A 57113-nucleotide genomic window follows, 5' to 3' on the forward strand; every position below is an offset into this window, starting at 1 on the left:
AGTGTTAATTGTGTATTTTACTGAGGGATCATATGGAGTGGTTGTCCTGTACCTTCGTCCTGTCTCTAGGTGGGGCCCTCCACAAAAACTTTGCTGAACTTTCATGTGCGCGCGCTCAGATGCGCGTGCATCACATTCACTTTCCGAGCTCGCGTCTCCTCGGAGCTAGGACAGCGGCCTCTTCGGGATCAGTAAGGTGTAGCGGAGCCGCGCGGCTCGTCTCTGCCGGACTCTGCTTTGTCTTCTCTTCTGGACCCGCATCTGGTCCGCAACTTCATGTCCGATTCCTCTGCGACCTAGAAATCGCGCACTCTCCGCCGGGGAAGAACGAGGAAAGATTTTCTGCTCCTGAAACTGGATGAAAGCACCATCAGTCTTATTTTTGTGATTTTCCTGCGCACCGAGCGAGTGAAGAGAGACGCAATGGGCGCATTCCTGTGGAGCTGGATCTGGATGCTTTTCTTGTCTCCAAACCTGAGATGTGACGGTAAGCTTCTCCTTTATACCGCAAACTTCCAGCAGACAGAAACTGGGATTTAAGCTGAGGAGCGACTGCTTAACATATACCCCACCAAAAGGTAGGACGTTTTCTTCGGCTCAAATGGGGGGAAAACTGTCTTTCGCACTCATCTGTGAAACTTGACAACTTGACAAAGAGCTTTGGCCATTCTTGAGATTTGTCTGTGCGTTAAGGTCATCTTCCACAATAAATAGAGCTTTTTTTTTTCCCCTAAAATAAAAAGTTGATGGGAGTCGGACCAGGTTCATTGTCCAGACTGGAGCTAGGTCCCATCCCCCTGTGCTCTTACTCTGACGTTACACCTCTCACATTTTACCTTGTCCATCTGAGTCACACACTTTAATGTGAATACCCTCAAGTGTCTCCTCTCAGGCTGTTGACATGTGTTCCCTGCAGCTCCCCGCTTCACAGAGGATCTTCTTGACAGAATCAAGCGACCATGCGTCGTTGTCATGTTAATAGAAAGCGCAGCTCGAGGTGATCTCCCTTCTTTGTCACTTATGTTAATTTATTTACCCCCCCCCCCCTCTCTCTCTCTCTCTCTCTGCGGGAGGGAGAGCTGTGCAGATTTCCTGTTTTCAGCTCGGCCTTTGAGGACTTAACCATTTGGTATGAAGTGAAAGGCGTATGGGGGTGGGGCGCATCGGGCTAAATGAACCCCCCCCCCCACACACACACACACACACACCACCACCCTCTAGTTTGTGCAACTTCTTTGTCTTTAGAGGAAAACTCACTGCATATTCCTGTTGCAAACAATCCTGCACGAAAGCCTACAGGTGTGGTTGAGACTGACATCACAAGATTAAGGGATTTACATCGACCAATTAATTAAATTAATTAACTTCACATGTAAATCCTGCTTTGGCATAGTGGATGCACAAAAACGGCATGAGATGTCCTCCAGATTTCTGCGAATTTACAAGGCGCGAACTACTGTTATTCCTGATTTTATTGGCGAAAATGTTATTTGAACTTATTCTACATAGGGAATTTAATTTAGTTTAACAAGTATGACCATGATTTTTTTTTTATCCAACACTCATAAGCATAGAGTTTTGTCACACTCTGTAAGTTCACATTTTGTGTGTGTGTGTGTGTGTCATATTTCTCTTCAAAGCCATGAACTATGCTCCAGCATCATCGTTTATTATTACTAAGAAAACCTCCTCATATGTGCAAAACAGATGTTTCCTTTTAAATTCTGACTTAGTTGTTGGTTTATAAACCAACATTTTGAATGATCATTTGTGATGAGTAGTTTGGTTTCTCTGATTTGAAGTTGCGTTTCTGTCAGCCCCCATTCATAAAATAGTTGAAGCCTTGTAGTGTAATGCAGTGTAATTAAGTTAGACTGTTGATCACAGCGGATATCTGGTCTGCTTCTTAGTTTGTTTTCAACGGCTGCCTGGGGGAAATCTACTCTAACACTACGCCTGGACTGGTTGTGTTTGACTGGAGTCAGTCTCCAGTATATTTACTTTGATACTTAGGTCATTGTCCTCCTGTGAGTCAACATTGTTATTATCCTAGAAAAATAACCATGGGAATTCATTTTCTGCGATTTCTTCTCAGTTCTAATACAGCTTAAGGTGGGAAGGCACATCCTCACTTGTCTCTGTCTCAGTATAACAAGGATGGGAATGATTTGCAGAATTTTAAAAACTGTCAGCAGAATGACTCTAGTCTGAGAAAATTCACCTTCTGGAGTCAAGGTCCAGTCTTGAACCCAACCAGATGTTGTGGACTGAGCCAACAAGGCACCAGACTTCCTGAAACTTGCCTGAGGAAGCTGAAGCGAAGGTCCAGACTTTGAGGTTATCTGAGTAAAAGGAGCTTTAACCAGTTAATAACTCTGATGTTTTGCTTACTTTGTCCACCAGCAGTGAATGTTTAATGGCTGTACTCCTTAAAAGCTGAAAAGATTATGATATTAGCTTGGAGGCACTCTGTGTCTACATTTGTGACCTGAAAGATCAAATCAATTTATGATCCACCAATGTAGAGCAAAGGTCACACCAAATCTTTTAGTTACCACTGTAGATACAGTTGTAGGTAAGGACATTGGCCATTTTTAAATGTAAAAAAATAAATGCTCCTGCTCTTGGAGGGGGTCAAACCTGACTTTGTCAGAGGTCTTCCGTTGAGCAGTCACTTCTTTAAAGTGGGCACACTGGAATGTGGCCTGTGGTTGTTCGAGACAACCTCTTAATGTGCTCTTAGTCATTGGACCTCAAAACATCCTCCATACATGTTGCTTTCATGTTGATGCTTTGACACCTGCACATAGAGCTGTCTTCTTGTGATTGGATCATATAAGACATGTAAGACACATGAGAAGGTCAGGATTGAACTGAGCTAAATGAAACATGTCTTTTCAGAGTGGTCCATTAAGACCCCAGAGAGCTGCTGACCCAAGACATCCCAACAACGTGTCTGAGCTGCAGCAGCTCTGTGGGAGGAGTAAATGCCAAGCAGGAGTTATCTTTAACCCCAATTCGTTTGAGCTTATTGCTGACAAAGACACAAAAAGGTGTAATCGTTTGTATATATTGGTACCTTTTCTTATTTCGACCAAGCTCAACAGATCAAGATGATGTTACCTTCAGGAACGACAGGTCATGCATAGCAGAACCACGATGATGGTCCACAATTATTTTTGAAATGATAAGTTTTCATTTCTGAAATGATATGGGAGCACTGCACACAGAAAGGACCAGAAATAGCATATTATATACATTCCACCTCCAGGGGCCCACTGGGGTCTGCTGGGTCTGAGTGACATGTTACCTGATAAATACTGAACAAGAACATGGTATGAACAGTCAGAATGTCACATTTGTGCTCCTAAAATAAGTTTGAAAGTGAATTCCGCCCGCATCATTGTTTTCATTGCAACACTTGAAAGCTTTTGTTACAGTGTATCTGATGCTACTAAACTACAGAGGCTGGTTTTTCACACCACCTTCAGGACAGCTTTAACACACTCATAAAAACTATTTTTTTTGTTTGTTTGTTTGTTTGTTTTTGTTTTTGTTTTTTCAAGCCTTAAATCTACTTTAGTAAAGAACTCCACCAGGACAGTTGGCTTGTTCATTGGTCTATGCAACTCATGGCAGAATGATGTCACATTGTGTTGCAGAAAGGTTGACCCTGACTCAACACAGTTTTGATTTGCTGGTGCCCCTGGGTATTGGCTTCCTGCTGTGCTGACTGACTGGCTCCTTTCAGATGAGTGAAGCAGACTGAGATGCTGCTGAGACCACAGCCTGGTCATTTTACTAAAAGTAGCAACACAATTTTAAAAAAATGGTTTAACAAAACACGCAAAACCACTGCCACATTTGAGTTTGACCTCCTAGATTTATTGTGTCTGTGGGCACAGTTTAAGGATTATTAGCAGGGATGGACTAGCTCTGAACGTTTACTTCAGTCCAGTATTCAAATACATTTTTCATATATCTTTACTTAGAGTATTACTCCATAAACGTCTGACTTTTACTCCCCGACACTGAAAGACAAATATATACAGTACAGGCCAAAAGTTTGGACACACCTTTTCATTCAAATGAATAGGAAAGTGTATCCAAACTTTTGGCTTGTACTGTACCTACATCACTATGTGTGGCATTCGCTCCATTGAGGCAGAGTTTGGAGTCAGACGAGCAAAATTTGCAGTTGACCCTTCGCTGTTCTGGAATAAGACATTTTGGAAATAAAGAAAGAATTCTACATTCATTCAGTGGGTTGTGTAAATGACTGTACAACAATACCTCAATGTATTTTAGTAATATTTGCTCACTAATTTTCACATTTTATCAAATAAAGAGCTAGAGGTCTATCTACTTGTTTACAACCTGGATGATGATGATGTGCATCTTTTCATCTGTTGGGCCTATTGATCTGACCACAGAAACAATTTGTGAAAAAAAATTTTTCTTTGATACAACTCTTCTCAGAAAACCCATTTAACTAGTTTATCCTTGTCTTTAATTAAAACAGATAAAATAGCAGACAAATTATTTTAGTTTGAGAAACACCTCCAGCGTGGAGCCTGTCTATGGTTACTAAAGGAGTTATTATTTAGCAACAGACCAGGCAATGATATAAATGACAAACTTAAGAAGAGATGTTTAACTATTGTGAAGTGCATCCAGCAGAAGCGTCTGTCAAAGCTGTATTGCCCCAGTTTACCTCCTGCCCATGTTTCCCTTTATCCAGCCAAACTGTGAAGTGCAGCAAGGCGTAGCAGCACTGGACAGAGCCAGAGGAGTTATCCAGGGGTCAGTCCATTAATCTGGGCTCGGTAGAGAAGTGGGTGTTGTGTTTGGGGCCATGGGTTTTCTTTCAAGGTTTAGAGTTAGGATCCTGTAATTCAATTATATATATATATATACTGGTAGACTGGTAATTTCAGTGGGAAAAAGGGTTTAAAAGTTAAAAGTATAACATTTGGAATAGAGTACCGTATTTTCCGCACTATAAGGCGCACCTAAGCGCCTTACATTTTTTTCAAAAGATGACCATGCGCCTTATAATCCGGTGCGCCTTATATATGGATCAATATTGATATTGAGTGTCAGTCTCAAATGTGGTCCGAGCTTTCAGGAAGGCAGGAATTGTCACTGAACTGCCAGACAACAACAGCGACACTGACTCGATTAATGACTTTGATGAGTCGGAGGCGTGTTGGATGCCGCATTCGCCCAGCTGTTCAATTCGGACACTGAAGAAGAAGAATTCGAGGGATTGGTAGATGAGGAATGAACTGATAAAGTGAGCTTTACGTGTTTCTTTTGTGTGTTTACAGTTGAACAAGGTTGGTCATATTGTGAATATGGACATTAACGCATAACGTAACGTAACGTAACGTAATCCCAGCCTCTACTGTAGCGCCTTATAATGCGGTGCGCCTTATATATGGAAAAAGATTTAAAATATGTCATTCATTGAAGGTGCGCCTTATAATGCGGTGCGCCTTATAGTGCGGAAAATACGGTAATTTGTTGACTCAGGGGAACATGTGAATTGGGAAACAATCACACTGCAAAACAAGACGTAAGCATTTTAGGGCCATTTCGTAAACAAAAAGTGTCTGATCATTCATGTATACATGTTTAAGTCAGTGTAAACAGGAAACTGTAGTTGATTAGTTACAGAAATAGTACAAACACAAAGACATAAATACAGTTATAGTGTTAACAATTGTTAACAACTCTGTTCGCTTCTCCGTGTTCTTTCACCACTGGTAGTCGTGGCCAACGAGACCCAACAGGTAGTGATTGTTGATGCCTATTTCATCCTTTCCAACGGTCTCAGTTGCTGTCTGTCAACACTACAGCACATCCCTGGAATGTCCAAAATGAAACCCTAACCCTCCATCATTGATGATCGTTTTGCCCGATTCAAGTTAAGTTTTTAGTTTTTAATTAAATTCATAATAAAAACATTAATAAATAGCCTTATCAGTCTCTCTCTGTACCACAAATCTCTTTCAACAGAGATCCCAAAATAAAATAAGCAAAATGCAGAATCTCCCTCCTTTACTAGTTAGTATAGATACCCAAATGATAACCTGGATGTTTTAGATGTTTAGATGTTTAGGTGTCAGTTGACTCAAATCAAATCAAATCAGATTTATTTGTATAGCGCCAAATCATAACAAAGTTACATCAAGGCACTTTACATATAGAGCCGGTCTAGACCAAACTCTTTATAAATTTATTTAAAGAGACCCAACAGATCCCCGATGAGCAAGCACTTGGCAACAGTGGCAAGGAAAAACTTCCTTTAAGAGGCAGAAACCTCGAGCAGAACCAGGCTCAGGGGGGGCGTCCATCTGCCTCGACCGGTTGGGTTGAGAGTGGGAGAGAGAGAGAGAGAGAGAGAGAGAGAGAGAGAGACAGGCATTGGAGGGGGGGGGGGGGGGGTGTAGGCAGGAACATGTTGTTGCATGAAGTTCATGGAGTTGAGCTGTAATACAGAATTCATGCTATATGGGACCAGCAGGTGTTGCAGGAATATGGGATGGAGATGAGTCACCACCTGCAGGATGAGGACAGGGAGAGAGAGGAGAGGGACTGGGAGAGACAGAGACTTTGGCAGAACATGGTTAGTAAATGCAATGCAATGCAATGTTGACTCTGTGTTTATACCTTTTATACAGAGCAGAGGCAGAATAACAGGGAAACATTTGTGGCCTGTACAGTCCGAGCAAAATGGTCTATTACCAAACTTCTTCCATCAATGCTGGAGCCTCATCATGTTGCCTGCAACAGTGGTAGCTCTGTACTAAGATGGTGTTAATTGATGGCTGGAGACAAGCATTCAAAAGAGTGTGAAACTGCCCCAAACTGCAGGCTGCTATTATATTAATGTACATAACATGCAGACAGAGCTCTAGAAGGCTCCAGGTTCTCTGACACGTGCAGAGATTAATATCTGATGGTTGCTTAAGCACTGCTGAAATTTAAGCCTTAACTTTACATTAAGTGTGACATGGGATAAACATTAAAGTGATTGTGATCAGTCTAAATGGGTCACTCTGTGCTCCCAACAACAGCTGCACCACCATTTTTCTGAAGTGGCCATCCTTACAACTGAAGATTGCAATGCCCCCTGGCCCAGAGCAACTCATCTGTATTACAAAGCAAGCAGCTGTAAAGTTAAAGTCATAATATGTGTGGCTGAAATGCCCACACCGTAGTAGCATTACTTCCATCCCCATTCAACCATGTTTAAGGTGAATGGAGCTACAGTGGCAGACTCTGCTCTTGTGTGAACAGTAACAAGGAGGTCCACAGCAGCCCTCTGTCATGAATGGGTCAAACATAACCTGAACATGTGCTTGTTATCCAGTGTCACACACTGAAGGTTTCTTTGAGACGCTGTGAATCATGGGAAGTAAAAAGTCAACAGTAGAAATTATACCTGGTCTGTGAGGGAGGAGGATGTAAAACCTCCAGTTTGATTTAAAATGCTCGTCTCACAGCAAACAAACAGTACCCTACTTCACCTCAGGATTGGTCCGGCGTGTGGAGGTGAGAAATGACCAGGGTCTGCCCTTTATCAAACCTTTTCTACTTACTGTGCAACAACATAAATTCCCCTGCTCCCCTGTTCATGATTCATCAGTCTGTTTTTGGTGAGGCAGGTTTTTCACTCCATCTTTCATCCTAATTAATTTGAGGCATATTACGACTTTATAATATACAGCTTATCCACATTTAAATATTGCCAGGCTATATTATATTATTGTATACTTAGGTGATTCCAAACATTTCAGGCAATTCCCCCATGAGTTAGATACACATATGAGATATTTTGGCTGTTTCTGAATTCTGTCTTAATATACCATGTTAAAAGATACCATTTGAATGAGGACAGTTTTAATGGACGTTGAAGGCAGTTTTCCCCATGACATTGTTTTTACATTGCGGTGCCTTGAATCAACCACAGGTTTGTTTCATTTGATCAGTGTTGCTTAACAGAAGCCTCGAAGTGGAGTTTCCATTTTAGATTCACATTTTTGAGATACACGAAGCAGATAAAGGATTTTAGTCCCTGGATGTCTGGATCTTCAGTTCTCAAAGAAACAAGCTGAGTAAATGGACAGCTCCAGCTGCTCAAAGAGATCTAGTGTCCACTAACTTTTTACCATAAAGCTTCTTTTTTTGTTTGCCTCTACTGGTCTATAATCACCAGACTGTTTGATTTGGAGCTGAGGACAACAGCTCCCATGAGCCATTGCTAGTTCACTTGTCACCAAACACCGCCTGTGGAACCCTAGAGGCAGGATATGTACAGACTGCGTGTAAGAAAACATCTCCTCTAAGATGCTGGGAGTCCACGCTTTGGCTCCTCGTCAGTGGAAATTGAGCTAAAATATCACATTCATGTTTTTGCTCTGTGGCTTCTGTACCTTTTACTTTTCTGTGTCTGCAAACTAGAAACACTTCCCGTTGTGCTGTTGTGATTCTTTGCAGCACATGTGTCTCTCTGGTTGGATTGTGTGTATTTGCAGTGAACGTGCTGAAATTTATGATGTTGTTTATGAAATTGTGCTTTGTCTATTAGATCCAAAAAGAATTGTCCAGAGTTACAAACTTTAGGACTTCAGAGCCTTTTCTTCCCTGTGTCAGTTGACAGAGAGAAGTGACTGAGCACAGTGCTGTATGTTGGTATGTCTTGGGTCTGGTAATAATTATAATTCTGGATCTGGGCTTAATTAGAGCAAAGCAAGACATTCCTATGGACAGGCCTTAGTGTGGACTGGCTTATAGAGTGGATGGAGTGCACTGCTGCAACAAAATTAGTGTGTTTAAGGCACATTACTTCCTGGCCTTTTCTACAGATGTCTAATTTTTGTTGCTGTTTGAATAATTACAGTATGGTTTTAACTGTGCCAGGCTGGCTGGCAACATTAATACTATGGATGGACTTGATTTGATTTTGAAAGAAAAAAAAAACATAGAAGTGTAATGTGAACATATGCTGCTAATTTCTGTGGCTGGCGAGCAGAAACAGAGGAGGAGGCCTAAATATTGGTAAGAGAGAAAGCAGAGCGACTGTGGTAGCCTCTGTGCCTCTCATGCCTCAGTCTGCATATGTTTATGTGTTTATGTGTGCAGTATAAACAGGTCCAACATTTTTCATCAGAGTGAGAGAAGGCACTAAAGAGGTGAATAGACAAAAGACAGAACAAGTTCAGATGAAACCTTGATAATGCACAGACATTGAGAAGTAAATTATCAGTCATTAATTTAAAATAAAGCTTTCTTCAGTTTTTCTTACCCCACAGGTTCCTGTTAGATGACCTTTTTGGGAGGTTTCATCAGTTGTTTGGTTTGGATATTAATTGGACATAAATTGTATAGTCTGTAATGAGAGCCAAGCCCACTCTATCAGCTTCTCTTCACTCTCCTAAAGGTCAAAGGTCTGCTGAAGCACTTGTGAAGTGGCCAGGCCTTTTGAGTTTGACATTGTATATTTAAGGCATTTTGTCATTACGCTTATCACTCAGGACAGTTAGCTGTTGGGCACTGTTCTTCTTATTCTTATCCAAGTGTTTCCAAGAGGAAGAAGATACTATGGATGTTTTTAATCGAGCTGCATTCCAAACCGCGCTTGGTCTGTTTGTATGAGAAGATATTTGGAGCCACAGGCAGAGCTGTTCAGTCTGTTCATAATTATCTAGTTAAAATGTCCAAGGATGTGTTCTCATGTTTTACAGTGAATACTTTTCTACCTGTGTAACTGTCTTGAGCTTTTGTTGCATTCATGTAAATTTGACTCATTCCCCTGTTAACTCCATTATTAGAAACAGGGCCACTTTCAAACAATCAATCAGTATTAAACCAAATTTCTGACTCTCAGGTACACATTTTTCATCTCAACACAAACTAAGCAGATGTTTGTTGAACCAGTGATAAAGTTGCGTTGTCATGGAAGAGTTACGAAATTGTTAAATGAGACAAATAGTTGATACAGCAACTGGTTTTCACTCAACAGCCAGTATTAATTGTACTCTTTTAATAACAAGTGATATTAACAATTAACCTCCAAAGCATGCCATGCAGTAGTATGTTTGGGAGTATGTTGTATTTAATGCTTCAAAGTGGATAAGCATGATTTGAATGTGATTGTAATGTTGAAACCATCCCTAGTTTATGATATAACTGACAGAAATGCATGAAGTGTTGAAACCGTCAAATTTCCCATCCAACAAGCAGGCATATTTTCAAAGTTGGATTTAAAGCAAACTTATATTTATGACCACATTTTCTGTCTATTGTAGAATATGCCCCTCTTTAAGAAGCCTCGTCTGTTCTGTTCAGCATTGGGAAAATGTTCAAATCATTTCCACATTCTCGAGTATTAAAACCATAACAGGAAAACATGCTTTTAAAGGCCCAGCAATCAAAATTTGATTTAATCTTTTACTCTCCAGGCCTGCCCATGGCTCCAGCTCTTCAAATCTGTGAAAGATATCTGCTCAAACTCACTGAACTTTATTTTAGTTTCCAGCAGACTCCCCAAAGCTTTCAAAGATAAAATATATACATTATTTAGGATGAAATATTTTTAATGGCTGGACACACTGTTTTGACAGAATTAAGCATTGTAAAGCTAAGTTGTAAAGCTATCTGAGAAGTACATTAATTTATAATATAGACAAAAAAAGAGACAATAAGAAGAAAGAGGAAGTCGAAGGAACCTGTTTGAAGTCTGATTGATGTTCTGAAGTACTGTCATTTAAGTCAGCGTTAGTTAGGAATGACAAGTTTGTATAGTATATGAATCTGAGGAAAAAGAAGTGAGTTTAGCAGGCCTCTGTCTGCCCAAAATCCTGGTTGTCAATGCAAATCAAATCAAGTCATATTTGACTCCAAATAATAACAGACTTACTTCAGTGCACTTTATGCAGCGCAGGTATAGACCATAGTCTTTTATAAATATTTACAGAGAGCCAGCAAACACTTGAGGTGATAGTGGAGGGAAAAACTTCCTTTAAGAGGCAAAAACCTCACACAGAACCAGACACAGAGTGGACGGAGACAACTGCCTCGACCAGCCGGGTTGAAAGAGAGTGAGGGGGGGAGATAGAGGAGAGAGAAAGACTGAGATACACTGTGGTAAGTGTTTACACAAAGAAGAAATTGTAAATATATAATAAAGATGGAATTTCTAGTTCTAACACATTTTTTTCATCTTTATTTAGAAATTGTGCATTGTTATTTTGACTTTTACAGGAGTGCAATGCAAGATAAAGGTTTAAAAGTTAAAGGCTTTAACATGTCTTTTTCTATCATCCTTTTAATCAGGGAAACCTTTTAATGGAATGTAATATTTATTTATTGCTTGTTTATACAGAGACAAAGATATATCCTAAACTAAACAACAGCACATATAATTTAAAAGAAATACATTTTGAAAATTGAAAATAACCTTTATTGCCTTTCCTTAACCAGGTCTTAAAAATGCTAGATACAAGAAACATACACAAAACACATGACCACAGAACAACAAGCACCAGATAAATTATGTCTACATGACTGATCTCTCTTTAAAAACTGTTTCAGTCTGGCTTTAAGATAATCCAAGTCATGATCCATCTTAAGTTCTTTGGGTAATGAGTTCAACATGTTGATCCCCCAAACAGTGAAAGCTGCTGTTTGTTCAAATGAGGATTAACGAGAAAGCGCCTTTCAATTCCCTGTTACTGAGGCAGAACCCCAGGAGGAAGCAGCAGGTCACCCAGTAATTTAGGAGCAAATTAACAAATTAAACGCACAATAAATGAAATTTAATCATTTTATCTTTCCTCAAGGTTAATTCAACCAGTGTAAAAATAAATGTATAATTGTTCCAGGGACACCCTCTCTCCAGAAGAGGCCAATTCACTGCCTCTACCTAAAGGCATGATTCATTGCAGGACTGCATTAGTTTTAGTTAGGTGTACCTAATAAGCGCAGTTATGTGACAGTACTACAGAAAAGGCTTACCCAAAAAAGGGGATTGGGTTCCAAAAAGGACATCAATGAGGCTAAATGCTGTTGTCATTACCATCTTCAGGAAATACAAATTTGTTCATTCATCTTCTAGTGCTTATCTGTTTCTGGGTTGCATGGGGGTGCTGGAGCCAATCCCAGCTCACACTGGGTGAGGGCAGAGTAAACCTTGGAGGAGGTTGGCAGTCCATCCATTCCAGAGTAACCTATTAACCTTAACATGTATGTTTATGGACTGTGGGAGGAAACCCACGCAGGCACAGGGAGAACTTGCAAAGTCTGCACAGAAAGGCCCCTGGCTGGGAATCAAGGCCACAATCTTCTTGCTGTAAGGCAAAACCAGTGTTCCACCGTGCTGCCCTATCAGTGTTAAATGGGGAAAAGTATACATATCTATAGCTATATATATTATCCAGCCCAAATCTGGCTATTGTTAAACTGGGGCTCCTACGTTTACAACAGATGGCATGAGTGATATGAGCGTAATTTTAAGGTCTGTTATGGACTTCACACTTCAAAAGGTCTGCAAGAAGACAGTAAGACAAACCACACATTCCTCTCTGCCACAATGACATCTTTGTGCTCATTAATCTGTTAAGATTGAATGATATTTGTTCCTGCCAACAAATGAGTTAATCTCTTTCTGCATGTTTTGGTGCTCAGCCTTTCCAGTCTGCCATGGGTCTGTTGAAATATGTTAAAAGCAGTCCTGTCAAAGCGACGGCCCGTCCCTCTTCCTCCAGCAGATGCTTTGTTAATCATAGTTCAGAGGTAGCGACCAAATGGAATGAGTTTTGAAACTGAACTGGCTTCCCATACTTTTATGCTGTGTGGTACCTCTCAGCTCCACATTCCTGCTCCTCCACTGGAATTTTGGGTGAAGGAAAGAATGACTAAGCGGCAGTTTGAAGAAAGATAAACAATTGACACAAGTGCTTTGGTTTACACGCAACCAAAAACTGTATTTCATGCTGAGCCTAGTTTTCTACAGACCTAGGTTGGTATGCAGAGCTTGGTATCTTATCAGAGAGGCAATAAAATGCAAATGGATCAGCTTGTCCCCCATCTCGACCTTCCCCAGTCTCATTTATTGTCTTGTCTTTGAGCCTCCAAATGGTCAAATATTTGAACGGAAGTCCCTGCGTTTTTATGAGATGGCTATTGTTGTTTTAACTCAGTCATGGGGATGGAGTTACCCAAGTGTAACCTGCCTTTGATGAGGACGTTCAGGGTGGGAAGATAGCATCAGGGCCAGTGAAGGGGAAATTCCATGGCAAGTGATACCATCTGACAATTCAGTGAGTGCCATGATTCAGTCATTATGTCAGAAACATTGTAAACTTGGTCTAAATGCACGTTTACACCTAAAAGAGTGATGGAGTCTGTGACAAAAGCAGTCACACCTGGGCAAGGTTTGTGTCATGGTCCTGGTGTTGCCATCTCAACTAGAAGAAAAGTTCTCAGTACTTGTTTGGTAATATGTAAAATTTTAATCGGTTCACATTTCAAGTAATTGCAGTTTGTCTGTACAGTTTAACATGGAAACTAAGAAGTTAAATAGACTTCAAAAAACCTGGATCGACTGGTGTCTTTTGTATCAATTGAGGAGTCTGGTGTGTTTGTTATTTGAGCATTTGGCTCATAACCCTAACCCTTTTCTGTGTTGTGCTAACAAGCTATTTAATTGATAAGCTTAGTTCTGCAGATACATAAACTGAACATGGATGATGGAAATGTGTGTGTCTGTGTGTGTGATGGGGTTGAGATTGGGGTTAAAATTGCAACATGGCCGAGTGGAATATCCAAATGACAGGAGGATCACAGAAAGCAGGATATCGAATTTTTGACGAGGGTAAAATGTCTTTCAATATAGAGTACCAAAAGGAAAACAACAATAAATTTATATTACCAGTATATTAAAATATCATTATCAATTGAACAAATGAGGTCACAGCCCAGAACAGCATTATCATTCATCTGGTGTCATATGTGTATCTACCAGATGAATGATGTTAAATATTCCCTTATTACTTTCTAATTTAAATGAATTAAGTTGTTTTGCTGCCAAATGCTTTTGTCTCCAGGAGCCAGTTGCTAGCTCTGTCAACCTGAGTCATGTACAGAGTGTTTTTATTCAGAACTGCCTGCTGCACACAAGAGATACAAAAAAAGTATTAGAAGCAAGAAATTGTTGTCACATTTTATGACAGCAGATGAATAATGCTGACACATCAGTGTTTAAAGAGCAGGTGCATATGTAGCTGCTGAGGTGGAGGAGCCTGAAATGCTTCATACACACTAATAAATGTAAGCTTCTAAAATCATTCCTCAGAGAGGAAATAAGGAAATTGTATGACTTTTTCTATATTCTTTGTTTTCTAGTGAGGTATTACATCCATTCAACTTTTGACATGAAACCATGTGATAGGTCTGAGGGGAAAAATAACTCTGAGCTGAAGCTATTAACAACTGATAGATCTGAACTGACCCACCTACGAACTGATGTCTGACAGCTGGAGATAAAAAGGTTTGAAAACCCTGGTTTGGTATGATTTATTATTATTATTATTATTTATCATTTCAGCTGATTTACTGTTTGACTCCTTCTTGCCTCATATTCTTACTGTCCTGTTAGAAACACAAAATTCACTTAAATGGCACTTTTTCATTAGTTCAGAAGGACTTTCCAGTTGATCCAAAAGTTTTTCAGTATGTGGTGATATGATTTTCACTCGTCATATTGAAATCTGGAAAGTGTTTTAAAGATTTCAGACAATGTATTGTATTGTAGTGCAGTGGAAGTGTAAAGTAGCATAAATCATAAGTACCTCAGAACTATACAAGTGCCAGACTAGTACCTGATGAGGATGAATGATGTGATGATGGCTGGCACTGCATCTCTTTCTTTGTGGTTTTCTCTGACTTTAGAGCTGCCTGCTTCTGTATTTGGTCGTGTTGTGTGTATTTGTTAAACTGCTGTTTTCTGGATTTGCTATCAATGTGTTGAGCTCACACGGCTGCAGTACATACCCTACCCATAGCTCACTCTGATGTATAAGATCAGTGCAGTCATTGAGACAGAAGAATAGGTAATGTGAAAAGGTTGACTTGTAAGCCAGACTCGTGTTATTTAGTCTAATTCTTAAATGTGCTGCAAAGCCTTTTGTCCTCTCAATCTCAGGTTTGTATTTTTTCCAAAAAAATCTGCAACTTTTTTCTGTTTCCAGTGGACCAAAAATATGAAAAGAACCTACATTGTGACTTTTGGTCAGTGCCAAATATGTTGATATAATGTGAAATATTCTTTAACTTCCATTATTGTATATTATAATAAATTAGCACTGGAAAGATGACTACAAAGCCAAAATCTTTTTCTTTATTTAATTTTTATGAGCTATTTCTTTTCATTTGACATAATTTCTTTTAAGGGTGCATAGCAGACAGCTGTGAGTGAAGTGCCTGGTGTGTAGCCCTGGGCAGGTTGGGTAGTTTTCAGCTCAAATGCTTTCATCAGATACGCTGACCTGGGGTTTTTATGAGGGGTCGTAACTTCAGGACTCATCCTCCTTCTTCCTTCACAGTGGAGGGAAGTAGTGTGTTCGACCAGACAAGTGAAGTGATGAAATACCAGTAACACATTCCATCATGTAACAACCAGACTTTCCATCTCACAGCTAACTGGCCTGGGAGGGTAATAATTTAGGATTTCCACTCTCATTTCTTTCCTTGTTTGATTTAACGTCATTTCACTGCCTTTGCAGCTCAGTCCACCAAACAGGGCGCTGGTTGTGGTTGTGCACGATTGGACTCTCTGCAAAATTAGTCTGTCATTTAGATTACGGGAGGGCAGTACAGCACTTTTTTCCCCTGCTGGTTTTACATGTGTTGTTTCCGTTTGCAGAAAGAGGAAAGTCTGCCCTCCCCACATTGTGGAGTTATCTGATTTCACAGCAGTTCTGCTTGAGCCGCAGATCAGTGGAGAGCAGTTTATATTTTTTTTTCTTAGCAACAACACATTTTCAGTTGGTTCATCCAGAACAAAGACTCTTGGTCCTTAATTCAGTGCCATCAAATGTCATAGTGTTCTTCTTTCCTGTATCTACAAGAATGTTTCAAACAGTAGTAATGAGGTCACAACAGTGAGAGTTATAATAGAGAAAATGGAATGTGAATAGAAGTAATTGACCTTGGAACAAGCAATACATTTGAGTTCCTTGCAGACATGTTCCACCATTTTGGAAGATTCTTGTCCTCAGTGGTGCTACTACCTGCCTGAAATGTTACAATCACAATCATGAACCGTTGACTATATGATAGAATACATGACTACAATACGTAAACTCAAATCTTGGGTCATATATTGGACAAAATGGGCATATGATATAAAAAGCAATCATGCAATCAGCATAATTTGCGCCAACAAGTAAGGCTGTTGCAATCATGAAATTTAAGTTGAAGATTAATGGCCATACAAATAATTTCAAAGAACAACTGAATAGTCTTTTTCTGATAATTTTATGCCACTGTGATAGTGTAAGTATTAACATCATTTAACAATACACGTACACATACAACTGAATCCATGATGCTAATGTCAATACATGCTCATTGAAAAGTGTCAAACTGTTAAACTGTTAGAAATTAAGCTCCTCACTAACAAATTAATCACTAATTACTAATGGCTATAATAGCAGGACTCAAATGGTTTAAAGGGCAAACCTACAACACTTATATATTCAATGATTATTAAGGTGCCAAAAAAAGTGAAAGATCAATTCTAGGAAAATAATATTTTACATCACAAACAGAACCTGAAGGAAACATAAGACTAAGGCTTCGGACAAAAGTAGCCATGCATGTAGGGATCACATGCAATGCAATGGTGCAATGCACTGAAAATCTCAAAACACCAGTGTGGGTTGTCCTCCTGAGGCAGCACTTATCACCATAACCTAGGACGGTTTAAATAATTGGCAGAAAAGTCGGGGGCTGGTCTGGGCAGGATAGACAGAGGACTCAGTGTGGTCTGACCTGGAAAACTAGATACCTGAAAGAGGGAGGTTGACCAGGATTTGACTGAATTTGACTACAGCTACACTGAAATCAGACCACAGTACAGAGCAGATCAGATCCTCTGTCACTCCTACTCAACTCCACCTTCTAGCTTTGTCTGGTCTAAGATGGTCGACAGACCAATTATTAAATGGAAGCTTCAAAACAGCACACATATGATCTCTCTGTGGTTTGACACTGGATGACACCCCCTTGTTGCCAGTGCTGCTCTAAACTCTTCTTCCTTCAGCATTATTCATTTGAACTGATGGCACCATACAAGCTGACCAACAGTTTTCAGTGGCTGAGCTGGATGTACGTCATTAACCATGTTACTCTCATTCTCCTCACATATACAGGAAACATCATGGCTGCTTGTAGCCTTTAAACACTCAATTAACCACCCTCATTCTTGGAGGGAAGAACAGCAGTGGTTGAGTTTTCTTCCTTTGACACTTTGTGGTTCTTTGCTTCCATCCATTGAGGTTTGACTCAACCAGAAACTGCTTCCAATGCAGCCCTGTCTTCATGAAATGTTTGTTTAACTCTAGTCTGCTCTCTATGAACTGTCACTGCGACCCCCACCAAAAAAAGTTAGAAGTAACAGCAGAAAATGCAGAGAGGGGTGGAGGATGGGGCACAGCTGAAACAAAGGGTTGAAGGACTAAGAGGACAGAGGAGACATGCACAATTTGCATAGCCATTCTTGTTAGGACACTGCACTGACATCCATTCATTGCAGACAACCTAACCTGGTTCAGGTTAGGTTGTCTGCCAGTCCTCTGATCCTATGGATCAGAGGACTGGTTTTGTCTCACGAGGAGTCCTGGTCCTGAAAAGGTTAGCAGTTTTACTGGAGAAGATGCAAAGATAACTTTTGTCATTTTTGTGGACATGGTTCAGACTTGCAATAATTTAATAAAGACTCTAAGCCCTAAGATTTACCTCTGTTATCTGTCACCCCCCCACCCCACACACTCAAAGAAAGTGTTGATGTGTGCCAAAAGGCCCTCAGTCAAAACTCCAGTAGATGGAGCTGTGGCCTGGCCTCTCAGCTCTCAAAGGGCCCTTTCATAGTGAAGGCAGCTGGAATGCAGGAGCCCGCAGTCATCTCAGCTCGGGGTGGAAAAGCATCATTTTCCACGGCTGCAGATAAATGTAATCAATGACAACCACTACTACCAGGCTCAGAAAAGCTCAGCTTATTTCTTACAAGTCTTGGCTTTTTGCTATTTCGCAGGAAAAAAAAAACAACATGACAGAATACACTCTTAAACTATTACTGGGTTGTGGGGTGCAGAATTTACAAGTGAGTACAAGTCAGTGACAATTCAAAGATTTTAATTTGTGCTGTTTTAATGAATTGACATATGTTTAAAACTGACACACAGTGAATCTAAATGTAGGGTATCCTTTGTTCTGTAGTTAAAATCAGACTGAACATGTGGAACATCTTAGGTTGAAGTCAGCTGACCTGCCAAAATTTCAACCATGTTTTAACAGAGACAGTGTTAAGATAAACAGTTCAACTGCTGCATGAGCTTCAGACAGAGATGTGTACAGTAGATGTACTATACTGTATACAAGGTGGAGTGAGATGTATCACTGGTGATGAAGGGCAAGAAGCTGTGGCAGAGGATCAGGAAGCAAGGGAAATGCTTCTTTATGCTCAATATAATACGGTGATGTGATTGCAGACAGTACAACTTTCCTCCTACCATCAGAAGAGGTGCAGAGTTTTTGTCTATCCCAAAATCCCCACCCCTAACCTAGTTCTCATTTTAAACTGCAGTGTTTGTATGAGATTTGACTAGCAATGGTTATAGTTTGGTGTGGCGACCTTAAACATGTGAAACATCATCAGGCTCATCAAGAATGTCTTAGAGATACCTTGACCAAAATGACAAGGCAAGGTGTTAAGTATGAAAGGAAAATGTAGATATACACAAGCGTCATGTTCTTTTACGGCTATGTCACTCTTGTTTTCTTTGTTCAGGGTTTAGTCTGTGTTTCCAGCAGTGAATCTGTTACAGCATAGGGCTGAAAGCAATCAGGGGGATATAAAAAAAGAACAGTGTTTCAGTCTGATCATAATGACTGCTGTATTTACAAGATGTCAAGATTTATAGGAGTTACATGTTCTGGCTTATCGGACAATGCCTCACCTGTCTTAGCTTAGGTTGCATGGCCAAAACATAATGAACACAAGTTTAGTCTAAGGTCATCGTGATGGAAGCTTCTTTCCTGCTTATATCTATGACTGGATTGTGCAGGGAAATATCACTACTGAAAGGAATGTTGCGGTTTTAGTCACTGCAGTACTCACACCTCCAACTTCTACCAGCACCCACATCTGTTAAGCACATGCTTTGTATCACAGGGAAGACGGGAGCCAAATTCCAAGTCAGCATGCCCTAATAAGTGAGCCATGTTCACTTACATGTGCCTAATCCTGATTAGCTCTCAGTGAGCAACAGATCCCATTAAAATCAGTAACTAAAGTATCTATTGGGCAAATTCCTGTATGTGAAGGTATCATTGTAAATCAGAATATTGCAACATCTCAAATATTAAAATCTACTGGCCTTATTTTTTTGTGATGAAGTTGCTTGTTCTTATTTGGTATGAAATTAAATTCTGTGATGAGAGAAGTGAAGAGAGTGAGGCAGGAAATGATACAGAAGATAGAGCTGTGCTCAGGCAGAGGGAGATGTACATGCTAGGAAGAAGAGACCAGCTCCTGCCTTAGCTAACCCCCTGCATGCAGGGCATGCAGTCTCTATGGTCCTTCATGCACTCATTCTCCTAGCACTGCTATCAAACCAAAACTTTCTGCTCTTGCTCAGAAAATATCATCATGCTATGAAACTGACTGGGGTCATTCAGTCTTCCCACAAAATTAATAATTTCCAATATGGTCACTCAGGCCAAACCTAAAAACTTTGTGTTTGGTACAGACATGCTCAGAGTGATTTTCCTGGAAATTACTTATGCTCTTTTCAAGCACCGCCCCCAGGACAAATATTCACCTCTGCAATGCCTCAACAAATGGTCCCCTATGTAGTTCTTATCATTAATGACTTCTATGTCTCTATTTTTGCAGCTGATGCAGGTCTGTCATTGGATACAGATGGTCTGGCTGAAGCTCAGAGTGGTGCTGCACCTACCGCTGAGGGTAAGATAAAAACATTTGGTTTTCAGAGGCACCATAAGTGTGTAGTTAGATCAGAAAATGATCCATGTACACTTTTATGTGTCCCTAATGCACAGCAACTGTGCATGGTTTCCTGGAGTCTCGTCATCACAGTAAGGTTGCCAGGTGTGGCAGTATTGTGCTTGAACAAAGGCCAAAACCAACAGCTGTGGATGTGTGTGACAAGCAGGACTATTCCTGCTACTCACACTGTACACTGGGCACGTGGATTGTCTTCTATCAAAAATGTTTATCCTGACCACTCCTTTGAGAGTCAGCACTTTACCTGGCATTTGTGCGCTTTATTTGGCCACTGTGTGCTTAACTATGCCCAGAACTTTTACTTTTATTTATTTATTCTTCATAGCATATTCTGGCCTTTTATAGTGTGTTTATTATGTGGCTCTAGCTTAGTGCTTGGTCATCACTGTCTGTTGGCATGTAACTTATATTGTCCCATGTTATGTTTTTCATGGTTTTTATGTGATTCTATGTTGCTGCCACTCAAATTTAGCTTTGGGACATTAAATAAAATCGAACCGTGAACCTCGAGGTAGTTTGAGAAATATTTCCTGAAAACTGAAGTAATACTACTAAGTCTGATAAGTAGCCAGAAACAGTTCAATCATTTCTAGTTTCAAAGTAAGTTTCTTCAGCAGTTGTAAACCCTGTCCTTGTAGGTAACAGCATGGTGTGTGTTCAGTTTGGCTCCCTGTGAACATCAGTCATTGTATAATTTAAGGGGAAGCTACAACACTAAAAGCGTCTATTTAATACCAAGGCAGACAAATGACCATGTAGGGACCAAACTAAAAAAAAAAATATAAACAGTAACAGTAACAGTTTCCATGAACATTTTGGAATCACCCTTTAGAACAGAGACATACCACTGCAAAGCCATTCATGTTCCAGTAGGAATGAGTGATAGTACAGCATGATGTCAGCATGTATATTGAATGTTGTGTATAGAACTATACACAGACTTTCAAAAATGCATGACAAATTCTTCTTTTCTTTTATTTTCAGAGCATTGAAAACAGACATGAAATTGCCAGCATTTGTTGTAGATCCAGAGAAATAATAGTAGAATACTATTGGCATTATCAGTATATTTTCAAGTCAATTTAACATGTCAACTTCTTTGATCAAAATAATTTCAATAACTAGCTTTTCAAGAATCTGTTGTATTGATGGCCCAGACAGCAGATCAAGCTCCATTAACAAGTCCATGAAAGATGGTTTGTAGCTTTCTTGCTCCAAATGTTTAACACAGACTGTGACCAAGAGTGAAACTGAAGCAATAAAGGAAAATACAAAATTACAATAATGCAGCACGGCAGCATAGAACGTTGTAGGTTCGGTTCCCGGCCTGGGGCCTTTTTGTGTGGAGTCTCCATGTTTCCTCCCACTGTCCAAAGACATCATGACTCTAAATTGTCTGTAGGTCTGAGTGTGAGTGGTTGTTGGTCTCTGTGTGTTGGCTCTGCGATGGACTGGTGACCTCACCCAGTGTGAGCTGGGATTGGTTTCAGCACCCTGTGACTTGGAAATGGATAAGCAATAAAAGATGAATGAATGAACAATAATGTTTTGAAGACAAGGGTAAATGGATAAGGATATTATTGCTGGTTCGCAGAGATTTATTTTACTTTTGACATTTCTGTAGAGGAAGTTCTTGACTCATGCCAGCAAATCTAGAACTTGTTGAGTAACTCCCTGTTTCCATTATCCACCAAAGATTTTGTGTTTACGAGGTCACCTGATGGTGTAGGTACTCCTACCCACAGAGTACCATAGCAGGAGTTAAATGTGAATGTAGTCAGGGTCAGTGGTCTTGCTGTATCTTCTGCTTGCTGTGTGCATGAGTCTGTATGTCCTCCCTAAGCAGTGAGGGGTCAAGCATTCTTTCTTGCTGCCAGAGGTACCTTTGCACACCTATATTTGTCTTAACTTCTTACAGGCTCCTTCGCCTGCCTGAGTTGTTTGTCAGGACCACAGTTGGTATAACTTTTTTCCTGGAGTGTGGAGACATTATTTAAACAATTGGGGTCTGCATTGGTCCAGTGCACCATGCACGCACATAGCCATACTCCATGGCTGTTAGTGGTAAGACACAACACAACAACACATTTTATTATAGAAAAATTGTGTATAATGAGCAAGTGGAAGGCAAAAAAGATGTAATTTTAGGAGAGAAAGGATGAGCCAGATTCTTTATAAGCACCTTGGTGCCAAGCAGTGCCATCTTGTGATTCTTCTTTCTTCTTGGCAAGGGTAACAGGGCTCATCTCTGTTTAGTCCAAATGTGCATGTTTCAGCGTACGTCCAACCCAGGATTGATTTTAATGAAGAATCAGACTGACTTTGGCAAATGTATGCTTCTAATCCAGAGGTTTCACTTTCACAAGAATAATGAATTTTCCCAGAAAGGCTCTTCTTCTCATCTACGACACAAGATAAATGGTAATGGTGCCATCCCTTAGATTCCTTACTCTGCTTCCAGCACATAAAAAAACCTGGCCATATGGATATGTCAGTTAACTGTGTAATTTAAAAGTGGTAGAATTTTTTTTGCCTAACCGTATACGGTAAACAACAGTTCTTGCAAAGGATAAATATCTCACATGTTGTTTTTTCCCATTTTAGCACTGCCAATCTTTGAATTTTCTTGGCATGGCATGGCATTGGTTGCTACAGATGAGGTGTGACACTCTTAGAGCTAAACACAGAAACATTTTCTTAATTTTCATTCCAGGATAAAGTTTCAATAATTTGAAGCGATAGTTGTTATACTTTGTTGCTATGTTTTGACCCTGCGATGGACCAGCAAGCTGCTGAGGGTCTACCCTGCCCTCACCCAATGTGAGCTCCAGCAGCCCCTGGAAACGGACAAGCGGTAGAAGATGAATCAATTAATCATTTAATTGTTGCACTGTTTACTGCCCAACAAAATATTGTAAAATGTCAACTAACAAGTATGCTTAGAGGCCAGAATCTCAGACTTGTCAAAAATGATTTATAAAATGAAATATTATAAATATTAATATTAAATTGTATATAAAATAAAAAATAAAATCTAAATTATTTATGGTATTGTCATGATGGATTTTAAGAGATACCATCTTGACAAATGTGTAATTGTTGTGACTTAAACAGTTGTTAATACTTAGGTGTTATGGATTTGGTCAAACCCAACCCAAACCCAACAAACATTACAAATTTCAAGCCAAGACATCAAGAGGGTCTAATATCTTTCACTTGTGTTTGAGAATCATTTTGTCAGAGCTCTTCTCTACAACTCATGTCTCAGATGTAAAAGCCTCTGATCAGCACATGAAAGTATCAAATTTCAGCAGATTTAATGTGCTGCAGTTTTAACTTTATACAGATGTATTTCGGCTGTTTTTTTTTTTTGTTTGTTTGTTTGTTTGTTTTGGTTTTTTTTGCCAAAAATCTGGTTTTATTTAGGAAATTCTCCTTTATGAAGTTATGAATTTATCATATGTTATGGTTCTTGGCTGGTCATTTCTTAGACAAGCAGGCAAGTGGGCCAATGCACTGGGTGATGGATCAGCTTTGAAAGCTTTTCATGACTGGCTTTTGGCAAAACAAACCCAGTAAATTAGACTTAATTAAGACGAATTAATTAACTAATTAATTAATTGATTGTCTAAGAGCTACATCAGCTACATCAAGCCCCAAAAGCCTCCTTGGGGCTTGACTGAAGTGGTAGAGCATTCTGATGGTATGAACAGATCTGCCTCATAGAGTGAAGCTATCAGCAGAAGTGTCAAAACAGTCTGCATGCTGATGGTTCAATCAGGAACTGTTAACTTGGACAATCATAAATAAACTAATACTACTGGGAGTAGGTTGTAGGATTTGATTCATATATATAGTGGGCATGAGAATTAGAGCTCCAGCAAGTGGATTTATGGGGAATTTAAAATTGCTGATGTAAACTTGGATGGTGGACATTCTTGCCTTAAGGTATGATAAGGCTGATGATGTAAAGAAAAGGAAAAGTTACACCAGGTGTGAAATGTCAGTGTGGCTTGGATGGAGAGGTTCAGTTCAGGATGGTGGCTGGAGATGCTGGTGCTGCTATTGAATTGGAAGTGGAGACTAGTAAAAAGTCTTTATCTGAAAGAACAAGTGGGACTGAGAATGTATTGTCATTATATTTTCAAGACCTTGCATGAAGGCAGAGCAATGTTGATTCCCTGAGGGGTCAGTTTACTCCTTTGAAACCTGCTCCATCTAAACTATTTTATCTTTCCTTCCTGCACCACCCTCATGCCCTAATTTACTCATTCAGAGAGCTGCAGTACTTCCTTTAATGACAGATCAAGACATTATAATTAAAGAGTTGTGTGGTGACATCACTCATCTGTAGCCTGCGCTGTGGGGAGCTCTGCTGTGGTCGAGTTGGGAAACCGGCCACACATCTGTTTTTCCATTGTGTAAACTCCAGAGCCTGGCTTCTGCCTGAAATGCTGATGGTACTGAGAGCCAGAGGTCTTCTGAGTGTGTGTGTTTGTCATTGTCTTTGCTTCTGTCATTTTTATTCCCTCTCTCTGCGATCTGCATAGTGAACAGGGCTCCTAGTGCAGAGAACAGCAAAAGGTTCCAAACATCTCTGCAGCACTGAGGTCTTATCAAAATCCTTTGATCAGAGCAGTTTCTCTAACTGGAAACCAAGACTCTGATTCTGAAACCACTTATTTCAGTCAGAGATGCAAGGCATGTGTGCATGACACCTAAAAAACGATTTATTGTTTAAGTTCAAGTTTAAAGTACACATAAACACGTTAGCTCGACTGAAATCTGACTTAAAATTATCAGACTAACACACACAGATAATGCACTTGAAAGTCGATCTGCTGCTGCATGTATACAGCCGGACTGGAGCTGGAGGAGGTGATCTGTGCATGTGCTAAAGTTTCGCACTAAACTATGACCCAGAAGTCGAATGGCATTTAAAACATAAACTCAAACGTAGGAGGTCGGACAAAAGAAGCCGGCTAACTGCTAACGCGTCGAACATGGCAAAGTCTGTAGCAAAAGCTCATTTTTGGACGAATACAGAGGCTAACTTGCTAGCTCACCAGTCTTTTTTTCTTTCCACCTCTGTTGTCGTCTGTGACGTCATAGTTCAGTCGTCAGTGGCCAATTACCCACAAGCCAAAAGAGTGCATATCCCCCCAAAAAGAACTGCTGCATGCACCAATCTCTGGGTGCTAGTGAAGCCCTTCAGATAAGTCTTATGATACGAGTCACTATCCTGACTGATCAACAGGTCAGTTCTGTTGATCTTTTTTCAGCTAAGGCTCCTCTCTAAAATTAAATCTTATTTATGCCAAAAGATTTTGAAAAAGTTTTTCATGCTTTTATTACCTCTTGCTTGGACGACTGCAATTCTTTGTATGTGGGTCTTGATCAGTCAGAACTAAACCTGCAGCTTGTACAAAACGCAGCAGCTCTTCTAACTGAGACAAAGCTCTGGTGTTCTCTTCACTTCACTGGCTCCTAGTCAGATGTGGAATTGATTTTAAGGTTCTTTTATTTGTTTGTAAGTCTCTCAATGGGCTGGCCCCGGAATATTTGTCTGACCTTATTCATTTGCATTAGCCCTCTGCAGCCCTTAGTGAGCAAACCAAATGATTTTGGACGTTCCTTGATCTTTATTAAAGAGTAGAGGAGACTGAGCTTTTGCAGTTGCAGTTCTCACTCTGTGGAACTCTTTACCCTTGGCAGTGCAGACTGCAAAAGGCCTCTCCATGTTTGACACTGCCAAGGACAAATTTTTTTCCTTGGCCTTTGGCTGAGTCCCCACAACTCTTACGTCTCTTTATTTATCTTTATTATATTCCGTTCTATCTGTGTATTCTATCAGTGTATTTAATATATACGACTATTACTACTATTTCTTTTTATGCTCTTTATTGTCGTATTGTATTTATTTTACTGTAAAGCACTTCTGCAGGTCCTTGGCTGTTTTAAAATGCTATATAAATAAAGTTGGCATTGACATCCCAATGGATCGGAAATACTCTTAACTAATTAATGTAAAGTAGAAGTATGTTGTTTACAGAACACCAGGTAACTGTGGCAACAGCTGTGATCTCCATCTTCCCTTTAACAAGCACCATTTGGACATTTTCATTAGAACACAGGCAGATGTGCCTGTAGGAGAGACTAGGTAGACATTTCCTCTTTGAAGAGATGTTATTAACAGGTTTTACCCAAAATGGGCAAAGAGGTGGGGCATGAGTAGAGCTGGGATTTCAGTGCATCCTCATTTGTGTCAAACATGCAATCACCCGCCTTTTCACTCAATGCTTAGTGAGTAAAATTTAAACTTCCTTATGACGAACAAGAAAACTAGAGACCACAAGAATATTTGTTTTTATTTATTTGTTTTGTGTTTGTTTGCTTGTTTTATTTATTTATTTATTATTTATTTATTATTTATTTTATGTCAAGCTGTGATTACATTTTTTCTGATAGACATTATAGCAGCATCTAGTGGTCAATTGAAAAACTGCAGTTGCCATCTCCTCAAAGTGGGCTTTAGCCCTGGTGTTGGAAGTATACAGCAACATGAGGTCATGGAAACTATTGAGTTTGAAGGAAAATAAAAGAGTAAAAAGTATTTTAAAATGAATTAGTTGGTTAAAAATTATTTGTGGATCATACCAAGAACATAATGACATATTAAACAATTTGGATAGCTAGCAACTGTGTCTTACAGTGTAAGACTGATTTAAACATAGAAACATTTTCAGGACTAAAGAAACAAAACAAAAAACAACAAAAAATGTTTAATGCTAATTCTGTAATGTATTTTCAGATCAGTGTATAACAAGAAATAAATAGTAGTATCTCACACAGTGAAGGTGATAATCATAAAACTTCAACATATCCAAAATGAATTAGTATATGAATTCACTCTAAAAGCACTTGTGTTCTATTAACACCTTAAACCATCACATCTCCTCCTGTTAAGGTTATTTCCTGGAGTTCCAGGGGCCAGTCAACAACATCACCCACTCTCAGGGCCAGACAGCCACACTTCACTGTAGAGTGTCAGGAAACCCTCGACCCTCCATCCGCTGGCTGAAGAATGATGCCCCTGTGGTCCAGGAGCAGGGACGTATAACCATCCGCAAGACAGAGGCAGGGTCAAAGCTCCGCATCCAGGACCTAGACACCACAGACACCGGCTACTATCAGTGTGTTGCATCCAACTCATTGAAGGTCATCTCTGCCACTGGTGTCCTGTACGTTAAACTAGGTAAGGGTCATAGTCCTTCAAACACTGGCTTATTTACAACACTGACCTATGCCTATGAAACCATGTGTACTAATTTAAATGAGTAGCTTGTGTACAGAATTTGTGTTTGTGTTTTGTTTTGTTTTTTTGTTGTTGTTATTGTTGGTTTTCTTTGTTTGGTTTGTGTGTTTGTGGGCCGCATGGCAGATTAGTTTATCGCTGTTGCCTCACAACAAGAAGGTTGTGGGTTCGGTTCCTGGATGCCTGGAGCCTTTCTGTGTGGAGTTTGCATGTTCTTCCTGTGTCTGCGTGGGTTTCCTCCCATCGTCTAAAGATATTATGTTTGGGCTCATTGGTTATTCTAAATTGCCGTAGGTCTGACTATGAGTGTGAGTGGCTGTTTGTCTCTGTGTGGTGGCCCTGTGATAGACTGGCGACCTGTCCAGGGTGTATCCCACCCTTGACCAATGTGAGATGGGTTTGGCTCTAGCACCTCCTGGAAGCGAATAAGCAGTAAAAGATGAATGAATGTTTCTTTCTGTCTTTGTTTGTTTTGACCAATGATTTCATTAATGACGATCATAACAACTCAAAGGTGTCTTTACTTTGTAAAAATTGTGAAAGTGGGTTTGTGTAATCCTTGAAGCCACACATATAGAATCATAAGGCTAAATGTGCTTTTTAATGTATGTTTGTATTTTGAATTCACAGGACAGGTGCCCACCCACGGCCCAGATGAACCGTAAGTGAACACATGATGTAGATTAGTGCATGTCAGAGTGTGTATGGATCCCGAAGTTTCACAACAGGAAACCTTTTCTACAAAGACCTATACTATAACAACTGAAGTCTTAGCTAAAGATTCAATATTTAGTAATAGACTTAAAGAATCCTATTTTGTCAGGACTATAGTATTTTTGGTTTTACTTAAAAGGTTACCAGAAAGCCCAATAAATCAGCTGTCTGAGGCAGCTCATTTTCCAGATCTGTTGTTTGGTTAACACCATGTTTGGGACCTGATTCCATTTACTGTGGTAAGGATTAATGTTTTAGGATTAGAGTACAGATTAGAAATTAAAACTTTTATAGCTGACAATCCTTTCACTTAATAAACTAGGCAAAGGTTTGCGGATGTGAAGATGGGTCAATTTTGTTTTTGAAATGTTAGAAGAGTGCCTAAAGCTAAACAGGCATGTAAAGACATGTTAGCCAGCAGTCATACCTGCAGTGTTATTTAGTGACTGCTGGAAGACCTTTTGCTATGCTGCACTGATTGATGCAACCAAATGATGAGGGTAGCAACTTTTTCTTCTCTATGTCTTGTGGGAATCACTCATCAGGTTGGGGCTCAAAGCAGATTATTCAAACAAAAGTCAAATCTAGTATCTGACTGTTGGTTGAAGAATCCAATGACTGGTTTGGATAAGCCTGCTGTGTACTGGAAAGAATGCCTAATGTCCTTAGTCAGACCAACTGTTCCCCATTGCCTCTTCCAGGGACCATATCTCTTCAGCTGACAATATAACTCCCTCAGTAATTCCCTCCCTCTTATGTCTAAAGTCGGGGGAGGGTACAATGACTCTTTTGTCTAGAACATTGTCATAGTCAAAGCAAGGAGCGTTGACATGGAATATTTGTAAGTGTTAATCAGATAGAAACATCAGTAACAGGCCAAACATTAGTGCCGTTGCAACAAAATGTAACTGTTAGCATGTTGAGCAAATAGGACACAACCATTATCGGTAAAGCCTAAATGACAGTGGACCCTGAATGTTTATTGGTCAGGATTCCTGAAATGTGATTATATAACTGAGAACACTTCAGACAGAAAGTGTCGCTGAGGAGATTATTTGAGTTTAAAAATAAACTTGAATGTTTTCCTTAGTGGAGCAGCTGGGTAAAGTTGATCATTGTCTTCTTTCTCTGTGACTTGATGACCCCTGACACCCAGCAGCCCCACAAAATTCAGGCAAATGATGATGCTGCCATGTGTCATCTATTCTGACTTATGATTTACATGACAGTGTAATTTACCTTTGTTTTAAGGTCACGTGAAAAAGGTTTCTGCCAACCATATCGTGGCATTGCCTGTGCTCGCTTCATTGGCAACCAGAGTATCTATGTGGAGTCCCTCCAGATGCAGGGGGAGAGTGAAAACCGTATCACAGGTAAAAAAGAAATCAACTAGCTTTTTTAACTTTCGTAGTCAGATTCTATAAGTTGTCATCACTTCAAACATGTCTTTGTTTCTTCCCACCAAGCTGCTTTCACCATGATTGGCACCTCCACCCACCTATCAGATCAGTGCTCCAAATTTGCCATCCCATCTTTCTGCTACTACGTCTTCCCTCTGTGTGATGAGGGTTCTCGGAGCCCTCGACAGCGTCAGCTGTGTCGGGATGAATGCGAAGCCCTGGAGAATGACCTGTGCCATGCTGAGTACACCATTGCCCGAACTAACCCCATGATCCTCATGCAGCTGAAACTGCCCAGCTGCCACCTGCTGCCACGGCCGGGCACACCTGATGCTGCCTCGTGTATGAGGATAGGTGTGCCACAGGAAAAACTAGGTCCATGTAGGTAGATTCTATGGCACAGACACATTACATTTATCAGTGTAAAAGAACCCTGTTCATGAAATCCAAGGAATCAATTATTAGCTGGCACGTTTATAAAATGGTAACACTAATGACAGCAATTTTATGAAAACCAAAACTTTTTTTCCGATCTCTTTCACACACTCAAAAGTAAGCAACCTACAACTGTCAGTGCAAGCCTGCTTTGGGTGACTGGTGGGTTGATAGATGCTGCAGAGTCAGGACATGGCTAATTTAGCTTCATATTTATTCTGGGAATAAAAGCATATTTCCCTAACTACTGAGCTATTTCATCAATTTTTTTCTTTTTTCCTACATTAAGATTCTGAATATTAGATATGAAAAACTGAACTGAAAATGAATAACTTTATAGTCCAATCATAATTTGTAACCATGCTTTAGAAAAGTGCATGCTTTGACCTCACTCACTGAACAAATCATTCTTACAAACTAATAAAATATAAGTCACTTCTTGTATGGGTATCTATCGTTACATTATGAGTTATGTGTAATCTACAGATTACCCTTCAGACCATCTCTGCTACAATGGAAGTGGGGCTGACTACCGGGGCACAGTCAGCATCACTAGATCTGGTCACCACTGCCAAAGGTGGAGCACACAATACCCTCACAGTCACCATCTTACTCAGGAATACCCCGAACTCTGGGGAAGTCACAACTTCTGTCGTAACCCAGGAGGCCTGATGGAAGCACCCTGGTGTTTTACTATAGACCCTCTCCTCAGGGTGGACCTTTGTGACATCCAGCCCTGCAGTAAGTACCATCATGCTGATAATTAGCAGCACTGTTTACATAATTTTCTTGTGTGTGGTGGTCTGAATTATAGATCAATACAAAATAATAGCAATAGCATAACAGAGTCCATAAATGTAAATCATGCAGATCCCAAACTGGGTCTGAAGAGCAACAAGACAGGAAAAGTCTGTTTGTCTCCACTGGGAAAATCCAGTTTTCATCATACCTAAATTAATTTTACTTTAATGTCTACGTGGAAAGATACATTCTGGTTGAATCAAATCATTACTGTTCAGACATAGTATTAACATCCAGCTCAAATGTTAACAGCTTTAAGTCAGCCTTAAGTGTGAACCAAGCAGCGGCCTCTGCAGCTGAAGAATGAAACCACAGTGGAAGTCTCTAAAACTCAATAGACACTTTCTATGAAGGAACTGCTGGAATCTGGCTCCAATATTTAGTCCCATAAATTCCCAAGTTAAAATGTCCAACTTTAAAACGGAAAAACATTCATTCATTCTACACTTGCAGTATGGGCATGATTCCTTCAAGTCTTCCTCTACACGCTTTCTCTCTGGTTTTCTCTCTCAGCCTCTTTCCCACTAATTCATAGATAACAGACTACCTTTTATCTCCAGAGCCTCCAGACAACCCCAGGAAAGAGATCCTCTTCATTCTCATCCCTGCCATTGCTATCCCATTGGTGATTGCTTGCCTCTTTTTTCTGGTGTGTATGTGTCGCAATAAGCAAAAGACTTCGACTGACACACCACCTCGCTGCCAGCTCAGCAGCTCTGCCAGCCAGGACATGGAGCTGTCCCTCCTTAGTCAGCAAAAACACCAGGTAACATGCACACCACACTGACACAATATTTCATCCACTTTCTTTCTGATGCCGTGACCACGCTCAGAACGCAATTAGCAGTGCATCTGAAAATGCTGCAACATTTTAGGGTGGAGAATTCTGGCAAAATAAATTAAAGTGGAAATTCATTGAGGAATTTGGCTTTGTGATCATGTAATAATACCAACATAAAAGGTTGCAGTGCATACAGTATTACTAACCAAATGATTACATTACTTCAAAGTACACTTCTTGTCCCATAGTTAGTGGTTAGTGGTCCCACTGTTACGTAGGTCTGTAAATTAGCCTTGCACTTCATTGGTCAATCAAACACATGTTTATAAGAAGAATGAAGTGCATTTGCTGTTTCCCTGGAGATAATGTAGAGGGAGACACAATGAGAAAGCACTACATTAGGTTGTGTAAATGGCCAGACCCTTTTATGACAAATGTTTGCATTTATTGCTTTGTGGCTGCAGGCCAAGCTGCGGGAGATCAATATGTCAGCAGTGCGGTTCATGGAGGAGCTTGGTGAGGATCGGTTTGGTAAGGTTTATAAAGGCCACCTGTATGGTACCACACCCGGTGAGCAGACCCAGGTGGTGGCCATCAAAACATTGAAAGACAAAGCCGACGCCACTCTCTGTGAGGAATTTCGTCATGAAGCAATGATCCGCTTTCACTTACAGCATCAAAACATAGTTTGTCTGCTGGGTGTGGTCACCAAAGAGCAGCCAATAAGTATGATATTCAGCTACTCTAGCCTTGGTGACCTGCATGAGTATCTAGTGATGCGTTCTCCCAACTCAGATGTTGGCAGTTCAGATGATGACAAGACAGTCAAGTCTACCCTGGAGCAGGCTGATTTTCTTCATGTTATAACCCAGATTGCAGCTGGAATGGAGTACCTCTCCAGCCAGCAAGTCATTCATAAGGACCTTGCTGCCAGAAACATTCTAGTCTTTGAGAAACTCAGTGTGAAGATCCTGGATCTCGGCCTGTTCAGAGACGTCTACTCTGCTGATTACTACAATCTCATGGGCACAAGCCCTTTCCCCATTCGTTGGATGTCCCCTGAAGCCATTATGTATGGCAAGTTCTCCACAGAATCCGATATCTGGTCATATGGCGTGTTACTGTGGGAGACTTTCAGTTATGGTCTACAGCCGTATTGTGGCTACTCCAACCAGGACGTGATTGAGATGGTTCACAGCCATCAGTTACTTCCTTGTCCAGATGATTGCCCATCTTGGATTTACACCCTTATGCTGGAGTGTTGGAGTGAATTCCCAGCCAGAAGGCCTCGTTTCAAGGACATCCACACACGTCTGCGCTCGTGGGAGAGCCTGTCCAACTGTAACAGCTCTGCTCAGACTTCTGGCACCAGCAACACAACTCAGACCAGCTCTCTAAGCACCAGCCCTGTGAGCAACATCAGCATGAGCACAGCAAATGCATCACGATACACCAGCCCAAAAAAGAGCCTGCCATTCCATCAGCCTCAGTTCATGGCGATGAAGGGTCAAATACATCGGCCAATGGTGCCCCCACAGCTCTACATTCCTGTCAATGGATATCACCCAATGTCACCTTACCCCTACCTGCAGAACTTTTACCCCATGCAAATATCCATGGCCATGCCTCACCAGCAGATGCACCACCCACCCCAAATTGTTTCCAAAGCTGGTTCTCACCATAGCGGAAGTGGATCCACATCTACAGATTATGTCACCAGTGCGCCTTCCAATGCTTCTGTCACAGAGCGAGCAGCTTTACTAAGCGAAAACTCCAAGGCCAATGATGAGGACTTGGCTAATGGGATGTCCCAGGAAGAGCTGAACCAAAACAAGGACTTGTGCGTGCCTGAAACAGAATTGCTAGGAGATAGCGACCCTCCACAGACTGATGAACTGGCATCCCACTTGTCAGACACATAAATGTGGTGCTGTGGAAAGGACAGCAGAGATACAATATTCTGTGAGCTATGCCTGCTTGCTAAAAATTCAATGAGCAGCATAAAAGTGAAAAGAGCATTTTTCCAGAACTGTGACTGAATGTTTTCTACATATTTTTTTGATCATACTGACACATGAATGACAAGTGTGTCTCATGTTTGTACCTCTTGCACAATCACTAAACAAAGTGAGTAGTGCAGTGCAGAATTCACTTCAGATGGCAGCCCAACTCAAGGGTAGGAATCAATACTTCAGAAAAGGGAGATAATCGCATGCTCTCTTCATGCCCACTGACACCAGATGTGTTCACAAAAACATAGGTTTTGATACTAGAAATTAACCAAGGTTTCCATAGTAGTGGAAAAGTGCTTTGCTTGTGTGCAACTTGTGTTTTTGAAGTTACTGTTTAATGGTTTGTGAATGCTACAATCACAGAAAAAAAGAATGTATCAAGAAAAAGATGAGTTTGAAAGTACTTTCTAAGAAAATTAATTCATCAAAATGTATTTTGGAACTCAAACAAAGAATCTTGTTAAGTATCTTTTTTGAGACATGTTTTCCACTAGGGTGAAACATTTTACACCGTCGTTGATAACCAAGTTGTACAGGTTTGTAATTTATGTGCTTTGAATTGAACATCTAATTTGTTTTCTTTACTGATGAGATTGCTAAATTTAATGTTGATATCATGTCCTTACATTTGCCTTTCAATGTGGTATTACTTGCCACGCATTGTATGCATCCATCTGTGGATAATCCAATAAAGTCATATAAATAAAATTGTGTATTTTCCCTTACTAAGAGAAGAAAATGAGTGATGTCGCTTGTCTTTAAAAGGACACAAACTTGTCAAGTTAAAACAGGGCCAGAATTGGTTTTGTAGTGAGCAAATACATTTATTACTGATAATAAGAATCTAATAAATCACATATTGTATCCTTTGCTGGGCTTCACATTCTTATTTACACAACATATGTATTTATATAGTTCATAAAATTTGGATCAAACAATGTACGCACATTGTTAAGTGTGTACAAACTTTTGACTGGTAATGTGTATGTTGAGATTTTGGAGATCCTCTCCTTTCCTTTAGTTTCTGCTATTTTCCCTCATCCAGGACACAATGTTTCATTTTGCCCACTAATTCACCCCCCTGCTTTGCCCTGCTTGACTCTGCTTTCGATCCTGGTTCATCTCTTGGTCTGAAACAGATCTCACAGTGTGTTTAGTCTATCACTTTTGCTGTTGTAGTGACAAACAAAAGTTGCCAGATGTAGTATTCCAATGGGTTTAATTTAATATCTTTATTATGGGATAATATCTCATTGATCAACTGGTCCTGTATGGCAGTAGGAAATCATTCAGATAGTCAGGTGTTTGGCCATGCAGGGCCTTAAAAGTTGGCAACAATAATTTGAAATGGACTTGGTATTCAACTAGACCTCAGTGGAGAGACTTAGATTGATATCACATTTTCTCTTGTTGTGGGCGTAACTTATAAAAAATCACAGTACCATTTTCCATTTTACTGTAAAAGTCATGTGCACTTGAACCTGCTGCTCTGCTTTCATAATGACAGTGTCTTACATAGAATTAGATTATATTTTTAGCAAGTTGATTAAATATTGTTACTGACTGGTGCGTCCCATCCTGACATTTAGTCCTGAGCAATGAATCCAGTCCTTAAGATATTTGTATTGCTGACTATGTTGTAATGCATTGTGCAAGAATTATTACACTGAAGTGAACAGAACGATTTGGAAAAGAAATGAACCCGGCCGACAGACCAGGAAACAGCCAATAGACAGAGTGATATCCAGTCAGAACGTCTTAGATGACAAAAAAAAAAACAACAAAATTGGACTGTCAAATATCAATTCATGGTAAACCAAATACCTCTGTCAACTCTTTTTTTTTTTCATAGAATCACTTTTTAGCGAAACGGCAATGATTCCTTCGACAGTGTCCTCTGGTATTTAACCTGCTACCATTGACTTTTTCGATGGGATTGTTAAGATAAAACCTTTGATCCGAGCTGAAGTAGTAAATTCAAGTGGATCAATGGGGGACGGTTGTTAAAGTCCTGAGTGAACAATTGAAACATGAACTAATTTGATGGGAACCAAACCTATTGCTCTATTCTGTATTTTAATGTGTATTCCGATGGTTTTGATGACTCTTTGATTCTATTACATTCTCTGCTATTCTTAACTGCCTGTAAAGCAACTTTGTGTACCCTGAAAAGCTCTTTATAAATATCTTATATTTTATAACCTGGACTCTTGTCTCTCTTGCTGCGACGGTGTTGTGCAAAAGCTACCCTTGGGTCAAGCAGCATGACATCTATTCTGCCATTCAAACAGTTTGGTAATATATTTTGGCTTTATCATAATAACTCCTATTCTGACCCTCCAGCTCTGTCCTCTATACCAGGTGATGCTGTATGCTGACTTTTATGGTTTCATGGCAAGGATTTGGCCACCACAGAGTAGCCGAGTAGGAGATAACTTTCAACAACCCACATAGCCACCAATGTACCTGTTATATCCATACAGACTAACCATGCTCCTGCTGTCATCCATTCAATCATCTTCTACCACTTATCGTGCAGGTGCTGGAGCCAATCCCAGCTCACATTGAGCGAGGGCAGGGTAACCCTGGACCGGTCACCAGTCCATCGGAAGGCCAACACACAGAGACAGGCAGAGACCAACAACCACTCATACTCAATTTATAGTCACTATCTAACCTAATCATGCATGTCTTTGGACGTTAAGAGGAAACCCACACAAGCATGGGGAGAAAATACAAACTCAAACTGCTACATTGAACCCGTGACCTTTTTGTTGTGAGGAAACAGTGTTAACCACTATGCCGCCATGCTGCCTGCTATCATCCAGGCCACAGTAAATGATGTGGAAAGGATCTCCTAAAGGGTTTTTTTGTTTGTTTGTTTGTTTTTTATCAAGATATTTTCATTTTTTCTAAAGACATGCCTGGACACATTCCTCATCTCCTTCCTGTAAGCAGAAATGCAAATTTCATGCCAAGCTGGTTTGCAGGCAGATGAAGACAGCTCCTGCAAAAACCGAAACAGTAGCTAAGTGGCTTAAACCCACAAACTGCAGACAGCTTCAGGGGCTCTGCACTTCACCAACTTCTACTACTGAATTATTAAGGACCCTTTCAAAGTGGCAGCACCGCTCACAACTTCACTTCCCTCATGTCATTTACCTGGAGCCCTAACGCAGACATGGCTGAGATAAAGATTCTTTCACCAGCTCACCAGTTTTGGTTCAGGCAGATCCCTCATGCCAGGTTATTGTGGTGGTAGATCCATCTGCCATCTGACACTGGGATGGGAGCAGAGTTATCTCAGCACTCAGGTGTGGATGAGAGGCTGAGATACCTAAGATATAAATCACACTCAACGTCTCACCAGCATACTAACTTTCAAACTGTAAGTGCACTCAAAATGTCTTCTTTGTTTTTCAGAAGGTCACTGGTTTTGCTTAGGGAGGTGAAATGGCCTGGAAGGCCATTATAAGCAATTATAAGAGTTGGCTGAAATCTAGGAAAAGGAAAGAACTCCGATGCGACCTACCAAAAACAATCGCTGCAAAAGAGAAAACAGTCTCACAACAAAATGTAACAACAAAATGTAAAGAAACACACCATTTTACCACAGCAGACCTACAAATTGTAGAAAAAACAAAGCACCTGCTTTATGTTTCTGACACAACTCAAAACCTGTGGAAATCCTGACTGACTGGCTGAATTCCAAAATCCATATAGATTTCTTTTCTTTCACATCAGCAATGGTTAGGTGACACCTTGGAGAACAAACATTGAATTTCACTAACAATATCATCGTCATCACAAAATGCCCTGTATATTCATATTTCACTAAATCCCCTTTGAAAAGTATTTTTTCAATTGCTATGATAATAATCTCTAATACTTATATAATAAATAATAAAAAGGTAAAAAGCACCTATGCAAGGAACGCGTGTTTACATACATCTAAATATAATTTCCTCTGGTCCCGACTCAAATACTTATTTGTAATATTACAGCTTGGATTATATCTGCTTTCCTGTTTAGTCTTTATTTCCGTCACCTCCTACATGAGGGTTGGTGCCTCAATTTTAGGAGGTTGTGGTTACAATTTAGACAAAACTGTCGTTATAATACAGTTATTGCTGGATGTACGCGCATATCCATGTAGTTTAAGTAAATAAATAAAGTTTTCTACTTATGAAATGACCATTACATCCTCCCTCATGATGTTTTCCACATGGAGGCCAGAAACTAATGCTGAGTGCAGGAGATCATTTCTCATTTTGGGCCGCAGCCTTGACTCTTGGCTCTTGGCCCTTGACTCAGCCTGAGACTGGAGCTCAGCGGCCATTTTACCTCTGGACCTTCAGGAACAGGAAGGTTTCTATTTACACCCGTTATCCAACAGCGACATCTGGAGGGGGAAAGCAGTAACTCAGTGAAGCTGTCAACTCAACGGCGTTAACTGGTCCACCGTCCAGATTCCAAATCCAACTCTTTCTGGGGTGAGTCGAAGAATTCTTATTAGATTATCTCGTTCGCTTTCTTATTTTCTCAAATAAAAAAATCGACTCTCTCCAAATTCATTACATTTTACAAATTCATACATGTTTTATTTCCATCCGGAATAGGTCGTTTTATCGTTATCATTATTCTTGTTGTTGTTATTATTTACAATTCTATATTGTAAATATAGAATCTATCTATTTTTTATAGAGGTATTTTTATTATAGAGGCCATTTATATTTGCCATTTCTTTTCTTTTTCGACATCGCCAGACGTCCGTATTTAGCAGCGCCGACTTGAAGTCAGGCACGCCCGCAGGCAGCCCGGTGTTCGTGATGCTGCACGTGCAGAATGCAGAAAGTTAGAATGCACTTTAGATGTTCTGTGTCAAATGTCATTTTCAATAAACAAAACACAAATGTTTCTGGTTGCTAGTGTGTTTGAAGAACTACAATTATTTATTTATTGTTTATTATTATGTTCCAACAAACCTGAAAAATTCTGCTTCATAAATGCTCAAAAACGTTTATAGAAATGATTGACAGCTTTTTTCACATGTCCTTTTTCACATGTCCTGTTTTTAATACTTGGTCAGTTTATTCATTTGTTTGGCTAACTTTATGGTTCAAGTCAGTGTTCAATAAATGATGATGTTGGGTTCAGAAATGTTGTGTATCCACTTGTTATTATTAGTGTGACATTTTAGCATGCAAATAAAGCTAGAAAACTTCTAGATATCGGCCCTAAAAATTGGCCAAAAAAATCGGCAGCACATATCGGGCATCAGCTGACTCAGACAATCTATCTATCTATCTATCTATCTATCTATCTATCTATCTATCTATCTATCTATCTACCTATCTATCTATCTATCTATCTATCTATCTATCTATCTATCTATCTATCTATCTATCTATCTATCTATCTAACTATCTATCTATCTATCTGTCTGTCTGTCTCTGTCTTACTGTCGGTATTCATTTCATTCATTATACATTATACATTCTACAACTGTTAGTCAATAGTTAAGCAGCCGATAAATGTAACTGAGTCGATTGTATATCCTGCTAATCTGCTGTTTTGTATCAGCCGTAGTGCAGTTGTAGTGTAATAAACTTTAAATGCAGCAGTAAAGCAGCTGGTGGTGAACTAACGTGCCTGAACGCATCAAACACGCTGACGATGACGACATACAAAATGTGAGATTTGAGTTGTCCACTGACAGCGAGTCTCATTGGCTGGAGCTGAGCAGTGCTGCACTCTGATTGGTTGCAGCGGCTGTCATGTCATCTCCTGCTGCCAATGTACTTAAGCAGTGACCTACTAACACAGATCCATGAGTCAGGAGCCACCTTGAAGGGAAAAGCCCCGGGAGGAGAGCGGGGCGCCTCAGCACTTGTAGGATTTAACGCTACTTTCTGTCCTTAACAGGGAGGCCTGTGTCTGCTCTATGCTGGAGAACCACAGCACCACAAAGGTACAGTTGTGATTTGAGGTCAACCTTTGTGTTATTTAAGTGTTCCGGCGCGTTCATGCGGGATGTGGGACCGCCCAGACTCTACGGATGTTAGCTCATCTCAGCCTTTACTTTGGGGTTACACTCACAGCGTGTAGCCAGCCTAACTTACATCTAACGTGGATGGCTTGTTGTGTGTTGTTGTGCTGTGTTATCAGCCGTGCACAGCTGAGAGAGCAGTTTAATGGCTCTATAGGACCGTGTGTTGAGTCAGGCCTGGCTCTAACTGCCGCACACATTGCGACAGTAGCATTGAATGTGGTTGGTCGTTACCCTGTCAGAGCCGATAGGGACTGTGGTCAGCCTGAATATTATAATCACACAAAGGTTAACTTTAAATCCAATTTAATGTAGTTGGTCTCCTAGTTCACTCTCCAGGGCGTAGATGGAGTCCACACTTTAGCCGCCAGTGACATGAGTAAGCAAGTCAATGATGTCATGAAGTAAATGTCCAGACTGTTACGCAAGGTGTTAATGATGTGTCATGTGTTAATTTTAAATCAAACATATTTCGTATTTCACACACAGTCGATCAAACACAGGCTCGCATTGCTGTTGCCACACAGGCAAATATTGCATAATGTCTGCAGCCATAGAAATTGCTGGCAGCCGGAGGCCGAGGGGAGTCTGTGTTGTGTAACGCGGACACAATGAGGAAGTCTGAGGCAATAGAACGCTTTGGTTTGGGCCATGCACCGGGCGTGTGCGGCTGGACCGACCATGGAACAGCACCACCCCAGTGCGGTAACACCAGACCCGTCCTCATCACGCGTCGTTCACATTTAGTCTTGATGCCATGTGTTACCTTTGTGGAGAGGACAAAAGCGAGAGATTACCCCCTTCTAACCCACAAACACGGTGTGTAAAATCTAAAAATCTGAACTAGCCCGACATCTCGAAAACCTCTCCCCAGTGTCCTAAAATGGGCAAAGACCACTTTGGGATTGCTTCCCTGACCTAAAGCTGGTCCTTCATGTTTCACAGAATTGCATGTTGCTTAAACAACAGGCACTGGGCCTAACAGGATTTTATTTCATATAACTAAACCATGTTCCATGTGAAAGTTAACAGCCCATACATTACTCTACTTGTCAATTATTCATCATGTTTCTCTCTGGATCATTGAGCAACATGAGGAGGCAGGGAGACTTTATCTGGGAAGTGTAATCACACCGTGAACCGTTCTCATTTCTCAGTAAACTGACATCTTTCTGCTGCGCCCATGGGTAACATTAGTTATGTGGGGCTGTGTCGGAGGCCTCAGTTTACAGGCTGTGTGCTTCTGCCAGGCCACACATTATGATTACAGCTGTCCTGTAGGCCTTTGTTCCTTCTCTTGATGTATGGGAGCCTTGAAGCCAAATCCTGGCTAAATTGCCTTTTTAGGTAACTCTCCACTCAAAACTGTATTCTGAAGCAAGTAATAGCAATTGTGTTAAATATGCAGAGGTCATTTTCTTGGTGATAGGCTGCAATTATGCAGTATTACTTTATTGAAACTTGATCTATGGAGTTCACAACTTTACCGGTTAAAGTTAATGCAGAGAGAATCTCAGACTTGAACTCTCTGTACCATGAAAGAACAACCAATTTATTGTCATCAGGTTCTCAGTCAGCTCTGTGGTTGATAACAGTCATTATTTAGTGTGCATACATAACTGAATAAACCTTTTATTATACATATTCATACTGTTTTCATATTAGAATAATTAGCAGTTTATTTTTATTGCAAGTGGCTCTCAGACTGTCTTTTAGATGTTTTATTAGAGATTCCTTTTGAAACAGATGAGTAAAATTATGACATTCTGACAATGAATGACTGAATGAAAACCAATTACTTTTTTTTTTTTTTTCGGAGGTATCTGATCTTTAAACTTTTAGCAACATCAGGAATATGGCAGACTGTCTATTTGTCAGTTTTTTGTTTTTTGTTTTTTTTTTTTATGGAAGCCTGGTGATTACTGGATCACAGTGAACTACCAAACATCTGCTCAAAGATAATTTTTGGTTTATGTTTTGAAAACTTCATGCATTTTTATTTTATTTTATTTTATTTTTTTTTTTACTTTTTCCAAATCTCAAGAAACACCACTTGAGTTATTCTGTTATTAGTTTTGAGTTTAGAGTTATTAGTTTTGTTTGAATTGGATACAACACTAACATTCTCTTTGTGTGCATTCCTGTGTGTATGTGTTTTCAGCCTGCCTCCGTCCACCTGAAAATCCAAAAGCTCCCTCAGTGTTTCTTCATCTGACTTTTTGAAGACATGGAGGACATTTCTGGAGTTGACTCTCCACACTGTAAGACCAACCTGCATCTACTACAGACATAGCTTTTAGAAGCTGCGTCTTTTGTCATATCAACAAAGTGAAATGATTACAGCAGCTCATGTGGATACCTGTCATTGTCACTCAGTTTTATCCATATCCATAAAGCACAGTGGCATTCTCATCTAAAATAATCCCTCAGTTTTTCAAATGTCATGTCCAGTGCACGTTTGGGCTCACTGCTTCCCCTCAACACTCCCGTGGGCTCATTCCTTCTGTTGTGTTTAGCAACAGGAGCTGTGGGAAACTGTGTTCACTAAGAAATATAAAATAACCACTAATATTAGATTGTATTTTGAGCCTTGTTAGTATAGTGGTGAGTATTGATCTAAGAAAAAAATATTAATAATTACAATGTATTTTGAATGACAGGCTTTATCTATATTTATAGACATGATATCATTGTTGAGTATGGCTCGATTCAAAGCGTTTTTATTATAGTTATTAACATGGTTACAAATATCACTGGTCAGTTGATAGAGCTCTACACTTCTGGTTGATTTTGGTAGCTGGAGGAAACTGCAACATCCCATAGTGGTGGGGTCAACAAGAGTCCAACATCGCATTTTTACAGTGCGGCCCCCAGGAGGTTAATCTAGCCAGAAGTCCTACAGGATCCGTGTTGCAACAAAAATATCAATACCAAACAATGGACCAAAACAATGGATGTGTGTAAATTTTTGTAAAAGAGCATGGACATAATATATCCACCCAGTGGAATTGCCTCACTTTTTAGAGTGTGAATAACTTGGTCAGATGATAAAATTTTCTTCTACATGACACTGACATTTAAACCTGTCTCATTATTCCACAGATTTCCTCAACTCAAGTGGATTCATTGAATTTGGAGGTTGCTATTAAATGCATACAAGCATTATGGTTTACAGTTAAAGACCAATGTGATTACTGACAGTACCAAACCGTGGTAATATGCAATCAGTCAAGCAAGAGGTGGACTCAACTGAGTCCTATAGTGGAGAGGATGCCCTGGTCCTGGCTGTGGCCTTACAAGGGGCCAACCCTGACCTGATGGGTAGCAAAATGTCCACTTTTCCATTCAAGGCTAAAACTACCTGCCGCAGGAAAAGAGAGTTTATCCCAGAGGAGAAAAAAGACAACCTTTACTGGGAGAGGCGTCGTAAAAACAATGAGGCAGCCAAGCGCTCGAGGGAGAAGCGGCGCATAAATGATATGGTGCTTGAAAACAAGCTGATGGCCCTTGGAGAGGAGAATGCTTCCCTCAAGGCTGAACTCCTGTCGTTGAAGCTGAAGTTTGGCCTCATGAGCTCAGCTGCATATGCCCAAGAGGCCCAGAAGTTATCCACTTCTACTTCTGTCAACCTCTATCAGGAATTTGCTCCACCCAGTGCTGATCAAGGTTCCTCCAGCAGGAATTTGGAGCCTCTTCATGTGCGCAGTAGCTGCATATCAGTTATCAAGCATTCACCACACATGCCTGAGACATGCACTGCGACTCAGGGTAGCTTCAGTGCCTGCAGGACTGCAGAAGTAAAGCAAGAACCAGCAGAAAGTGGCAGTTATGTGCAGGAGAGGAGCAGTCCATATGAGCTCTATAGAAACTACACAACCAGCCCCTTGTCTGGCATCTACTCCCAGGCTGCTTCATTTTTGCAGATTGCCAGGTCATCCAGTGACTCCCCCAGGAGCTCAGAGGATGGTGCTGTAAGCAAGTCGTCAGATGGTGAGGATGAGCAGCAGGTACCCAAAGGGTTGATACCGTCTGTAGCTGACCCAAGAAGTGTCATTGTTGCCACACACAAAGTGCCCGATGCCAGTTCTTCAGCTTTGCCCCATAAGCTGCGTATCAAAACCAAAACCATCCAAATCAAAGTGGAGGCTATTGACCCTGAATATGATTTCTCTGGAAAGTCCTCCTCTCCTGTCAGCATCACAGAGGGAGGATACTGCCAGACCACTTGGGACTCTTCACAGGCCAAGCAGCCCCCGCTTTGCCCTCTGTCAGTACAAGTCACCTGCATGCAAGGCTGGAGCCACCAATCTGAGTGGCATAAAAGCAGCACAGAGACACTGTGGGGTGGCTGTAAGAGTAGCAGGCAAACCCCGAGCCCCGTCTCAAGTAATACCATTGTATTTGTAAAAGAACCTTCCTATGCACACTCAGATGTTGAGAACTTCCATGTAAAACAGGACCTGGCCACCCACTCTACAAGTGTGGCCTCTGTGAAAGGACTGACCACAGCAGGAAAGTCTGTGATAGAGTCAACCAAAAGCACCACTGATCATTATGAGTAAATATCATAAGGATGTTCCAGTGAATAACTTTTTTGTATGTTGTGTATTTCCACTTCATTCGCTTTTGCACTGTGTGGGTCTTTACTAGAGTCAGATAATATTTCAATTCCTGTATATTTTCAAATGAAAGGTGTTTAACAAAAGGCGGAGTTATAAACAACAGCTGCCGAAAGCATCAATTAGCACAAATGCTGTTTTGTTTTTTTTTTTGTTTTTTTTTGTTTTTTTTCCATTCACTTCAATTATGGTTTCTGGTGTTTTCTTTTACTCCCATGAATGAAATTTCAAATTTTGTGAAAGAAAATGGTTGTTATACTGATCGTGTTGTGATCAGGGATGGGTAAGTGAAAGCAACTGGAATCAAGAGAGCTGATTATGTCATGACAGGCTGATCACGTTTGTGCTGAAATGAAGGACATGTTTGCCTTAACAGTTAAATAAAACAATAAATCAGAAAACAGGACTGTCTGTAGTAAAATCTGAACAAACGTTTGTATTTTTGTTTTTTTGTTTTTTTGTTTTTTAAAAAGGCAGACTATTACAAATTTCTAGGCCTGCTTCTCTGAAGTATAGCTTGTCAAAATAAAGACATTTTGAGGCTCCATGTGAGAGTTGAATTTCAGTTAACCATGGGCAGAGATTGTAAAAGACTGTTAGGTTTGAAACTCTCACGGACTTCCAACCATCTTTTTATAGTAAATACTGTCTGCTTTGGTTTTGCAGATCTGAAAAGGCCTCGGTTCTAAACTGACAGTAGCATTAAGTTTGGCCGAATGTCATACAGGCCGTTCTTTGCCTTAAAGCCAAAATCCATGTAGTTATACTTCTGCCTCAAAGAAATGTTTTACAGGTTTCTGATTTCTTTTGTGCCATTTAATATGTATTTTGGGAAACATACCTTTTCAATTGGCACGTTACCAATTATTTATCTTAAATGAACTTTTGTTCATTTAAGATCATTCATTCCCTCCATCACTTTTGTGTAATGGAGGGATTCTTTAATCAGTTTGCAGGTTAGCTGAACATGCAACAAATATGGTACAAAACAAAGCACAAAGAAGTTTCTAATAAAAACATTAATGAATCAGTGTAAGTTCACTTATTAGCTCCTTTTTAAAGGTATCCCCTGTCTTTTTAATTGGTGTAAAATTACATATTTACATCCTTAATAAAACTAAATGACAGTGTTAATGGCACCTACCTTCTTCAGTTAAATAGACTGTACCGTACTCTTGTACATGTTGCAGTCAGTGATGTCACTGTTTTCCAACAGGGAGCAGAAACAACTTCAGTGATGCCACACTTGACATTTGTTTGTGCTGTTATTTCAAAAAGCAGGAAATTACAGATTTGGGTCTGTAATTTCTGAATAGACTCTGCTAAATTCACTATTTGCCAAACAGCCATTGCGTCTCTCTTTTTTTTTGTAGTAGTAGTAGTAGTAATCTTGTTAATTGCTTCAAATATGCAGGCCACTTGTGAAAGTGAAATTGTGTGAGACTGGTTGGAGAGTTGTAACTACCACCTGATGGAACTGGAGTAACTGTATTTTAACATGTTTTGTCATGTTTTATCCTTAGTTCTTTTTACTGTATTGTTACATGTGGAATCCAGAACTGTCCCAGTTTCATCAACTGGATTATTTATTGATTATTTCCTGTAGCCATTAGAGTGATTATATCATGCCCTATGGCCTTCCTCTGTAGTCAGTGTTAAATTGCTGACGCCATTCAGCTTTAGTAGGTATGAAATATAAGAATTCAACTTGTCTCAAACACATGATGTGTGCATTAGTTGTTGAGTTTTTGTTTACAATAAATATCTGGTCACTGAATTATTTGCTCCTTTTGCATTTTTTATTGAATTCCAATATAAATACACATAAACCTTTTCCAATTTGTCTGTATTTTTCAACAAGTAATATCGTTTTAGGCTGTATCCAAAAATAAATATTTACCGACTCAAAATGAAAATCATTTGCATAGAAGATACATTTAAAATGATTATCTAATGATATAAATGAACTGACCCCTAAGTTAAACACGTTGGTATATTACTAAGGGCCAATTTTAAAACATGCTTGTCAGGTTCAATTTATAGTTTTCTGATAGTTAAAGAAACAAACGCTCTGTTTTACAAGTATGCAGTTTCAGGACGGCTCGTTAGTTCAGAAAGTGATCACTAATTGGAATATCAAGGAAAAACTTCTCCTGCTTCAGAAAAACTGCAAACAAATATGTATTTAATGTCAGTTTGAAAACAGATTCAAGTAAACCAACATACAAAAAGACACCTTTATGTGAAAATAGGTTGAACCTTTATTGCAACGTCGTTTTTACTTGATATGTTACTTTTGTAAAGGATGTGCGATTGATGAGACTGCTCTTTATGCTCATAAACAAACATTTGATAATATGAGAGATTGCTTGAACAAAAAATGACTAAAGTACATACATCTATTTTAAAACAAATAGCTTATAAATGTGAACTCTACTAATGTATTATTCAAAAATGATGATTAATGGTCCGGGCTCGGGTTCAGACTGCAGAGATGACGTGCCGGATCATGTGACCGAGGTCAGAGTTGAATGTCAAACAGCAGCAGGAACAGCATGGCGGTCCTGGTGGGACGATCATTGCTGGTGCAAGCACTCCGCGTGCAGGCAGCAGACCGGGACCGAGCGTGCAGGCTAGCGGCGACCTTCTCCTGCACGAACCGATACCTTTTCTCCAAAAGAGCCGTTCACGCCTCTGTTCCGAGCGGCCATGGAGCAGGCGCTCGGCCCTACAGCTCCGACGCTAAGGACGACCTGCGCGTCAGGTACCTGGACGGAGAAGACGACGGTAAGTTCCGCTGTCAGTTCGCTGCAGTTCAAAGGCGGCTTTGTCAGCGGGAACGCGACCGGTGTCCGTCGCAACAACCCGGAGTCATATTCCGCCATTCAGACGGGAAGCCAACAGCAGTAAAGCCCGTAGCAATCTCGCGAGGATCTGTTAGCAGACAGGCTGTGAGTCTTTAAAGTCAGCACTAACTACAGCTGATCCTCAGTGTCCTGGTCCATGCAGTGGTGGCTACTGGTTCTCAGAGACGTAACTTAAAGAGAACTGGCTGTCCATCCTCCCCCCTTCAGGGCTGATGACTGGTCCCTGTCCCATCATGTACTTCCTTTTCCACGTCTTATTTCTCTTTCCCCTTTCTCCGCCTGTCCAATCTCGACAATTGAGCGTTTTTGCAGTTTTTAATGATAAGATCAAAGTTGTCCTGTCACCTGTTTATGCTAGAAACTCTGGACTGCAGGTCTAACCCTGCTGTTTTGGAAAAAATTAAGGCAAAAATGAAGATTACTGCTTAATCATAAGCGACATAACCAAAATGGAAACTCATTCAAACATGTTGTCGTAGGGCATTTGTAAAATAAAAAGTTTAAAGATTTACCTATAACATTTAGTCAGTTAATGCGCAAGGAGAGAAGGCAGACTGTAGCTTGGCAGTCAGTGCTGCTGTACTAGTACTACTTAAACCAGGGGTCCGGAGGGCAGTAGCATGCTTCTACTTCCCTGCTCGAGCATACCTGGTTTAAATGAGTGGCTCCTTATCAGAGCTCAACAGAGCATGGTGACTAGCTGATCATTGGAATCAGGGGTGCTTGAGACATCTAAAACATGCAGGGCAGTAGCCCTGCCGGACCAGAGCTGGTGACCCCTGACTTAAAACAGAGCTTTAGTAGATATGCTAATTTTGTTGCTAATTATTTTTCCAGGAAGAGCCCAAAATTGAGTTGTCTGTGGAAGGAGGAAAGAACATTTGTTATTTCTAATGTGAACTATTGTCAGTTATGATTATGAATAATGGTATACGAAGGTACCAACGTTGTAATAATGTGATGAAATTATGAAAAACGTCTTCTCAGCATGTCTTCATCCAAAGCAGGAAAACTGAAATTTCTAAAACTGTTAACTTTGAGCATAAAGTATATCCTGTACATAGTACATCTACTGAATGATGCAGAGACAACCCACTTTAGCTCTTGTGATGTGATCTTTTTACCTATGATTTTGAATCATGCTGTGTGATGTTGTTAATTACCCTGATGTAACGTCTTACAGGTATTGTTGTTGTTGGGATCAATCGACCAAAAGCAAAAAATGCCATTAGCAAAAATCTGGTTAAGATGGTAAGTATGTCTCTACTTTTTTAGAAAACCATCTAGTCTGGCTATTGGGGGTGGATGTCATGCAATGTACCACAAAATATACAACTATAAATGATACTGTCTAGGGCCACACAATTAATATAAAGTATAATTCAAACATGGCATTATTTATTTCCTCTTTTTTATGATAACTGACTGGTAAATGTGGTCAGTAGATCAGTTTCTGATGTCTGAGTTTATTATGACTTTTCTTAGGTACTATAAATCTGAGTTTTGTACAGGAAAACACATTTTTGTCTTCCAGATGTATGATGCAGTAGAGAATATCAAGAAGAATAACAAAGTGCGCAGTGTGATCCTATGCAGTTTGGTTCCTGGGATCTTCTGTGCAGGTACACTAGATTTGTGTGTATCATGTCATATTGGCTGCTGACTGTAATGCTTATCAGGTCTTGATCAAGAAGAGAGAATTTTGTATTCCGTTTTATTTTAAGAAATCCCCATACTGGGGTTTTAGCCAACTCAACACTGCACACCTGTGCTGCCACTGGCTTCTGGATTGATGTTGATGCTCCCTGTCCATGTGCAGGTGCAGACCTGAAGGAGAGGGCCAAGATGCACCAGAGTGAGGTGGGACCGTTCGTGTCCAAAGCAAGAGCACTGATCACAGAGCTGGGTAAACATTTATTCCGTTCGGACTACTTTCCTTACTGATACATGGCCTTGACCATCAGTCTGTCCTGAGAACTGATCTGATCCCAGCTGTACCTGCTGACCCTGCACATGTGTGATATTATAACTGGCAACATAGTTAGGTGTGACTAGTTGAAGCCTGCAAACCACGAATAGTGTAATTTGACTGGTACAGTAAAGCACTGCTCTGAGTTCAGATGTCAAACACATCCATTGATGCCACAAAGCAATCCTTAACCGGGGCTAAATTAACTGGGAGTAACCTGGAGTGTAAAAGAGGCTGCAAACATGGCTAAGGTTCTCCCATAGGTGAGACGGGGTCAAGGCATGATCTGGGAACTGGATATGGACGGATAGACATCATCCAAGGTAAAATTAATTTAGGTTCATCTTACAGGATAGGTTTGTGTGGCTTCACCTGTTAAAGCTCAGGAGAAGCTGCTGAGGGTGGACATTAGCCTAATGAAGATGCTGTGGACTGAGCTGAGGAGACACCAGACATCCTGAGAACAAATCTGAGCTGAAGCAGCCCTATGAGGAACAAATGCCTACACTTCCTCCTGAACACTTAGCATGTCTGATCAGCAGCCAATGGAGATCTGCTTTAAGCTTTTTGGACCTACATAAAGTCCAACCACTTAAATCATCTGAGGTTTCACTTAATTTCTCTACTTTTCTTTGCTGTTGCAGGGAACCTGCCAGTCCCAACAATTGCTGCAATAGATGGCGCTGCCCTTGGAGGAGGCTTGGAGATGGCCCTTGCTTGTGACATCAGAATTGCCTGTAAGACTGGGAGGACTTAATTTTGAAGTTATTGATAAGTAGATTGCTTTTCTGTGACTAAAAAACTTAAAATACTTTTAAGCAGCACAAAGTTGCCGAATTTGTCAACAAATTCATAGTCACTAAGAAACAATGCCAGCAATTCATTGTTGATTTTCCCAGCTGCATACTATGAAAAGTTCCAAGTCAAAATCAACAAGAATAGTCTTAGTTGGTTCCACCAAGACCTACCAGGCCAGTATTCCTTAATTTGATGTTTGTGAATATCAGTGAATATCACCAGATATACAATATGCCAAAGAAAACACGCTGGCCTTCTGTGGTTGCAGTTAACCTGACTTATCCAAATATCTGAAGTATGTTCTCAGTAAACTCTGCTTGTGTGCATCAGCCTGTAGAGGCATACTACAGCTGCTACACTACAAATAAAAGTAAAATGATGCACTTCTGACCAGGTGCCATTTAATCTGTTGCAGTCAAGACAGAGCCTTACCAGACATCCTCCAGACCAAGGGTACAGGTCTATTTTCTAAGAGTATACAATTATATGTATATGTTATAAAAGTATAATACTGAACAAGCAACGGTGTCCATGTTGTGATTTGCACTGTGTGATACACAGGGCCCTTTGACAGTGACATGATCATTGGTGTCTGATGGCTTATTGAGTGTTTCTTCAACACACCATTTCCTGGAGTGTCATAGTTTTTACCTAATGGAGCCAACGTCAAAAATATCCAGTAAGCAGCAGCTTGGTGGAGGAAACACCTTGTTGAAAATCATAACAGAATGAGTGGAAGCTGACAGAAAGGCTACCATACAATACCTGAGATAACCTTTCCTAACCTAGATAACAGTGGGATTTACAGGACATACAGCTCATTGCATTGAAGTGCATGGCCCACCTCACATTGACAGGATCCATGGCATGAAGGACTGAGGCTTGTGACAGCAGAGGGAGGAATTCCTGAGACTTTCTGTGGCATACCATTGTTTGTGTTAAATGCATCAGTCAAACCAGTGCAGACATCTCTTTGATTGTAAGGGATCGGCAGAGATGGGTTCTCTGTCCTCTTGTATATAGAGTCACACAATGTGAGGGCCTTGTCTTAATAGTCTGATGCATTTATGTGTGAACACTAATGTTACTCTTTGGTCTTTCTAGCAAATACAGCAAAAATGGGACTAGTGGAGACCAAACTCGCAATTATTCCCGGAGCAGGTGAGCCAGGATTTCTTTACATTTGTGTTTACTTGTATGTCTTATCCAAAGTCTTAGACTGTCTTAGACTACGTTCACACTGCAGGCCTTAATGCTCAATTCAGATTTTTTTTCCCATATCCCATTTTTTGTGTGGCTGTTATCTTTTTAAATGTGTCCTATATCAGACTCAAGTGTGAATCAAATCTGATGTATTTGTATAAAGCCAAATCATAACAAAGTTGCATCAAGGCACTTTACATATAGAGCAGGTCGAGACCAAACTCTTTATAAAATAATTTAAAGAGACACAACAGATCCCCCCATGACCAAGCACTTGGTGACAGTGGCAAGGAAAAACTTCCTTTAAGAGGCAGAAACCTCAAACGCATCACGGCCCTGAACTGACCCGCATGCACAGAGGAACAATAACAAAGATGTCACACATAGCACGCCGTCATGCGGAAGTAAACATGGAGGTACCAGAAGTGAGCGTTCATGGTTAAGGAAGTGGAAGTTGTTGTGTAGTGGAAGCCAGCGAAACTGTGAAGAGATAGCGATGAAAGCCACATTTTTAATCATGGTTTTTTGTGGAGCAATGGCTTCCTCGTCTGCGGAGAGCTGTGTGTGGATGCGTACTCGGAGCCAGGAGTGGCGGGATTATGATTTCATCCAGAATTTCAGGATGTCGAGGGCTAGTTTCTATACATCTGTCACCGCCTCTCCCCAAGACTCACAGTGTCTCTCAGAAGACACTCAGTTCAGGCGACCCAGGAGTTGGATTATATTGGTTCGCGACAAGGGCAAGTTATCGGACCATGTCCATCCTGTTTGGCATTGAAAAGTCCTCCGTTTGTCTCATTGTGCAAGACCGTTCGCCATGTCCTTATGCCTGAATCCATCAAGCTACCTCAAGGAGACGATATCTGGGACGTCCTACAAGGCTTCCGACAGAGGAGAGGTTTCCCACAGTGCGCTGGAGCGAATGACGGGCCTCATTCCCATCAATCCCCCCGAGGACAATCATGTGGACTACTGGAATCTCAAAAGATGGCAGTCTATCCAACACCTCACTGTCCCTCCACTGACTATCTCTGACGCCACTGCTTTCCGTGTTTGTGTTGACTGCTTCTTGACTCCGCCCCCGCCAGCGCAGTATTACGACAACGGTCTCTCTCAAGTGATGTCAAAGTCGCATTAATTCCAACCTGGCTGTTCACACTGAGGTCACATTGCAAAAAAATCCGACCTGTAACCGACCTAGAACACATATGGATCTGAAATCCGATCTGAGTCACACACGAGCAAAATATCGCATTTGGGTCACTTTTGAACTGCAGTGTGAACGTAGTCTTACTATGGGGAACACCAGTACTTTTTCTTTTAAATAAGTACAGGAGATCATAAAAGACAGTGCAACAAAATGGCAAATGCCAGTTACACATGGTAGGATTTTAGGAGGGGAAGTGTCTCTCTTTAAAAGCATCTTGAAGACAAAGAGCCGTACTAATAGAAGTGTCTTCTGTTGAAGCTTTTTTCTCCATCAGGTAATATAGTCTTTTTTGCAAGGTATGTGATACCAGGCCACAGTTAGCTAGTCATTTACACTTCCTTTCACTTAAAAGGCTTGTTTGTAAGATGTCTCTGCTGTTAAATGTGGTTTCTAACTAGGTGTGGATAATGGTCATTGTCAGCTCTTGAGATGTTGTGAGAGACATTCTATGCAGAATGGGCACTACACTGAGTTGTTATATATGTGATGAGTTAAGTGTGTTGACTGTTGGTTATGTTTGCAGCTTCTCTAAGTGCTTTGTGGTTGTGTGAATATGACAACCCATTTCAAAGTCCATGTAGTCAGTGTAGCCAGTGTCCTACCTCCACCAGTGCAACCAAACCATGATCCAAACAGGTGATGATGTCTCTTTTGCAGGTGGCACACAGCGTCTCCCTAGGGTAATTGGCGTCTCTCTTGCCAAAGAGCTCATCTTTGCTGCCCGGGTGGTTGATGGAGCAGAGGCCTGTCGTCTTGGCCTCGTCAGTAACTCTGTGGAGCAGAATAAGAGTGGAGATGCTGCCTACCTGCAGGCCCTGGAGCTTGCCCGCGAGATCAACCCTCAGGTAACAGCTCACATCTGAAGCTAGACACTGAGAGAAACAAACAGGTGATATTGAGGTGTGATTATGAGTGAGATCACAAAATCATCGTAATTGTAGGTCTGCAGTAGTTGGATCATCATGTTGTACTGATGTTTTCAAGCTGTACTGCATACTCAGAACAATTTATAAGAATACTTTGTATAATACACTGATCTCTCCAGAAAGACAATAATGCTCCGACCTTCAACTCCATAGGGCCCAATTGCAATAAGGATGGCAAAACTAGCAATCAACCAGGGGATCGAGGTAAGTTTGAAGCCCTTTCCACAAACATCTTAGTAAGAGCTGCTGACATTAGGCTTTTTTCAGGAATGGGAAAGGCCACAGTCGGCATTCACACCCAGGTCACATGACTCTGCAGTAAACCTAGGCATGTAGAGATGGAACCATGAGATAACTTTTAATAACACAATTACAAAGTGTCCCATGCAGACATTCTGACACAACCTGAAGACACAGCATATCACAGCATGGCTTGCTTTGGCAGCAGACCATGTTGTTTAAATTTTTCCTCTGGACCAGCAGATCCTCCTCTCACCCTGCTGTCATTTAGAGAAGAGATGGCCACGCCCCCTCATGGTGGTGATCCATTGTGATCAAAGGTCGAGGACTGAAAGGCCACATCAACAGGATATTCCATTGAAGTGGTGTTCAAAAATAATCCCACACCTTCCTTGAGCAACTACTTAATTCACAGTCAAATGTACTGAAACACTTGATGTAAATTGCAGAATCTCATAATGAATCAGTTTATTCCAATTAAATCGCGTTCACATTTACATGTGTCAGAGTCTGATATGCTGCAGAGGAAGAATTTATGCTTTTCAAGTCTGGACTGGCATTCCTTCCTGCTTTGATTATTAGGCTAAGATTAAAGACATTGGCCCTCAGCTCCATCCTTCAAAACCACCATACTCCATGTTGTCAGAAAATAGTTTTGTTTTTTCATTAGCCTATTATTTATTATTTGTTCACTGCTGTAAGATGATGATTATTAATGAGTTATTTGAGTTGTTGCTGATATGCTGAAAGTCCAGTTCCATTCAGGCTGAATATGTATTATTTTATAGATAAGACATCAGGTCAGAGTCTAACATGAGCAGGAAATACATTTCAACTGTGTTATGAACATCTATTAAGAGACACCACTCCTCTTTCAGGTGGATTTAGCTACAGGTCTGGCCATTGAAGAGGCGTGCTATGCCCAGGTGAGAATTCAAACAATTCACTTCAACATTAACTACACAAGTTCAGCTGCTGAGTCTAACAACCTCCCTGCTGCACTTCATTTGTCTTCAAGGTGATACCAACAAAGGATCGATTGGAGGGCTTGGCTGCATTCAAGGAGAAGAGGCGTCCCAACTTTAAGGGAGAGTGAGACAGTGTCCTATACAGAGAGTTGTCTTCACCTCTGCCTCTGTTCACTGCTTCCAACATATTTATGGGTGATGCTGTACACATCAACACACTAACCTGTACAGTATCCATTTTTACTGGAGGACAATGGGATTGTTTTTCCAGTGACTGAGATGTTCAAGTATAAAGCTGGTTGTCTCAACTGTAACTAAAGCATCTGGAGAGACCGAAGGAATGACACTGCTGCCCTGACTAACCAACCTATCCAAGAGCTTTGAAATGTCCATGAAGTTGTCTGAATTCTGCAGATGAATGATATTCAGAAACATTATTGCTTTTTTTTTACTTGGCTAAAAATGTACTACTTTGTCCATAACACTAAGGTGTCTGCATGAAATTATTAAATAAGCTGTTTTTCCCCTCACTTGAACCATTTCCACAGGCCAGAGTTTGGATTTGATCATTTCTGTTGTGACCACCATACTGTCTCTGGTCAGTGTTTGTTCCGTCTACCTCAGGGATTATCCTAAAAACAGGCAAAGCTTGGTGACTTATATGTGAGCTGGCTTGATTGTACCGAGGCTGTACTATACTCAGGCTGTAAGAGTTTGTTCCTAGCTAGCTAATTAGCCATGTTGCTCATCATTTCTTTCATCGGTTGAGGTAAGTTAACACGAAACTACAACAGACCCTGAAATAAACATTAATTTCACTGAGATTAAACTAAAGTCTTGAAACACATGGTTGTGATAGTTCGGGAAATTTGTGGTTGGTTTTCATGACTCAGCATAATTTATTTCATACACATCTAATGGTAATTGGAAATAAGTCACTTAACTCGAATTATGTTTTCTTTTAGAGATAATTGGGTGTTTTTAAATAGAACCAGAATCAGTATTGCTCAAAGAGAGTGATCTGGGTGGGATGGGTCCCTGGGTATTTTGTGGGCCTGCCTGAGAAAGCGAGAGCTGTACAGTTCTTCCAGAGAAGGGAGAGGGCAGCCAATGATTATTTATTTATTTATTTATTTTTCAGTTGTGGTGACCAGCCATGCAGCTGGAGAACCATGTCTATGATGTTTTCCTTGGTCTTGTGTTTAGGACCAGGTTGTTCTTATGTGCACCATGCCGACAGTCGCTCCACCTCATCCCCCCACAAGATGAGTCCCACCACAGCAGTGTCAAGGGTCAACGTCTGGACACCGTTGCTTGAGTGGGTAGGGGTGCAGTTGTAGGTGTAAGGGGTAAAAAGTAGAAGACTTAGCATACAGCCTTGGGGGGGGGGGGGGGGGGGAGATGTGGCTTCCAACCTCAACCCGTTGGGAGCAGTCAGACAGAAAGTCCTTGATCCAGAGGCAGGTGGAATGCAATAGGCCCAGGTCTAGCAGTTTGGTCACCAGTCTGTTGGGGTTGATGGTGTTAAATGCCAAGGTGAAATCCACAACGAGCAGCCGCACATAGCTCCCCTGGTGCTTCCAGGTGGGACAGAGCAGAGTGGAGAGCTGTGGATATGGCACCCTCAGTGGATCTATTGGCTCTGCTCTGTAGGCAAACTGATGGGGGTCTAATCCTTCCAGGAGATATGAAATGATGCGTCTCCTGCCCAGCTTCTCAAAGCAACTTCATAATGATGGGTGTCAGTGCAACTGGACAGTTATCATTCAGGCAGCTGGTACTGGTACTGATTTATCTACCTATGAAAGAGGATCACTCAACCGAACATTCAGCTGTGTCCTCAGTCCAATTCTGCATGTCTGAAATAGTTCAAATTATGATTCCCCACACGACTATAGAAAACAGTGCAGTGTTTTGACACTGACAGATTGAAACTTGAGTGCATCGCTATCAACGGTGTTGAGAGCCAATTAACATTTAACATTAATATTTATTTAAAAACAAACAATACATCAGCCCATGTTGCAGTCATGGCCAACAACTGATATTGCATTGTGAAGAATTTATTTGAAATCGGAATCTGTTGACAGATCATCTAACTGTTGAGGTGTTGATCATTTACTTCACATCTTTTCCTCCCAGGGTCAGATCTAGATCGTTGTGACAGCCTGACCTAAGGAAGTAACCTCAGTATGCCAGGGCACTGTATATGGAGCTTAAGAAAAACAGCTCCTCCTTCTTCATACACTGTCTATCATATAGAGGGGTTAGCTGTAACTGATCGTCATGAAGGAGGACCTGCCAGCTCTATCCTCAAGGTGAAGAGGAAGGCTGGTCCCAGGCTGGAACCAGGCAGTGGTAGAAAAATTTTTAAAAGAAACTCTGCTCTTCCTTATCCATACAATCCAAACTCTAACTTTGACTTTTTGGCAGACTAGTCAGGCAGGTCAGTGACACAGACAGACGGACTCTAGTGAAGGGGTAGAAGC

General features: G+C 40.7%; 3 protein-coding genes across 4 annotated transcripts; all 3 read left to right on the forward strand.

Annotated features, from left to right (window-relative positions):
- Window positions 1-201: 201 nt before the first annotated feature.
- On the forward strand, window positions 202-34617 carry ror2 (receptor tyrosine kinase-like orphan receptor 2). The gene is made up of 9 exons (XM_029515314.1): window positions 202-487; window positions 20186-20257; window positions 27285-27572; window positions 28263-28293; window positions 29598-29719; window positions 29813-30127; window positions 30668-30922; window positions 31543-31748; window positions 32228-34617. Exons 1-9 carry the CDS (start codon window positions 424-426, stop codon window positions 33683-33685), a joined length of 2811 nt encoding a protein of 936 aa, XP_029371174.1. The 5' UTR covers window positions 202-423; the 3' UTR covers window positions 33686-34617.
- Window positions 34618-39616: 4999 nt separating this feature from the next.
- nfil3 (nuclear factor, interleukin 3 regulated) lies at window positions 39617-46214 on the forward strand. Its single transcript, XM_029515338.1, has 3 exons — window positions 39617-39746; window positions 41986-42085; window positions 42927-46214. The coding sequence occupies exon 3, from the start codon at window positions 43043-43045 to the stop codon at window positions 44384-44386; it is 1344 nt and encodes a 447-aa protein (XP_029371198.1). The 5' UTR covers window positions 39617-39746; window positions 41986-42085; window positions 42927-43042; the 3' UTR covers window positions 44387-46214.
- A 761-nt stretch (window positions 46215-46975) lies between these two features.
- Window positions 46976-55453, forward strand: auh (AU RNA binding protein/enoyl-CoA hydratase). Of its 2 annotated transcripts, XM_029515344.1 has the most exons (10): window positions 46976-47230; window positions 48494-48561; window positions 48845-48932; window positions 49130-49216; window positions 49924-50016; window positions 51182-51238; window positions 53148-53335; window positions 53570-53620; window positions 54535-54582; window positions 54675-55453. In XM_029515344.1, the coding sequence occupies exons 1-10, from the start codon at window positions 46999-47001 to the stop codon at window positions 54750-54752; spliced, it is 990 nt and encodes a 329-aa protein (XP_029371204.1). In that variant the 5' UTR covers window positions 46976-46998; the 3' UTR covers window positions 54753-55453. The 2 variants fall into 2 exon arrangements, with proteins under 2 accessions (XP_029371204.1, XP_029371205.1); XM_029515345.1 differs by lacking the exons at window positions 46976-47230; window positions 49924-50016 and having other exon boundaries at window positions 47266-48932.
- The last annotated feature ends 1660 nt before the right edge of the window (window positions 55454-57113 follow it).

The sequence above is a fragment of the Echeneis naucrates genome, chromosome 12 (assembly GCF_900963305.1).
Source record: "Echeneis naucrates chromosome 12, fEcheNa1.1, whole genome shotgun sequence".
NCBI lineage: Eukaryota > Metazoa > Chordata > Actinopteri > Carangiformes > Echeneidae > Echeneis > Echeneis naucrates.

What these genes read in the sequence shown, in the direction of transcription:
- ror2 (XM_029515314.1), top strand. Translation starts at nt 424, where the DNA reads ATGGGCGCATTCCTGTGGAGCTGGATCTGGATGCTTTTCTTGTCTCCA. An exon ending in TGTCCTGTACGTTAAACTAG is followed by an intron (nt 27,573 to 28,262) that starts GTAAGGGTCATA and finishes TTGAATTCACAG; the next exon opens with GACAGGTGCCCACCCACGGC. An exon ending in TTGTGACATCCAGCCCTGCA is followed by an intron (nt 30,923 to 31,542) that starts GTAAGTACCATC and finishes TTTTATCTCCAG; the next exon opens with AGCCTCCAGACAACCCCAGG.
- auh (XM_029515344.1), top strand. Translation starts at nt 46,999, where the DNA reads ATGGCGGTCCTGGTGGGACGATCATTGCTGGTGCAAGCACTCCGCGTG. An exon ending in CCCGCGAGATCAACCCTCAG is followed by an intron (nt 53,336 to 53,569) that starts GTAACAGCTCAC and finishes TCAACTCCATAG; the next exon opens with GGCCCAATTGCAATAAGGAT. An exon ending in CAATCAACCAGGGGATCGAG is followed by an intron (nt 53,621 to 54,534) that starts GTAAGTTTGAAG and finishes CTCCTCTTTCAG; the next exon opens with GTGGATTTAGCTACAGGTCT.
- nfil3 (XM_029515338.1), top strand. Translation starts at nt 43,043, where the DNA reads ATGCAATCAGTCAAGCAAGAGGTGGACTCAACTGAGTCCTATAGTGGA.